The sequence below is a fragment of the Podarcis cretensis genome (assembly GCF_951804945.1).
Source record: "Podarcis cretensis genome assembly, chromosome: 5".
NCBI lineage: Eukaryota > Metazoa > Chordata > Lepidosauria > Squamata > Lacertidae > Podarcis > Podarcis cretensis.
The window spans coordinates 53,038,588-53,110,676 of record NC_137174.1 but is presented as its reverse complement, the minus strand read 5'-3'; the positions used below and the strand labels follow the sequence as shown (position 1 = coordinate 53,110,676).

The window sequence follows — 72,089 nt, the reverse complement described above, 5'->3', positions numbered from 1 at the left end:
CCTCTGCACAAATGAGTAGTCACACCAACTACTCTTTTGGCTCGAACATGAACATTATACAATCAAAGCTTGGCTAAATAAAAGGGTGCATAAAGATGCACTGATCTCTTTTAGAGATCAGTGAATTTTCCCCCACCCTTGCATGACTTCAGCTTTGCAGGCATCACTTCCTTGTCACAGATATGCTTTCCAACAGCTCCCAAACAAACAATAAATGTTTGGACTACTATCATGTGCTTGCCATGGGACTGCATGAATCTGGACTCACTGCTTACTCTAATGCAACAGCTTGAGAAAGTGTGAAAGTGGGCAAAGCAGGAGAGTTTATAAGTTGAGCCTCTGGAGACCTGCATCTTTTGCACTTTTATCTGAAGTTAGACACTCAACTCTCCCTCCTCAGATTGCACCTGCAGCTCATGTTGTTGTTGTTGTTGTTGTTCGTTTATTGCATTTTCACCCTTTCTTTCTTTCCAAAGGAGCCCAGTGTGGTAAATACTAATAAAATGATAAAAACAACACACATCTTTCTTTAATAATAAATCAGTAAGAATAAAACAAACCAAATATCCTCCCAACTAATATTTTTCAATTTGCCAGGAACAGCGTTTTAGCCACCAAAGACCTAGGGAGAACAAGAATGTTTTTAAATTCCATGTGAACATGAATAACGTCGGGGAGAGATGCATCTCGTTAGGAAGGGCTTTTTTTTTTACAGCTGGAGGGGGAGGCGGCAGGTGGACTGTTTGGGCAGCATGGAGCCTGTGCGCGCCCAAGCCACCGTGTCTCTCCCAGGACAGACGTGTGGCTCGGGTGCACTGCAGGCCCCACGGTGAGTACTGCCCGGCATTTTGTTACCCCCCTCAGTGGTGACACCCGGGACGACCTGCACCCACCGCACCCCCTTCCTCCGCCCCTGACAGGATGGCACCAGCCAGTCCCTGCAGCCTATTCTTCCACCTCAGTTTGTGCTGAATTGAGGACTTGTGTGACTCTATCAATCTCATTGCAGTTAAAAAACACAACAACACAAATTAAACAATGCAGAAGGTGTGGGTTGGCCTTGGGAACACAGCACATGGTGAGGGGAGGTTTAAGCCTTCGCTCCATGACATGATATTGTGAAAATATGCCCCCCCCCATAGTACTTTGCATTAGGAATTGAACTCCCATTGGGAAGTTCATTTGGGAACAATTTTCTTGATATAAATTATTGTGGGTGGAGGAAACAATTTTCACCAATAGTACGCATAAATCTCCCTTTACCATGCTGTGCTGGATTCCTGAGGACAATCACAGCGCATGCCACAATATGATTGCAAATTGCATCACACAATGCAGCTTGTAATCTACTGAGCTTGGAGCACTATTGAGTAACAAGTGTAGTCTGTGGTGCAGTTCTTATATCTGAGTGAGTCCTTTTGTAAAACAGAAACCATATTGACTTGCCTCACTGGTTTGTTGGGAGGGTGAAGGAAAGGACATTGACAAACCCAACTGTAAAGTTTGCTCATCTCAAGAAACGCTATGAACATGATTAACAACAACAACAACAATGGTTTTTATCTATTGGGAGCTAACTAAGGAAGATCTTAAGAATGTTAAGTTGAAGCTGGTTTTCTAGTTCCCAATTTCTGGGGGCTTTCATCTATGAAATAGTAAGACTGTAAAAAAAATGCATTTAGATATTTCTGAAGTTTGTAAGATGTTGGGAAATGTAATAGCTTAGGGATAAAAACTCACTTGGGTGTTATTGTATTATGGCTAAGAGCTGTTTTTCAGTCCTCTGCAGACCAAAGTGACTTCAAAGCTGCCCCTGATCACCTTGCCTGTTAGCTGGAAGTGGGTTGGAGGCAAAATACCAGAGAATTGTCTTTTCTCCACTTCACTAAGGTTTCTCCTGGCAAACTCTCAAGGTGCACAAGACATTGAGCATTCTAGCTGGAAACCTTATTGCAATCTAAACAAGTGTACTTTAATTTGCATAAAAATAATTGGTTTCTGTGGCATCATAATTAATTTCTGTGTTACAAGATGCTGTTTACTGCCCCCTTAGGTTGTTTCACCAGGGCTGCTGCAACACGACAAGCATGGATTTATTTATGTTTAATCTCCATTTGAGAGGCCCAACTTTCTGGTAGACATGATTAGAGAAAATTTGTATCCAGCATACTTACTCAGGGAAACAGTGCTCATGAATCGACAGAGCACTTCCTTTGAGTACCTGCATCTCAAGAGATGAAAAGAAGCAAGTATATATGGCCTGGGGAATGAAGGATGAAAGGATTCGTGATTCCGTATGTATTTGTACTGGGGTTGCCAATGTGGTGCCTATGGGTGCAGATTTGTGCAAGAGGTCTGCCCTGCTTCCCGGAAATTAGGCTTGAAATAAGCATTTCATTATACCCTTTCCAACAGGTTGTGGTGTAAGCTTGGATGTAGCATGGGTCACAATCATCTATCCAGCTTGCACATGTTTCCATAGGCTGCAAAAGGTTGATAATTCTGAATCTATACTATAGTTCAAGAGCAAACACCACAAAATTAGTACAGAGAGCGAAATAAATTCAGTTCTCAAATTCATGTGAACCAGCCTATTATCTTACTTTTCAAACCAATACATGAGATGAAATGCAGCTATTCTTTGAAATTTAGATTTCTCTGCATTTTGCACTGTAGAGGTAAAGGAAAAGGGACCCCTGACCATTAGGTCCAGTCATGGACAACTCTGGGGTTGCGGTGCTCATCTCGCTTTATTGGCTGAGGGAGCCGGCATACAGCTTCTGGGTCATGTGGCCAGCATGACTAAGCCGTTTCTGGCGAACCAGAGCAGCGCATGGAAACGCCATTTACCTTCCCGCCGGAGTGGTACCTATTTATCTACTTGCACTTTTGTGCTTTCGAACTGCTAGCTTGGCAGGAGCAGGGACCGAGCAATGGGAGCTCACCCTGTCATGGGGATTCAAACCGCTGACCTTCTGATCAGCTAGGCTCTGTGGTTTAACCCACAGTGCCACCCACATCCCTATTTTGCACTGTAGTTCTTGCCAAACAAAAAAATCCATACAAAAAAATGTATATTCGGGGAAAGTGTGCACTAAAGAACAGAAATGCATTATGATAAGGGGGAATGGCTTGTAAAAATATGCATAATTGGCAACGTTATCTATAAAAAGTGTCTGACAGGAGGTATGTGCATGAAAATGCACACAAATTTCTCCTCCATCCCTAGTTCCTGCAAGCACTGGGAACCCATCTCTCAGGCTAAAAGCATCAAAACCAGTTAGATGGAAGGTTCATCACATCACATGGTGAACCATAAGGAAAGTCTATTTTTGAAGAATGAAAGCATTCCAAATGTCCTTCACAATGCAAAACATACGAGAGACATAGTTCCTCTTGCTCTTTCTTGACATAAACTTCACTTTTCTTAAGATAATGTTGGGATGAGCGTCCCCCCCCCCCTTGAGTGAGAAATGGGGTATGTGTTCACGTTGCCTATATCTTGTTCTCTCTTGGTTCATTAGGCATTCAGCCATTCAAAGGCTTCATAAGATGGATATTACAAGGCTATCAAAATACTCAGTTTTATTACAGTCATTAGTAGGAAGAAATGGACAGCAGTGGATATACAGATATTAGGTCTGGGCAATTAAACCTAATGTCTCACAATTTGAGCTGTATTCTGCTGGCTGTTCTCACAGTACCTCTGGGAATCTTTTCTTAAGTTTCAGGCCAGTCAAGAGAAGAAAAGGGGAATTTGCATTGAAATTCAAATTTTACGAAACTTCCAAACCTACACAGGGTTACTAGGGTGAGTCCCAATGAATTCAGGAAAGCTTAATTCTGGGGAAACAATACTACATCACAATCATTTACCTGTCTAGGAACCAAATAACAGTGGGTAGGATTGCTGCTTTAGGATTAATCATGTATGTGCGATATGAATAAATAAATAAAACCAGCAACCAAGTACTATAATGAGACATTTGCATTTCTAAGCATATCTGTACATGAATTAAAATAGTAATATGAATTGCCATGGATTTCATTTATTCAAAATCTTTATTGGCTGTTTATTATAATCGTGTTAGTCCTACAGAATTAGTGATTCAAAACATTTTTAATGGACTGCAACCATCAGATGGACGACTAGTTAACCCAGAACGTAAGAGGGATTGAGAGAGAGAAAGAGAAAGAGAGAAGGGGAAAAAGAAAGAAAATGGGAGATATTTCACCCACTGTTACAGATATGATTACTATTATGTAGGGCCTGCACAGTTTAGAATCGGCAAGTTAAATAAAGTCTATCAGCCGTGATTAGTTCATAGATTTTGTGCATGCAATCAGGCAAATGGCTTAACTAACTTTAAGTCCATGTTGCTTGGTCTTAATAAATTGATGTAAAAAATCAGTCAGCCATTCTCTCTACCCACAGACTCAGAATTTATTTATTTATTTATTTATACCCCAGAAAGAACTGGGCTCAGGGAGGCTAACACCAATAAAATTACAATTAAACATAATAGGGGGGGAGGACCCCAGTTAATTAAAATACGGGTTAAAATACAATTTAAAATGCAGCTTCATTTTAATAGTAGCCCATAAATCAAAACCATAAGGGGAGGGAAACATAAGGGTCAGACTGAGTCCAAACCAAATGCCAGGCAAAACAGCTCTGTCTTGCAGGCCCTGCGGAAAAATGTCAAGTCCCGCAGGGCCCAAGTTTCTTGTGACAGAGTGTTCCACCAAGTCGGGGCCAGTACTGAAAAGGCCTGGCCCTAGTTGAGACCAATCAAACCACCTTGCACTTGGGACCTTCAAAGTGTTGTTATTTTGTGGACCTTATCCACGGGGCATACCAGGAGAGGTGGTCCCATAGGTACGAGGGTCCTAGGCAGCATGTATTATATTCAGTTAACTGGTAAATATATGTACAGTATGCAGTTAAAGGTAAATGTATATGCAACAATGATATATTATTGTTGTTATTGTTATTACATTTACATCCTCCTTTCATCCAAGGAGCTCAATACAAGGCTCTCCCCACCAGTGCTTTTTTCAGGGGGTACTCAAGGATATGTAATACCAGCACCTCTTTTTAGTTGTTGTTAAAACATATGGCGTTTACTGTAACTTGATGGTGAGTACCGCCCCCTATTTTTCTAGAAAAAAAGCACTGCTCCCCACCTTCAGTTGATCTTTATAAAAATCCTTTGAGGTAGGTTAGGCTGAGAGAATATGAGTGGCTCAAGGTCACCCACTGAGCTCCATGGCTGAGTGGGTACTCAAACCAGGCTCACCCCAATCCTTGTCTAATCACACTGACTGGGCTCCATTGAATCCAATTTCCTTTCATCCCTAAGCAATTAATCAAAGGGATAAACAAGCATGAAGGGGAGTCCTGTTGGCACTGTTTTCCTCAGAATACCCCAGGTCAGTAATGGTCTCTAGCATTTGGGAAAGATTTGGTGCCACCACAAAATATGGCACCCTCATGGACAACCCACTGCCACTTCCAACCAGACTGATCCAGAATGACACTGTGCTGGGGTATTCTGAGCCACTGGTGTCTGCACTGCTGCCTCAACACATATTGTTTGGTCCTTGAGCCAAAACTTACCTTGGCTATCTTGCCAAGGAAAAACTAAAAACAACAGGACACCCTGCTGCAAGAGCTCTTAATTTAATTTTGCTTTGGATTGGTGACTGTTGATAGATGAGATCCATACTCTCAGGGTTCAGTTTATAAATATTGTGATAAATAGCCACTTCAGCTGAAGGACGAAAGAATGGTGATTTTTCACTCTTGAGACAGGACTTTGAATGTTTTACTTGATTCTAATGAGAAATGTCAACTTCTTGTACAGTAACACTGTAGCCACATAAATATTTCCAGGTGCTGGGTAGTCATGATAAAAGAGATTAATTCTGTGTCCTAAAGGTTGGAAAAATGTCTCTGTACTACTAATGCCATGAGGAGGGGGAAAATGGTTAAAGTTTTCTCTGTAGTCTGTGGTTCCAGCTGGGTTGGGAATTATATTGAAAATTACAGATCTCGGGATGTTGCTTTGTGAGTTGCACAGTTGATAGACATGAGAATGTAGACTGTGCTGACTGAGATAAGGCTTGATTCTTGCTGAGATGCAAGATAACTTATGCAGCTGAAATTGGAAACATAGGGCCCTGGTGGAGATCATGCAAAACACATCAAAAACATGCAGAGGCTGCAATCTTGTGCACACTTACCTGGGAGTAAGTGTGCACTGAACTAAAGGGTTGCGGGTGGCGCTGTGGTCTAAACCACTGAGCCTCTTGGGCTTGCTGATCAGAAGGTCGGCAGTTCGAATCCCCGCACTGGAGTGAGCTCCCATTGCTCTGTCCCAAACCTAGCAGTTCGAAAGCACGCCAGTGCAAGTAGATAAATAGGTACTGCAGTGGCAGGAAGGTAAACAGCTTTTCCGTGCGCTCTGGTTTCTGTCATGGTGTTTCTGACATGGCACCAGAAGTGGTTTAGTCATGCTGGCCACTTGACCCAGAAAACTGTCTGTGGACAAACACTGGCTCCCTTGGCCTGAAAGCGAGATGAGCCCCGCAGTTGCCTTTGACTGGGCTTAACTGTCCAGGCGTCCTTTACTCTTACCTTTACTGAACTAAAGATCAGATTTAGGAGAGGAGTCTTAAACTTAACTTTACCACATTCAGAAATCGATGGATGTGTATGTAGGCTGCTTTGTTATTTATGAATGAAATCTAATCACAAGCGTTTCAGTACAAAGTTGATCAGGATTGAATAGCCATGAAAAATTTTAAAAAGTCATTCAGACGGTAGGCAGGGCAAAGTTTCAAATGAAAAAAAGGAATGGATAATTTGCTGTGAGAAATAAAATGGAGACGCACACATCTGCTTGAGTGTATGTCCATCCAGAGCTCTATCAAACACCACATGTATCACTTACGTAAAAATATTAGATATTCCCCAGGTTTAATTGGAAGAAAGGCACAGCAGAATGTGGGGCAACCCATGGAACAGAAATGGAACAGGATTCCCCCCCCCCCTTACTGCTGTCCATTTGAAATCATCTTGGCTCTCCTCTTTCTCCTGCTCTACTGAGAGAGCTTTTCATTAAACAACTAGTGAAAGCTGGTGTGAATGTCCCCTTGTGTTATTGCTTACAATTCTGATGCGATGCCAAAAAATAAGTTCTAAGGCGGGAGTCCTGTGGGATGAGAAACTGTCTTTTTGTGATCTTGCCAAGAAAATATTGAAGTTTTGTGGAGATAGTGTTGGTGCGTCTCATAAGACTCCTTAGTAATTTGTAGTGTGGCTGAGCTAGTCCCAGAGAATGAGAAAAGTAAAGTAAACAAGGCAATGCTTTCTTTTATTGAATATAATCTGTTGGCTAAAGGGCAGAAACCTTCACGATTCACAGATCTGTCCTTCAGGGAGGAATTTGTGGAGCATAAATGTTTTCACTAGAACACACACCATATATATATTACCTTTGCCTTTCTACAAGCACATGGCTAGCCTCAGTTTAAATGTCAATGCTGCAGGTGCTATATCCCAGAGGGTTTTAGCAAGGAAAAAACTATCTCCTGTTTTCTTCCTATGGCTAGAAGGGTTTGTCAACTTTTGTTCTCTCAGTTTCTTATTTTTCCAATCCTATATTCAGCCTTCACCATTTCTGCAGCAATTTGCAACTTTTAAAAAATTCTTCATCAAAAGTCTTCAGCATATTTGTGTAAATTTCTCCTAATAAACACATTTTTATATGCTGTTTTGATTAAAGTACACATTTTTAGAAGCAATTTATCTTAATAGAAGTGCATTTTGTATGCTATTTTCACTAATATATTCATTTTATTCAAACTTTCCCTTTATATATGAATTTTCCAAAGATTGGATGTAGAAGTTCATCATAAAATTGGGAGAATTGTGAATTTCGAAGAATGGTTGTGTTTCATTTCATATATTGTTTCAGAAAAGTGCAAATTTTATAGATTCACATTTACATGCAAATTGAATTGAATTTCTTCCATCCCTTGGATTCTGCTTAGGGCTTCTCATGGGCATCTATGAGAACAGGATGCTGGACTATATTGGCTTCTTCTTATGTTTTTACAAGTGAAACTTCATGCTCTTTCATCTTCAGTAGGTTGAATGACCCGAACAGATAATTAACTCTATCAGTGCTTCATTTTTACATATACACACATGCACATATATAACCCTAATGAGTTATTTTTAATTCCCATGATGAGCAAGACAGAAGTAAGGAGCAGAGCTGAACTGAGTAGCCCCACCACCAATGTCATATTCTCCTTCTCTAATGTCAATACTTACATTTAAATGCCGTTGCACACACAAAGGCCTCTTGAGGATTAGGGTCACAGAATTTGGAGAAGCCTTCATTTATACAAGTAGACACAAAAGACCCCCTTGCCACAGACATTTGTGCTGTATGCACACCTGTCAAGAGAGGAGGGTCCAACATTTAAGGTGGAGCTACTCAGCACAGCCAAACTCATTGCTCTCATGTTATTCAACAATGGAGTGAAGAATACCTAAATAGGGCTAATATCTATGGGTGCTATTCAACTGAGTGTTAAATAGTGTGGATCCATTAAAGTTAATGGACCTAATTTCATTAATGTAGTGGGACTGCCCTATAATCTATACACACAAGACAAAATGGTCTTCCATCTATGGAAAGTAAATTAATAAGTAAAAAAACAAATAAACATAAATTCTGTGGTATAAGTGCTTTTCAAAGCACAGTGGCCTGAACAGCAGGGGGATTTCTTCTTTTATCATTCCCATTTCATTTCACCCAAATTGTCATCACACAGTAATATGGAAACACCATTAAGATCAATATTTGGATAAATGAGGAAAGAAACAGAAAGGCTCATATAAACACAACTTTTTCAATCAGCTATTTAAGGCTATTCTATTCATTTTTAATTTTTACTTAAAGTATTTTAATGCCCCCATTGTATATTACCAGGTACACAATTAAAATACAATACCATATAACAACGGTGGGGAACCTATTTAGCCTGGCGGGGCAGGTTTTATCTCCCCCTGTTGGCCAACTTTGATGGGTGGGAGGAACAACCCACCTGTCAGTCATTAGGTGTCATCATGACACCTGGTGATTGACACCTGTCAAAGTCCCTTTTACAGCACTTACCAAGCGCCAGAACCAGCTGGTTGTCAGGCACTTAGGAAGCACTAAACAATGGCTTTGCAATTCCTATGCTCAGCACTTGGGGATTGCCAGAGCATAGCAGGGAAAGCATTCTATAGCCTCAGGGCCATTGCAGAAAAGGCCCCTTTTCAGGAGTATTTCTGAGAGAAGGCATCTGCCACCCTGTTCTCTTTCATGCTCCAGACCTCTCAATCCAAACCTTGCCTTCTGTCACAAACATCAGTCTGATTCTTCTCCGATACTTCAAGTGCTGATGAATTAAAAACCATAACAGAAACAGGAAACAGTTTGTTATCTCTTAATTCTGATTTACTTTGCACGTAAACAGAATGGAGTGAATCATATTTCATGCCAAGGAATTTATTTTCCTGTCAATAACAATCTTGTTAGCCACATTGTGAGCAGAAATATTCACATCTGGATCTGCAAAGTGTACGAGGCATGCTTACTTATGTACTAATCCTAAGAGGACAATGCTCGAGAGATAAGAGGCAGTGGCTGGAGTCAAGACATTGCTTGGCTCATTCAAAACATCTCAATTATGGCCAATCACGGTCAATGCCACCCACAGGGAAGAATTAGATAAGGAAACAATTCTCTCTCTCTCTCTAAGGGGACACTTGGGCTTACAGGATAATAATTTTGCTGACAACACTGAGGCCACTAATTCATAATGAATAATTTATTCCATGCTTTCTTCTACCTTTTGCTTCTTTCTTACTTATTCTCATTTTGTCCAATCAGACTCCCCACCTGTCCCCTCAGATTTGAACTGTAATCAGATTTATCTGAAGAAGAAAAATCTTTCACTGAATGTACTGATGTTCAGATATAATTCATTGACAATATACTAGCAAATAACATTTGATTGGATGTGCTTTAACAAGGCAATCCATTTCTTACAGATACATATTGCGTGATGTGCTTACCTACGCTCTCAGAATGGTAAGTGCTAGGTGTGTGGAACTGTCAGGGCCGGCCCACCCATGAGGCGAAGTGAGGTGATGCCTTAGGCAGCAGGATCCACAGGGGCAGCAGATCCCCATTGTAGCTCTTTATTCTGCCAACCCTCCCTTGTTCCTGATGCAGACCTTCACATACCCCTTCTTCTCTGATGGGGAGGGAGACACCATTTTGTGCCAAAATGTTTTGGTCTGTCGCTGAGAACTGTTCTGTGATGGGGCCAAATAACAAGGCAAATCAAGGTGATTTGAGGAGATTTTATCCCATCCTGAGTTGAACCACATTGTCACCAACCCTTCTCTCCACCCCATGGTCAGAAGAGGACCCACTGGGTGGTCTTGGGCAAGTTATTAAGCTTCAAATTATAACCACTTCAGGAACAACCACTTCACAAAGCTCTTGCAAAACTCCATCTCCATCCAAGTTATAAAAGGTAAAGGTACCCCTGCCCGTATGGGCCAGTCTTGACAGACTCTGGGGTTGTGCGCCCATCTCACTTAAGAGGCCAGGGGCCAGCGCTGTCCAGAGACACTTCCGGGTCACGTGGCCAGCGTGACATCGCTGCTCTGGCGAGCCAGAGCCGCACACGGAAACGCCGTTTACCTTCCCGCTGGTAAGCGGTCCCTATTTATCTACTTGCACCCGGAGGTGCTTTCGAACTGCTAGGTTGGCAGGCGCTGGGACCGAGCAGCGGGAGCGCACCCCGCTGCAGGGATTCAAACCGCCGACCTTTCAATCGGCAAGCCCTAGGCACTGAGGCTTTAACCCACAGCGCCACCTGCGTCCCTATCCAAGTTATATTCTGTTTTAAAATTTCTATATAAGTGTTTAGCAGTAATCATGAAAATGCTTAAGACTGCTCTGTTTACAAAATCTGTCAGAATGCCATAGGTTTATTCACTAGAACCCTGCATTTCTAAGTAATCTAAAATCCCAACTGGAGCAAATTAGAACCTATGTTATCTGCAGTGGGATGTTGTTGTTTTTGCAGGGTGCAGGGCAATAATTCTTTATGAAATTACTGAAGATAAAATACATGATATCTACTATTTGGTATTCTTGCTGATATTTTTACACACAGCAAGAAAAATTCTGTCTTTGCCTTGGGGATGCAGCAGTAATCATTTGATTCATATTCAATGTTGGGATGTATTGTTTTTGTAGAATACCAACCTCCAAAGATCCTTGGCTTATGAAAAGACATGAGCAACAGAAAGAAAATCATGGTCTGAGAACAGAACTTCATGTCAGATATAGAAGACACACAGAAAGAAATAATATATGTGAACAGTCTGGTTTTCATTATTTAAACGTTATTTTGGGTGCTTCTGAGAAACCAGTGGGGTGGGGTACAAACTCAGGCTATTTTTTCTTATGTGAATTCAGGCCAGATTTATTGGCAATCTTACCATGTGAAAATATATTTTATTAAAATAATATTCTCATTTGCTAATTCCTGCTTGCTTCCCATCCTACATGAGCTGAGGACCCATTGACAAATGGCAACTGTACTCATAAATCAGTTATGTGGTGAAAGGCAACAGTCACTTGACAAATTGGAGACTTCTCTTTATTTTATGTCTCAGTACAGTTTACATGATGAAAATAGTTGAGAAAGTGTTCAGATGGGGTAAAATTGTGTGCATTCCCTAGAAATTGTTACAGCAAAAGAGAAAAGTAAGTAATGGGAGAAAGATAACAGTCTATGTATATACACCTGTGGTTATGTGAGTAGAATGGATAATGTGCACCAGCCATTGTGAACATTTACAAGCTGCATAATCTAGTCAATATGCAGAATCCCCAGCAGGTTTGGGAAATGTACATATCTCAACAGAACTGTGTACATCTTCTGATCAATACACTAATCTCCCAGTTGAAGTAGTGTCTTTAATCATAGTATTTTTTTCACAACTGCCTGTTCAAAAAAGCAATGACAATTTGAATGTTAAACTGACATTGATCAAATGTGACTTCAAATGAAAAACATTTACCCAGAAAAGGAATACAGGAAGCATCCTAAAAACTAAACTTCTTGTTCCATTGAGTCCATTTCTCCCAGACTATCCTTCCAGATAAGTCGCTGGTGGGTGGAATCAATTCTATTTCCACATAATTAATAGAACTAACCCAGATGGTGTAAAAATTATGTTGTTTGGTTGTATCAATGCACTTGGATTTTAAAGGACAGTTTCTTCATTAGGGCTAAGTGCCAAAATTGCTGGGGCAAGTCCAACATTAAATCTGTTCTCAAAGACCTGCAATATTTAGCAATGGTAAGTTAGTAAGAACACACAGCTCTTTCTCCAGCAAGCCCCATGTCAAGTCATCAGAGATGGAGAAAAGGACCAAATTAGGTTTAAATGGGACATTTTGTACATCATATTTTCTACTTCCTTGAAAACCCATACTCATAATGTATTGACTAATGGGCATGTTCACCACATATGAAGGTTGGATCCAAAATTTCCACACTCAGTCCAACAATTTGAATTAACCAAGCTGGTCATTTTTGCTCAACAAATGGGGATATATTATACCAATGTTGGATTACAATTGCTGCTGCATCTCACCATTTGAGCCATTCTCCAAACACGTTTGATTTGAAAATGGGCCTCTTCCACTTTTTATCTAATATTCCCTTATTAATGACATTCAGAAGTAATGCTTCCAAAACCACAAAGGCATCCTTAGCATCGTTCAGGAAAAGACAACCCACATGATATGGATTTAAGAGTATTGCTAGGAGAAAGGATATCATTATGATAAAAATAATACCAATAATATGTTCAAAGACAGGAGGCGCCTAGAATATATTTATCACTCTCTCAAGATATAATTGAATAAAGATATATGGGTGAGTTTCAGAGAAAATCCAATTATGTAAAAATTGATAGCAACATCAGATAAAGTGGAGGGAAAAGGGCCTTTGAGAACAGCATACTAAATTCTGTAGTGGTAGTTGCTTATGCAGAGAACACGGGATATTGAAATGCTTATCTTGAATAATGGCTAATGTTCCCCAATTCCCCAAACAGTAGGAGCTTTTGGACATCCTTTTATGGGTGTCAGGTCACTTTTGAGAAGATAGTCCTTGAAACTTATGGGATTGTTTGAATTCACTGGAGAATTCTGCATATCAAAACATTTTTGTCAGTTTCTTCCTCCCTCTGCAGACCCCTCCATGCCATCTTCCATGTCTCTCAACCTTCTGGAACAGGAGGCTTCAGGGGGATAAGAGAACTTCTCACCTTCTGCAGGATTCATGAGCCGAAGGGTGATGTCTGACCCAACTCATGGTGCTTTTCTGATATAGGTTGAACAGAGGAAACAACTTGTGGGGCATTTCTTGTCTTGATGGCAACACCAGTTTTCCCCAAAAGCAACAGCAACCATGTAAAAACACAAGAAGAAGAGGCTGGATCAGGCCAATGGTCCATTTAGTCCAGCAGCCTGTTCTCACAGTAGTCACCCTGTGGAGAAACTCCAGGCAAATTCTTACCAAGAGCTGCTAAACTCAAGACTGTTTCATCTAGTCACATTACAAAACTACAAAACTCTTCCCGCAGGATCAGAATCGTGATTTGCATTTCCCATGATAAGAACAGCAGCTGGTAATGAAGCAGCAACTGTGCCCCAAACCAAAAGAAACTCTTCATGTTTTGGTGGTGTTTTGGCCACAAATTGCAAAAACTCAAACCTCTCCTCTGAAGTTGCTATTTGCATTGGGAGGAAAACTCTAGAGACAATGCTGGATTCAGGAATATGCCTTCAAGTCATGGTCTATGTCAGCCCTGGATCTGGTGTAGTTTATTTCCTTTTGACTGTTCCCAATGTGTGGGAAATCAAGTTTTTTAAAAAAAGAAAAGAAATCTGGGCATGAATGGAGGAGAGCAAAAACACTCTGCTACCCTCCCTTCTGCCCTGCTGTACAAAACCAGCAGTGAGTTGGATGAAACTACTACCTTTCCACACTCAGTTCTTCCCCACTGCTTTAGGGTTGCAGCTTAGTGTGTAGAATCAGTGAATTTGCTGGATGTATTCAATGCATGGCCAAAACAAAACTCCCCTTTCCCTAAGTGGTACATGGCCTCACCTCAGATGAAGGATGGTATACAAATGGAATGGAATGGAATAGAATGGAATGAACACTTTCCAAGGTGAGCTGCCATTTTATTTCCTCCGACATCCATCTCTCTGTACTATATAAAAAGGAGCAGAGTATAAGTATTTCTTTTCAAAATGAAGATTCTCTGGGTTCAAAAATGTCAGAGCTCACACTGAGAAAAAGCAATCTGAAGAACAGAGACAGCATGGAAATCTGTGTACAAACACAAAGAGCCATTCTGAACTTTTCTTTGATCTTGTAATACTATATTGCTCGGATGTTATTTTTAATCTCAAATTTCATTATCTCCAGGAAGAATTCCTATTGCTTGTAGTGAGAATGGTTTCCTTTTCTTAGTCCAGGGTGCTTCCATTAAAATGAACTTAATCTGTAATTTGTATCGCATGGTTCATTAAAATCACCTTGTCCCAGGGTTTAGAGGTCATTAGGAGGTTCCATTCCAAGAATCAAATTTATTCTATTTGCCTGCTCATTCTAGAACTCTGTGTCTTAAGGGCAAAATCAGAGCAAGTGTATCAAATTAGAGCTGGTCTGTCCACAGTTCTAACCTCTTCAGCATTCCATTGTAAAACAATAGTGCAGAGCTAGAAACAAACAAACGTCTGATCGAATCTATCCTTTCAGAAAATGGGTACAGCAACAATAGCAATGAGTGGAAATAAAGATCTGATGAAAGTTGCTGTACATTTAGTCCCTGGGGTAGTCTGATCTAGAAGAAATGTTCCTAAACCATGTTAGGATGAAGGCAGCCCTGTACTTTGATGTTTTATTGTGTTTTTATATATGCTGTAAGCCATCCAGAGTGGTTGGCGAAACACAGCCAGGTGGATGGCGTATAAACAATAAAAGTATTATTATTATTATTATTATTATTATTATTATTATCCTCAGATAATGACTGTCAAGAGTTAGTCATGAAGACCAATGAGTTTATTTGGATGGCAGTATTTAGGGTTAGGGTTCCAATAAAACCAAACTCTGATGTAATGCACTTTTTTCGACTGATACTTGCTTAGAACAGGGATGGGAAACCCATAGCCTTCCAGATGCTGTAGGACTCCTGCTCCAATCAGCCCCTGCCAGCATGGCCAATGGTCAGGGGTACTGGTGTTTACTTCTGAAGAACATCAGAGGTAAGCACCACTGACCCTGACCATAAGCCAGGTTGGCAGAAGCTGCTGGAATTCAACAATACTTGGAGGAGCCATTTTTGTTTTTATGGATGCAATTGTTTTAACTGTTTTTATTTATATTGTAATTCAGCATGGTATGTGATTCATAAGTGAAATGAAAGAATGATAATAACAACACCACTGGGCTGGATTCAAGTGAGTCCCTCTAGTGTAAGTCCACACAAGGACTTCTGTTAGCACAGTGGAACTTTTTCCACTCTTTTTTTTCTGCCTTCCCCCAGATTGGCTTGGGGGTGGGTGGAAAACCCCCCAGAACAGCTCATGGGGAAGGAAAGGGGGGATTGTTCCATCTGGCAAGCTGACTACAACTCTCATTATGTTTTATCATTGGCCATGCAGGTTGGGCTGATAGGAGTTGTAGTCCACAGCATTTGAGGACACTATGTTGACCATCCCTGAGCTAGGGTAAACAATGCATGAGACTGCTGCATAGAATTCAACCTATCATCTTCCTGGACCATTTTGCCAAAACTGCAAAGAGTTGAAGTACCAGGACACAGAATCATAGAACTGTAGAGTTGACTAGGGTCATCTAGTCTAACCTCCTGCAATGCAGGAATCTCAGCTATACCATCCATGACAGATGGCCATCCAACGTCTGCTTAAAAACCTCAAATGAAAACCTAGAAAACCTCCACTAGCTCCCAAGGGAGACTCTTCCACCGTCAAACAACTTTTATTGTCAGAAAGTTCTTCCTGGTGCTTAGTTAGAATCTCCTTTCTTGTAACTTGAACCCATTGGTTCGAGTCCTACCCTCCGGAACAGGAAAAAAAACAAGCTTGCTCCATCTTCAAAGTGACAGCCCTTCAGTTATTTGAAGCTGGCTATCATATCTCCTCTCAGTCTCGTCTTTTCCAGGCTAAACATACCCAGCTTTTTCAACCCTTCATCATAAGGCTTGGCTTCCAGACTCTTGATTATCTTGGTTTTCCTCCTTTGTACATGTTCCAGCTTGTCAAAATCCGTACTAAATTGTGGTGACCAGAATTGGACTCAGTATTCCAGGTGTGGTCTGACCAAGGCAGAATAGAGTGGTACTATTACTTCCCTTCATCTGGACACCATACTTCTGTTGATGCAGCCTAGAATAGAATTACGTAGGTCCCTTTTTTGCTGCTGCTGCTGCATCACACTGTTGACTCATTTTAAACTTGTGATCCACTAAGACCCCCCAAGATCCTTTTCACATGTACTACTGGTAATCCAGGTTTTCCCCATCTTATATTTATGCAGCTGGTTCTTCCTGCCTAAGTGTAGAACGTTACATTTGTCCCTGTTGAAATTCATTTTGTTATAGTTGGAGGGAATCTGATATAGCAGCATTATGAATGTTAAGTAAGCCTGGCTGGGTCTAGTAAGTGGCTGGTAGCCAGACACAATTCACTGGAGTAAGGCTCTTTGTTGTCTCTGTCAGTGATTCAATTTCAGTTGTAAGCTCCTTGGGGCAGATTTTTATTTTATTTTTTCTTGGCTCGCATTACTTCATAAAGCACCATAAACATCAATGGCTCTATAATATAAATCCTCCCATATATACATCATCTGCAGCATATCTATTTGGAGAGGAAAATTTTCTGATAGGCAGAACTCCTCCCCACCCCCATTTGTTTATGGAAATACTGAGTAGTTACTCTTTACATATGCTTTCCATTAAGAATCCTCTTCTGGTTGTTTGAGTAGGAATGTAAAAACAACTTTCTTGTTTATGAAAGCACAGACTCACTCTCCTTTCATTTTATTATTAGGGCATCCAAAGGGCAGGGTGCTTTAAAGACCCACATCAGCTCCTAAACCCTTTCAAAAGATAATGTGGAATTAAGCAACGAGTTTATGTTTGTTGCCTTGGCTACAATGCAAAGCACATCTACCTCCTTTGCACATGTTCCAGCTCCATTGTATTCAATGGGGTTACCCTTGAGTAAAAGTGCAGAATATTGGGTTGCAAAGTGTAATCTAACCTCCATAAAAGGCCATGGTGAATTAACCAGCAACCTTGTTCACTTCTGCCTTGCCCATATTTTAAAAAGAAATTTGAATGGCATCTTTGATTGTACTTGCAACTCTTTTTCGCCGGTGCTGTCTCTTCATTTATTATTATTAATAATAATAATAATAATTTTTAATACAGAGACAGGGAAAAAACACCACATCCCACATTCCCTTCTCTCCACCCTCCAGTTGTACAACTTTCATATCAATCTTGATATACAACTAAATACCTGTTGACTTCCCTTCCACCCTTTTCCTGGTTTCTTTATTTTTCTTTTAAATGTTTCTTCATTTTAATGTAGGGCATTGACATGATTAAATCATCTTTAATCTCCAGGTGTTAAGAAATAGAAGAAGACCTAAGTTTATAAACCCTAATGGGGAAAATGGATGGCTTTATAAGAAAAACCTTCCCAGTGGGAAGCCTGCAAGAGATCTGAGGAGTGGAAGAAGTTACGAAAGTGATGGTTTGGGATGGAAGCAGAGTTTTCTCAAAAACTTTGCATGAAGGTGTATCATATTTCACCACTTTTTTTACCGGTTTCCCTAAGGTCCAACAATTCTAATAACAAATGTTAAATTATGCAGAAGTGGTTTCTCTGCTGAACAGAGTGTTCTCAATAATGAATGTAACTCTTACGCAAGAAATTGTGAAATTTCCCTTAAAAGTAAAATGATCTCCTTGAGGACAGTCACATTCACTGGGACTTCTCTCTCACACACACATCCTTTACAAAGTAGTTCCCATAATTTATTGGCACTTCCAGGTTCTTCGAAGGAGATTCTGGACACTTCCTTGAGATTCCAACTGTGCTTCCAACACAGATTGGGTATTGCCACTTTCTCACTCCCACCAAATTAAAGCACCTCTTTATCTTATCTTATTTGCATTACAAGATGAGTGAAAGTCACCAACATTGTGAGATTTAGAGCAGGGAGAGAAAATCTGTGGGCCTCCAGGTGTCATGGAGCTACAGCTCCCACCATTGCCCATATGGGAGATGAAGTACAACAACAACAACTAGACTTTCAGATTTAGAGGAAAAGGTGAGTAAGAGGTGACATGATGGAAGTTTATAAAATTATTCATGGCATCTGGAAAGTGGATAGAGAAATGTTTTTTTCCCCTCTCTCATAAATCGGGTTCTCCTCACAGAGAGAACACATTGTGGTGAGATCACCACAACCACTTGCTGATTGGTGGGGTGGGTATGCTTAGATAGCCACAACTACCCAATTGGTTCCTCAGAGGCATAGGACTGCTTCTGACCAATGGGTGCTTAAATTAGCATTTGAGGGACTTTTATATACCGCTGCACGATCGAGTTGAGCTTCCTCTTTTTCGCTTCGTGCACTGGATCACCCGCCCACTCTTCCCTATATTTCAGGTTTGACTGACCTTGCTTATACCTTTGTGGGTTGTCTGCTCTTGGGGCAGGGGCCCGGTAGGAATTTTTCCCGCTTGGCCAATTGGCTGGTGCCATTTGGGTTTTGCCTACCTTGTAGCAAATCATCACAACTTTGTAAGGTTTGCGGTTAGGCATTGGTTAATGTGTGATGGAGGGGACTAGGTGTGGGTGTGGCCTGTCTCTCCAATGGTTGCTGTGTGGGTATTCCGTTAAAGGAATCCAGGGGCTCACCATGCTTTTGTCCGACCCTTGAAAGGGGGATAGGGCCACGCAAGAGCCCCTGGGAGCATTCTGGGTGTGATCTTGGGATCTGCTCCCATCCCAATCGATCTCCCAGGGTGCTTACCTTCGCTGACCTCTGCACTGCCAGTTGTCATTTCTGTTCCTGTCCTGGACAGTCTTGGACAGGTTCAGATAGTCTGAACCAATGCCTAAGCAAACCAATCACAGTCTGTAATCAATAAAGTTGTGGCCAAAATTATGCCAAAACCTCAAACTAAAATTTGAGTCCTGTGTGAATTTATTTCTAAAATCATGGACATGCAATGAATGTTAGAAAATTTGGGACAGAGAAAAGGAAGTACTTGTTGAGCATTGTTAAACAGTAGACTTGCTCCCACAGGAGGCAGTGATGACTACCAACTTAGATGGCTTTAAAAAAGGATTAGATAAAAGGCGAAAGATTTATACGATCTGAAGAGAAACCAGAGTTTGGAAAATTTAAAGTTTATATATAGAAATATTGTAAAATTAATGAGTGATAGAAAAATGTTGGAATGAAATTTTATGGCCTTAGTGGAAATGTTTTAAGGAGTTAAGCTTAAATAAGTATACTAGTTTTAATGGAAAATAAGATTAAAAATATGTTAAGACATTTATATGACAGAAAATAGAGAAAGAGGGAAAGGAATTGCTGAGACAACTAATAGAAGTAGAATACAAAAAGGGAGGTGAGAGGAGGTTGATGAAACAAGGGAATGAAAGATAGAATATGGAAAAGGTATGATGTATGCTTTTAAATTGTTTTTGTATTGTTTTGTTTAGTTTATTGTGTTTAGTTTAATGTGTTAAGGTTGTGTTTTGTATAGTTTATATATTGTATTGTATTGTTTTTTGTTCTTTTTTCTCTTTTGTCTTCTTTCTTCTTTTTCTTTTTTGTAAGTTTTAAAAGTAATAAATATTATTTTTAAAAAATAATTAAAAAAAAGGATTAGATAAATTTGTGGAGAAGCGGGCTATCAATGGCTACTAGGCCACTCAAGATCCAACCAGTTATTTTACCAAATCATTTATATTTCAGAAGCGTTTCCTTTTTCCTGAGATACTGAGTATTAAAGATTATCAAAATGGAGAAAAATGAATGCTTTGAGCTTCTGTCTCCTGCAAGGAAAAATATATTACTGCTAGACTTTCTCCATCTATCCAATCTCAAAGTAGTTCAGCAGACATCAGGCATTAATCTACTGTCACCCATTTTAACTGGTTGTATTTGTGTATTTCAGCTGATGTTGTATTTGTTGTATGGGAAGCCTAACCATGAGTGTCTTGTAAGTGTTTTCCTAATTCAGTGGATGATCAGACTACCATCAAACAGTTTGTTTTAAAAAGTTCTGAGGGAATGGGTAAGTCAGGCCCCTATTGCCAGTACTAGTATACTTCATCAGCCCCAGTCAGCTGTAATATAAATCAACATCTCATTTTGACTACTGTCAACAACAGAATGATGGTCTTGACTGTCTGCTGGTCAGATTTAATATGACATTTCTTATATTTTTACTTTCTCTGCTCTGTGGCTATAATTTTTCAACTCAAGAACACTCTGCGAATACCTAGAACTGGAACTGTATTTGTTACAGTCTCATGGAACATTTTTATTGATTTGTGCACCAAGGAGCTGAACATATATCCCCCTGTACTGAAGAACTGTCTTTTTCTGTCAGAAAGGAAAGGGAATTGTTCTGAGTTTCACAAGCCTATTCACTGGTAACATAATGTTAATGATTCTGAAGGACTGGGGATTCTTCCTGAATGGGAAGCAGCACAGACCAAGTTCAATATATTAAGTATGTGAGAATGAGTCACTGTTCAGCAAAGAAGGAAGAAAATGACACTTGTGTTTTCTTTAAAGAAAATGTGAGCTGGTGTGGCTGAGCCTAGCCAGGGCAACTAGAAGCATTTCTGAAATCAAAATCTGGAGCAGCCCAACTGTCTAAGGAGAAACATAACCAAGCAGGCCTGGAGCAGAAACTTAGAGCAACCAAAAAGCAGGATCAGGAGGGTGTGTGAGACTTAAAGAGGTGAAAGCACCATTTGATCCACAGCTAGCAAGAAGATCCAGGGGCCCAGCTGCAGAGCCACCAGTTGGCGGTGGCTGAAGAGGGCCTTGAGTTGACACACTTGTGCTGTGGAGTACTGCAGTCAGTAGTTGAGAAGGGCTTTATTTAAGCTGGAGCCTATCAGCAGCAATGATTGGAGTGGAAAGCTAGAGAAAAAACTTCTGGAATTGGAGAACATCTGGGAAGAGAAAAAGCAGCCGAGGTTGGAAATGTGTGACATGGATGAGGACAGGTTGCAGACTGAATCTTTGGTTAAGGACAAGTCCCTTATGGTTAAGGACTTCACCTCTTATGAATCTCATAAAGGCCCAGCACCCACCCCAACTTGGAAAGAGGCTGCTACAGTGGGAGTTTTTCAGAGTTCTGCAAGCAATGCAGGGCAAAGTAAACTGGGACACTCATCTGCCTGAGTTTAAGATTGTGCTTTCTACACTGGAATAACTGGAATGTTATACACAAGAAGGGAATTGCTAGCTAATGACTGGCTTGAGTGTATTAATATGACAGAAGAATATAGACCTGGATAAGGACTTGTAGGTGGCAGGCCTTGAGCTGCAGTTTTAGCTGAAGTATTAGATTGGGCCAGTAGCCGTTTAAGGAAGACCAAGGAGAAGAAAGAAAAATAATTTGATTTGAACTTAAAAAAAAAAAAAACCTTCTGGGAAATATGCTGAAAGATCCTTTGCCATGCATCCAAAATCACTACATAAATGGAACTCTACTCAATTCCAGGACAAAGAGACTCCTAAATGATTAAAGGAAATGCTGTTGATTTTAGAACTGTGTTGATAATTTCCTGGTTGCCTAGTGTTGAATGTGTTTCAAGTTTAAATGTTGAGTTTGCGGGGGGGGGGAGCAGAGGGAGAAAATGCATACCTGCCTGTTATCTTCATGTAAACATAAATGTGCCTGGGAGAGGGCCAATAGCCTCAGTTAACGCCTTTTTTTTTTTTTTTTTGCAAGGTAAATATTGTCATGTTGTACTGATAGTAGTGATTATCTAAATGGAACTTACCAAGGGAATTGTTTTATAGTCTAGAGAGGAAACATGCTTTACAGAGAACATTCCTTTATTTGAAGGAGTCCTCTATGTGAAGGGCTGTCCAGTCTCAGTCCCACTGAAAGATTACCAAAAAAAAAAAAAAAAAACCACCTTAAGAAAGGAGAGCAGGAAGGACATTGAAGTTGCCCATCAACATTTAGCATCTGGAATGCAGACTGACCTCTCATTATGGCCACATTCACACCATAAATGTGAAGCACTGCCATACCACTTTAAACAGTCTTGGCTTCTGCCCCAAGAATTCTGTGAGCTGTAGTTTGTTAAGGGTGCTGAGAGTTGTTAGGAGGCTCCTATTTCCCTTCCAGAGCTATAATTCCCAGAGTTCCCTGTGAAGAGGGGTTGACTGTTTAAACACTCTGAGAAATGTAGCTCTGGGAGGGGAATAGGTGATGCCTAACAACTCTCAGCACCCTTAAGAAACTACAGTTCCCAGGATTCTTTTGAGGAAGCTACAGCTGTCTATAGCACTTTAAATGTATGGTGTGAATGCGGGCTACATCTCACCACAGGGAGAAAAGACGTGACACAGGTTACCAGGTCACGGTCTCCCCGCCTCCCAGTGGTGGGATGTATTATATTTCTATTTAGATTATAGTAATTGTTTCTAAATTTGCATGTGTGCATTATTTCAGAGGCAATATGGCACTGTATACTATTTGATGGGCAATGGCATGAAAGGGCATAGACATATGCCCTAGTCCATAGACATATGGACTAGAAAAACCAGTGATCTGATCCAACAGGGTTCTTTTTGTACTTATGACTGCTAAAGTGGGATCGCTTCTGCTGGTACAAGAAGTGCCAGTTTTGGATCCACTTACACTTCTTTTGCATATTTGTAAATGTAGCAAACTTCACAGAGAAATCACCCATCTTTCATCCAGAGGAAATTAAGTTGAGTAGTGCTGCCTCTGGAACATGGAATTGTGGAGTGCTGAATATTGCTGAAATGTACAATATGAGAATTGCTGGAACTGAATGGAAGCATTTGTATGACAAATGTTCATTACTCCTTTGTAAAGAAAATAAGCAGAAATTTACATTGGCAACACAGCTAAGAACTTATTGAGAGCCTGTTGTCTTGGGAAATGACAGGTGCTTAACGTTTGGGCTTGACATTATTTTGTGCATTTTACGCACCATTGGTTATAATTTAAATACAAAAACATAATAAATGCCAGGTATTTGCATGTATCCCCCCCCCACTTTCATCTATAACTGATCCTGGCCATGTAAAGTATCCTCAATATCTGCCAAAAAGACTGCCAATTGTATTTTATGGATGTGTGGCTGTTGCCCAGGGTATTTTGAAAGCTTTAAATAGTTTTATGAACTAGAACTTAAGTCAAGGGATTTTCTGTAATAAAAAACTCCATCTTTGCCTTTGTCGATTCTAAGAGTAAATGTTGCTACAAATGCCATTGTGGAGGGGAATTCTAATCACTTTTATTAAACATGCTTTGCATAATAATAGAACATCCAAGAAGTAATAATACAACATTGCAGTGAGCTTAATGACTCCGTCTTGCTCATCTCTGTAGTGATTAATGAAATAGCATTAATATAAGGCAAACATCACACTCAAGGTTCTGCTTGGCCTAGGACTTGAGAAGAATTAGGCTATGTGCCATGAATAATTCAGAGTCATTCTTAAGGCAATGTCACTTTCCCCTCTTTTGACATGCACAAAAGCTTCTTTCCTGACTTGACACTTTTCACGGAGGAAGGCAACACAAAGTGAACAGGATAGAAATATGAGTCCTTTCTAACGTGTTGAGAGTGGACTGTGCCATCAGATCTTCAGTAAATTAAAAAAAGAGATTAAAAATGAATTCAGCAGCTTGAAAAGGAGGAAAAGCAGAGCATTGCTTCTTAATCCCTGTTCCTGAGCATTGCAATGATTCAGTGATCTACCTCCTCCTCCTACTTATTATTTTGGCAGGAAATCTGTCTCAGGGTTACCCTCTTGGGCTGCTTTCCTTGCTGCCTTTATCACATAAGCTTCATGTGGACATCCCCTGATCCTCTAATAATGAGGGGTGGGCCTTGCTCCTCTGTACCTGTTCATTTGTGATTGTGGATATAATAATTTAAAGGTTGGGTCAAACCAGTTCACAGCCCAGTAAATCAAGCTGCAAAAATATGTCCCCAACCTGTCTACTCAGATGTAAGCTCCACTGGATTCAATGCAGTTTACTCTCGGCAACTGGTGTGTTTTTTAAAAAACAAACATACAAACAGGCATATCTGTTTAACCACAAAGCTATTCTGAATCTTTTCTAAGCAGCCAGATTAAAGTGGGGTGGGGAGAAGGTACCTTAGTTAAGGAATGATGAATATTTCTTACAAGTCTTACATCATAATGCCAAAACCTGCTTGCTCAGAATCCTGTGCAATTTACTCCCAGGCAATTGGCATATTTGTTAAACAACACTGCTAGCAAGAGCCTTTACCAAGCAGCCGGATTAAGGGGGAGAAGAAAGATGAGATATAAAAAGTCCTTTCTTTTTTGTGGGTGGAACAACAAAACATGCTCTGGGTTCAAGGACAGTTGTTTCCATATGAAAGAAATTTTCTTTTTTTAAAAAAATAGTATTGATGACTAATTCAGGGCTCTTGCAGGGGAGACAGCAGGGGAGACAGCAGGTGTGCATATAAAGTCAGGTTCACTCTTTCATTCACTTTTCAGGAGCTTCATTCCCATACCTACTCATGACAGTTAAAAGGACTTTCATTACAGTCAAGTTGTGTGCTGCATCTTCAGCCAGTTGTTGCATACATCAGGTGCATCCATCCAAAAAGGGCTACGCTTTCCAGGCTGCTACCCTTCAATCAGAAACTTTGATTAGAACACCAACTCAGTACAGACATGAAAGAACGTTGCTCCCTAGTCATCCACCATTTCATCCCTTAATTTGATCCCACACTTTTTGAATATAATCTACATTTTTCTAGGGCTGCTGCTCAATTAAATGAAGCTGATCAACAGTGCATGTTTTAGTTGATTGATCTGCCACTTCAATTTGCACAAGTGTGTATATAGTTTCTAAAGAAAAATATCATGCTTCCGTTTGCTTGTAGAGGATGCATGTGTATGTTAAAGAAGGCATTCCCCTTTCTTTGTCACAAAGGATAGAATATAAGGGGTGACTCTTTTAAGATGGTGCTTAGGTTTTTATAAATACTTCAACTGAAATTGTTTTCTTTTTTAAAAAAATCTGCTGACCAACTAATCACAGCTCAGACTTCACCAGGTGTAGAGTAGGCCCATTGAAATAATGACTTACACTGTAATCCAAACCCCTTCTGCACCAGCTGAGGTGTGTGTGGATCAGCTAGAGTCATTTTTCTTCATAGATGGTAGTTCAAGACTGGGAGGTGGAAGGGAGACAGTGAGAAGAAAACCGACTTTTCCAGGGTTTTATAACAAAGGTAAAATTGCCTAGTACAAGAGCTTCTCTAGAATAATTTATCTGATTTTTTCAGGTATCTTACACAGGCACACGCTCAGCATGGCCCAGTTTTCAAAGTATTTGGTCACAGAAGGTAGGGAACACAGCACAAAATCCCCTGGATAGATCTATCTGAAATTCAGCAGATATAACCTACTTCAGGGGTACTTTCTTGCATGCAAATTTTATCCATTTGTGTGGGAAAAAAAGTTATAACCATTTCTAGATTTCCTATTATAGACAATGGGGACAAAATAGATCTTCAGATTTAACAGATTTGAGCTAGATTAACAAATCTAATTGGAATGAAGTAGAGTGGATTTAAAACAGAGTGGGCTGCTTCCAAATGTTACAGATACAGATTCAATGCAAGTCATGTGGTCAACATAAATTTATTTACATTCCACTAGCAACTGACAAAAAATTAGAATAGAATATGAATGATTTCCAAAGCAATCTAAATGCCCCTTGCACTGAGCTGGAAGAGTTGGATTGGGTGGAGGGGTTCCTCTGCTCAGCTCTGCCTGCTAAGCCAGCCTCTGACTAACCACCACTGATGGAGTGATGCAGCTGTCGCTCCACTGGCACCAACCTCTCCCTTCAGCCTATGGAACATGCAGGTAGGCCACTGGCATGTCCTCACTGGCAGCAGTCAGCAAGAAAGCCATTGGATCCCAAACTGGTTTCACTGCCATCGCTTGATGGCAGCAGACCCAATCTTGGCCCAGTAACTGCAATTACTGCACCAGCTCACACTACACTTTAATCTTCCTGGATGACCTTATTCCCACCTGAATAATTCTGACAGATATCCTGTTTTATCATGGTTGTATATGTTTGAAAACTTAAGATGCATTAATACTGTATGACATGGGAAAATGAAAGGTAGGTGCTAATGTACAATATTGGCAGGGTAGTTAAGGAGCCCAGAGCATTTGCTACATTTCTAACTCAATATTTTTTGCATGCCAACAGAGGAAATGTATTTACTTACCTCTTATCTATGCCTTGTTTCTGCGATATGTATTGTGGGAACAAACTATATATTTTGGGCTGCAGCTTCAAAATGTTACAAGTTATTTTCCAACCTCAAGAAACTTGACAAATCAATCACAAGACAATCTCCTTCTCGGAAGAGAGGCTTCACTTGAAATATTTCTTACAGTCGAGGCAAGAGAGCAACATGAAACAGTTTCCTTTAGCTTCCTTGGAGGTAAACAGGAAAACAAAAATCCAGATGCTCTCCATCAAAAGCTTTTCTGTTTGCCTATTGAACAATTCAAACGATTTGGCTTCTGACAACAGACCCTTTACCATTCAGTGTTGATTTGGGAAATCTAACATTAATATTTGATTTTCTACCTTTTGGCTGACAAATTAAGCAAAAAGGCAGGTCGTGACATTGTTTTCATAAAAGAGATGCAACCTGTTGCTAACAAACTTAGAGGTTGTAAGCAGTGCATATATAATAGGAGCTATGGAGTCTTCTGGGATCAGAAATCACAGATGTGCAGGATGGCTGGAGGCAAAGTCAATGAAACAGGATAAAAGCTCAAGCAAAAGAGAGTGGGCCATCTGATCCCGACAACATGACAGGCCTCTGTGTTGTACATCCCTGAGCTCATGTGGTGTATAAAGAAGAGGGCTGCACATATATTAAAACCAAATCTCTCTTTTTTGCTTCCATGCGTTGGACTGAATAGATGAACAGTCTAGCACATTGAGACTTTGCCTTTGTTTCCCTAATCCAGCCAAGGACTAGGGATGTTGAAGGAATCAATGGAAAACAAATAGTGTGTCAAGGTTGCATAACCCCTTTGCTCCCTAATTATGAAATAACCAGACCAGACAGAAGATATATAGATTGGGTTCAATTAGGCCACAACTTTATTGATTACAGATGTGAACGGTTTTGGCTTAGGCATTGGGTAAAGCCATATTCTGCCCAGTCCATTTGCTGGAAGTGCAGCTAAGAGCAAACCACCACTAGGGTGAGCCCTAATGACCCACATCAAATAGGGGTACCCCCAAGGGGTCCTTGTTGGAGGAATGCTATGGCCCTTGCTCTCACCTGGGCATTCGGACAGAAGCATATCCTCCCGGATCATTTTACTGGAATCCTCCTTTAACCAAGGAGGAGCAAGCAGAGGCTACAACCTTCCCTCAAAGCAAGATAAGGCTTCTGTCTGCCCATTCAACCCCCATTGTCACACCGACTTTTTCTGTGAAAGGTATCCATCTTAGTTCAATAACAATTACTTTTCATTTAAAACGTCAAATAAAACAGTAAAACAGATGGTTCATAGTAATAATGACAAGTGGGGCCTGCTGAACAAACATCATGATGGATACTGCATGTATCCTCTTAGGAGGATGGCTTTAAAAGAGGGTTGGACAAATTCATGGAAGAAATGGCCATCAGTGGCTACTAGCTACAATGGCTATGCTCTTCCTTCGCGTTAAGAGGCAGTAATGTTTCTGAATACTAGTTGCTGGAAACCACAGGAGGGGAGAGTGCTCTTGTATCCGGGTCCTGCTGGAGGGTTTCCCACAGCCATCTGGGTAGTCACGAGGAGAACAGGATGCTGGACTAGATAGGTCATTGCCTTATCCAGAGGGGTCGTTCTTATGAGGATTTGATCCCTTCATAAGATGCATGCAATGCACAAGCACAGCAAAACTCCAGCAGAAGGATGGCTGTTTATGAAAATTGATCCAAAACTCTCTCCTGGCCACACCGTCACAGCAGTTGGTGAGCAATGGAAGTCAATTCTTCCCTCAGTCAATTCTTCCACAGCAATAGCATCAGGAATCCCTGTAAAACGCACATTTCAGTATTATTATTATTATTATTATTATTATTATTATTATCTGCTCCATATGTTCCCCTGTCTTGCCAATTCGCTGCTGTTTATCACTCTTTCTGTAGTAAACAATATAAAAAAATGACATGTTTATTAGCATGTGCATTCCTTTGTTTTGATGGATTGCTAAACAACAATGTAATAGCTCCATGAATGGTGTATATTTTCACAAAGGATTCAGATTTAATTGCGACAGTTAATCATTTTCAAAATCTTCCCATATTGATTAAGAGCACCCTGTCATACACTGACTTAATGCTGAAGGTTTTGTAAATAACGCGTCATCATTCTGTGTGCAGAGTCTCTGGTGCACAGCTAAAGTCTATGTTCTGGAAGAAAACAAAAACAAAAATGTTCATAACTTACCGTAAGTAAGAAAAGCCCCCCACCAAAGGGGGAGTGGCAGCCTAAATGTGTGTTGTTTCACCTCATAGGGGACTTTGCACAATTCCTTCCATGGGTTGAAAAAGGTGTCAAGAGAGGGGGTTGCATGATGAAGACTCACCCCCTGTTGCTTCTAGGACCCCCCAATTGCTGCATGATCAAGCTAAGGCAGAAGGTGTGGGGTGGTGGCCACCAATTTGCCTTTAAAAGCAGATTAGACAGATTCATGGAGGATAAGAGGTAAAATTTTCAGCAGGGGTGGAATTTAGTCTTTCAAATTTCAGTGGTGCCCTGCAGAAACCCAAAAGTTGGCACCCCTCATTCACCTCTCACGTTCTGTTCTGCTCACTGCGTCATAGTTGCAATTCCTTATGACGCCCCGTAGGCTCAGTGCCCAGAGCAACAGAATCAGTAGCTCTGCCCTAAATCTGGTTTTCAGTGGTTACCATCCCTGATGACTGTGTTCTACTTCTGCTTCCAGAAGAAGGACAGAAGAATTCTCTTGTGCTGAGGTCCTGCTTGTGGGCCTCCCATAATGATAATAATAACAGTAATAACTCAGAAATAAGTTCTGCCGAGTTTGGTGGGGCTTGTTTCCAGGTAACTGGGTAATCGACTGCACTCTTCTTATCTCCATCACCTCATACCAGCTATCAAAATGATGATATTTCAAATGTTGTTGGGCTCCTAAAAACTGTTGTAGCCAATGCTGTGATTTCAGTTGAATTAGATGGGGTTTTTTATTTACGTTCTGCAACAATGACTTAATTGGGCACAATTCAGACAGACATTTTCAAGGTACAGTTGGCAGTGACCTCCCCACCCCCAGTCTTCCCTCATTTGCAGATCTGCTAAAAGAAAAAAATCTTATGGGGGGGGTCTTATGGAGGTTGGACAGAAAACTGATGTCTGATGTCTGAAGGATGAAAGAAATAAATGACTGAAGAGGACTGAGCTTCAGTTGCTTTAAATGTCTTAGTGGATGCAAAGTTCAAACACAAAATCTTATTAATTATGACATTTCAAATACTCTTTTGGAGCTAAAATGCTTTAATAGAAAGGCACCATCATCCATATGGAGTAAAGTAGAAAGAAAGAAAGAAAGAAAGAAAGAAAGAAAGAAAGAATCGCTTCCCAGAGAGATTATTTTTATTCATTAGGATCAGCTAAATGAGATTAAGCTCGCTGTTTTTAACAGTGCTAGAGGCAAGGACTGTGTTTAGATTTGCCAGATGTCAAGAGTTTGGCATGGGGCACTCAGACTTATACTAGTTTTCCAACTCTGAAAACCTGCCAACAGGATTGGATCTATAATTAAGAACAAAACGGTGAATTCAGTGAAGTCTATCAAATGACATATTAAATAAAATAAAATAAATAAATAAATAAATAAATAAATAAATAACTCTGGAGCTGTATCCAACTATGTTATTTTCAGAGTAGACCCATTAGAATTTAGTGGTGGTATTAAGCTAGGTTTTGCTCCGAGTACAACCACTGAAATTAATGGACATGGCTAAGTTAGGTCCATTAATTCCAATGAGTCTAATTTGAGCAATATTCATTGAATTCTACCTAAGTTTGTCATGTCCATTAATTTCAATAGGTCAACAGAGCCAGTGTGGTGTAGTGGTTAAGAGCAGTAGTCTTGTAATCTGGGGAACCGGGTTCTAGTCTCCGCTCCTCCACATGCAGCTGCTGGGTGACCTTGGGCCAGTCACACTTCTTTGAAGTCTCTTAGCCCCACTCACCTCACAGAGTGTTTGTTGTGGGGGAGGAAGGGAAAGGAGAATGTTAGCCGCTTTGAGACTCCTCAAAGGGAGTGAAAGGTGGGATATCAAATCCAAACTCTTCTTCTTCTTCTTCTTCTGTCGTGAATAGTGCTGACATTGGATACAACCCCTGGGTTTTAGATGTCATACTTTTATTCACATATTCAAACACTGGTTATTTCAACAACCCTACTAAGATCATGTGTGAGGACTAAAAGAGAAACTTGATTGTTGCTTCACTACAAAAGATAAAGGCTTGTTAATATATTTGTAGAGGATTCAAAATTATAGATAGCATTGCTAAAAAATCTTAAAGTCCTTTACCACACCCTGGTGAATGCCTCCTGTCTAAATGGATAAGGTGCTTGGATTGGTGAGGGTGACTGCTTGCTCTCTGCACCCTTGTGCCTCTGGCTAGTAAAACTATCAGGGAGAGGACAGCTGGCTGGGCCAAGGAGGGGTTTAATGTCTGTTTATGAGAGGGGGTGGTCCCTGCCTGCTTGAAGGAGGCAGCAGTAAAACTGCTGCTTAAGAAACTCTCCCTGGAAAATCTAACTAGCTGCTGGCCAGTTGCTAATCTCCCTTTCCTGGGCAAGGTTCTAGAGTGGGTGGTTGTGGACCACACCCAAGTGTTCTTGGATGAAACTGATTTTCTAGATCCATTTCCGTGGGGGTTTAGGCCCAGTTTTGGCACAGAAACCACTTTGGTTACTCTTTAGTATGACTTCTGTCATATTAAAGGGAGGAAGGGGAAACCTGTTAATTCCCTGTTAATTCTCCTTGACCTCTCAACAACTTTCAGTACCACCAACCGTTGTATCCTTCTGGAGCGGCTGTCCGAGTTAGGGGTGGGTGGCACTGCTTTGCGGTGGTTCTGGTCCTACTTGGGTGGTCTTTCCCAGAGGGTGTTGCTTGGGGGAGTGTTTTCCAGCCCCATGGAGTAATCAATGTGGAGTTCAACAGAGTTTGATTTTATTCCCCCTGAGGTCTAAGGGTATACTAAATAAATAAATAAAGTTTGAGACTGGTTCAGAAGCGGAAGCCAGTGCAGAACACTATAGCCAAGTTGTTGAGTTGAGCACCTGAATGTGTGGATATTGCACCTGTGTTAAGCAGACTGCACTGGCTGCTCTCAACCACTGGGCCATGTTCAGTGTCTTGTAACTAACATATAAATCTCATAAGAGAACTAGGCAATGTTCAAGGGAAAGTTGTTTCTGTCTGTCTCTGAAAACCCTTCCTTACCAGATAAAATGTGAAGGAGATGTTTATAAAGAGTGCACCAAAATTAGACATCACCTTTTCAGATAATATAGCCTTTAGGTGTTGTGATCTTCCTGGCTTCCAGTCTGTTTATCTACGTGCTTAGATTTCCTGCTGTAAGAAAACCAGTATTTAAAAGTGGTTTGCACAGATCGTGCTTTGCTGCCTGTGGTTTTTGGTTTATTGGTTTAACAATCAACTTCTCTGTCCCAGCAGCAAAGGTTGTTAACCTTTCTCTTTCTCATGACAAATGTTCCTATTGTGCATGTTTTCTTGCCTTCGGCTTAGTAAACAAAACTCCTATAGACAGAAAGAGACTTCATTAATTTCACTTAAAAGCAGTTGGATTTCATCATTGTTTGTCTTGATTATGGTCTGAAAGCTAAATACCAAGAAAGGTGGCATAGTATGATTTAGGATTAAAACCAAATCTCCTAGACAAGCATAGCAGAGGAATTTAGTATTATGAAAGCTATTTAGTGTTGTAAAAGTTAATGCTGTCATGTCCCCAAAACAAAAGACATAAACATGGAAGGAGAGTCCTGCTGGATCCGACCATAGCAACCTGTTGGCTGCAGTGGCCAACCAGGTGCCAGCAGAAGCTCACAAGTAGGACATGAGTGCAATAGATCCCTCCCAGTTGTGATCCACGACAAATGGATTTCAGCGGCATACTGCTGATACTGGAGACAATATATAGCCATTGTTACTAGTAGCTATTGATAGCTTTATTCACCAGGAATTTGTCTAAGTTGGTGGGTAGAGAATTTCATAATGTGAAAAAGTACTTCTTTTTGTCTGTCCTGAGTTTCTCTCTAGTTACTTTTTAAAAGTTATTGCCATAAAACTGAACAGATAAAAATAAAATAAATTCAAAATCTAAAATGATAGATTATTGAACTGCATCTGCCCATTCACAAGATCCCTATAACTCACTAAGGGGGAAGGAAGTGTCCCAGCTTATTATTTTGAAATCACTAACTAAGCTAATGGCATCCAATCTAGTCTTAATTCATAATAATCAATTCTTTTATTCAAGACTACAAACCCTGAAATGCTAGAGCATGCTTTAGTTTAATCCTTTCCTTTCCTTTCTTTTCACAATGAACGTAGCCATTTCTGGTATGGTCAGTCTTTGGGGAGTATGCCATCATCTGTTATGTTGATAAAAACCAGTGTGATTCTTTCATGCCAATTTATGCTTCCTCTTCATGATTGTTTACCATTCAAACAGCAAAACTGTCTTGAATGCCGTCACAGCATCTGAATGGATAGAACTGAATGGAGAGTGTGACTATTTATTAGATGTTCCTGCACAGATAAATGTTTCCCAGGGCTGGAGCTTAGATTACATGAGGAACATGTGACCAGCATTAGAATTTTTACAGCCTTTTTTAATAGGCCCAGAGAGTTCTCTTTATGCGAGTTCTGTGCTGACAACTTGGAATATCTTAGGTAACTGATGATGGCATTAAAGATAAAGGAAATAAGACTTAAAAAGTAGTTAGCAACTACTTGGCTCTGATTCTTTATGCATGAGAAACTACATTGTGGAACATTAATCAGCGGGTCGTTCCTGCACAAGCGGCTGGGATGGTTGATTTCTGCTTGCAACTGCTGGGCCTAATGAATATCGAAATGAAAGCAAAAATTTTTCAGATGGCAACTTTAACTAAGGTGGTAGTGGATAGTGGGGTGAGGTGGCACCACACACTTGACCACCACTCAGTTGTGCTTCTGCTTGTTGTTGTTTTTGTTTAGTCGTTTAGTCGTGTCTGACTCTTCATGACCCCATGGACCAGAGCACGCCAGGCACTCCTGTCTTCCACTGCCTCCCGCAGTTTGGTCAGACTCATGTTGGTAGCTTCGAGAACAGTGTCCAACCATCTTGTCCTCTGTCGTCCCCTTCTCCTTGTGCCCTCCATCTTTCCCAACATTAGGGTCTTTTCCAGGGAGTCTTCTCTTCTCATGAGGTGGCCAAAGTATTGGAGCCTCAGCTTCAGGATCTGTCCTTCCAGTGAGCAGTCGGGGCTGATTTACTGATTCTTACTGAGCACTCTGCTTCTTACTAAGAGATAAAAGTTACTAAGAGATAAAAGTTTGGGGTGGCAACAATGTGCAAATGCATTGGTGGAGCCAATCTGGCACTCCTGCTGGTGTGTTTGCACCATGCTGACCTCACCACTGCCTCTGCCTTCTTGTAAGCAGCAGCTAGGCAATGGGCCAGAGGTCTTCCAGAGAAAAACGACAAGACGGAAGGAACCCAAAGAGCGCCCAATGAGGACTAAGTTTGATCAATGGCCACGGAACAGTGGCAGGCTGGTGGGGGGGGGCATGTAACACTGGAAGGAAGGAGGACTGGAATGGAATATCCTACAAAAGGGCATTGCTGACTGACTGGAACACTCAGCACGAGTACTTCATGCTGCAACATTTTGTTGGCGGTCCGACTTCTAACTTTTAAAATTACTTTTGAAAATGTACCTGTCTTTTGTGCTGAATAGGCATAACAAGCTTAATATTTAGTATGCACTTAAAAGCAAAATCTGCTGCCTTGTGAGCCAGGTCTTTCTTTATGCATCACCTTTTCATTGAAATTCAAATGAAGTTTCACATTATACAGCTGGCAAATTTTCAGCTTGGTTGCCTACCTCGTGCCTGTCAGGGATAGGGAAACGAGATGGGTTTTCATCCAGATTCCAGGTGCAATACACTTCAGTCTTAGTGTGCTGCCACATGGGGATCCATTTTAGACTATACTTTTCATTCATCTGTCAAGAAAATAAAGAGCTGCTTTTTTGCCATGTCCACTTTAAATTCATACCTGAGTGGAAGCAGACTTAGAGCACAGTCAGTACGTACCCAGCAGCTTGGCACTTCTTTCAGATAGCTGCCTTGGTCCTATAATTCTAGCTGTTTGGTTTTTAAATGCTTCTTACATAGTGTTGTATGCATCCTAGTCCCCCAGCGATAAGAGACTCCAGAAGTGCTAGCACTCATTCAGTGGAGTCTGTGGTGTTTTTAGGATACATGGTTTTATCTGCATGTATATACAACCTGAGTATAGGATGGAAGGGCTCTCACAGCATTAACACTCCAACAGATCTTCCCTTCCCATTAGTTTTTAGGGGAATGGTGCCCCCAAAGCCATAGATGGGATCCTCCTAATAGAGGGTCCTGGTTGTGCGCACGGCCCCAGGGCTCTCCCCTTATAGGGTTAAATTGTGGGGGAGTAGCTAGATGTCCTAGCCATAGCCCTGGGATCACACCAGGCTGTTTTAGCCAATTGCCGGAGGGTGGCGTGATCCCAGGGGCTTTAAAACCGGCAGCGTGATGCAAGTAGGGGCACTTGCTTCACGCTGCCGAACACCCTCCCTAGATTTAGGCAGAGTTGCTTGGCCTTGCTTTGGTTTGGGTCACCTGTTTTGGAACAGGGGCTGGGTAGGATTTTTTTCCATTTGGCAGATTGGCTTTAGCAACTTGGTTTTTGCCTACCCCTTAGCAATCGTCACAACTTGTAAGGTGGCAGTTAGGCATTGACTCAGTTGGATTGTGGTGAGGGGAGGTGCGACCATCACCTGCCCCTCCAGGAACTGGGTATTCCATTAAAGGAATCTGGGGGTCCTGGATCTCGTCTGAAGTCATCTTTAGGAGCTAGGGCCATGCCAGGACCACAGGAAGCCCGGGCTGAGCTTTGGTTGGTCCTCATTGACCTTGCTCCCTCGTTTGGTTTACCCCATTGGACTATCACCGAGAGAGGTGGAATCAGTTATAGTCGGAAGTCAATGCCTAAGCCAATACTGCTCACGTGGTCATATTTCAATAAAGTTGTGGCCAAAATTTGCCCAAAAACTTAAACTAAAATAAGTGTCCGTGCGAAGTTATTTTGGGGGTGGGTCCTGGGGATCTTGGGGCGCAACTTTGGATCCAGTACAGAACAGCTGCCACCATTAACCTAGCAAAGAAACTAGTTTGACCTGTTCAGCAGGTTCCTCTGCTAGAATCTGACCTCACAGATACAGAATCACAGTCGCAGAAAAACATCCAAAAGTCACAGTTTGGGAATAATAATTATTCATGTGGAAATCTCATGCAAAGTAAAATACACAGTTACACGTATTGTACAACCACATCATTTTGTTCAGTGGTCTTATACTAATTTCTGCAATGTAGTATCAAAATATACCCAGAAGTCAGACTAATTAGCAACAGATACCTTTAATTGATCACACTTGTGACAAATATCCCGTTTGGTCACTGTCTAAACTGTCAGCTGTTCATATAAGGTGATGAAATATTCTTTCCAATTAGTGACCCTAATCTAATTAGAGTTCACAGTTGTACAGCACTTCCAAGTGTTCAAAGCATTTCACATGCATTATGTAGCAGTAGTCCTTACAAACAACTTGTAAGGTAAGTCAGTATTATTATCTCCCATATTGCAGATGGATGGTAGTGGATAACTGTGGCCTGACAGGGAGTGGTTTGCCTGCAGTGACCTACGAATTCATGCCAGAAGCAAGATTTGAAGAAGGAACTTCCTGATTCACAGGTCAGTTTTCTACTTGCTACTTCTCATGTGTGCCCCTGAATGGATATCCATGCCTTGGTGCAGATGTCTGCAAGGAGTAAGCCTTATGAGCAGCCTTCATAGAATCAAAAGAATTTTAGAGTTCAGGTCCCAGCCTCCAGAGCAGGAGAAAACAAGTTTGTTCCATCTTCTATGTGACAGCCCTTCAGATATTTGAAGATGGCTATCCTCTCAGTCTCCTCTTTTCCAGGCTAAACATACCCCTCCTCAACCATTCCTCATAAAGATTGGTTTCCAGACCATTGATCATCTTGGTTGCCCTCCTATGCACACATTCCATCTTGTCAATATGCTTCGTAAACTGTGGTGCTCAGAACTGGACACAGTACTCCAGGTGTAGTCTGACCAAAGCAGAATTGTTGTTGTTGTTTAGTCGTTTAGTTGTGTCCGACTCTTTGTGACCCCATGGACCAGAGAACGCCAGGCACTCCTGTCCTCCACTGCCCCCCGCAGCTTGGTCAGACTCATGCTGGTAACCTCGAAAACACTATCCAACCATCTCGTCCTCTGTCGCCCCCTTCTCCTTGTGCCCTCCATCTTTCCCAACATCAGGGTCTTCTCCAGGGAGTCTTCTCTTCTCATGAGGTGGCCAAAGTACTGGAGCCTCAGCTTCACAATCTGTCCTTCCAGTGAGCACTCAGGGCTGATTTCCTTCAGAATGGAGAGGTTTGATCTTCTTGCAGTCCATGGGACTCTCAAGAGTCTCCTCCAGCACCATAATTCAAAAGCATCAATTCTTTGGCGATCAGCCTTCTTTATGGTCCAGCTCTCACTTCCATACATCACTACTGGGAAAACCATAGCTTTAACTATACGGACCTTTGTTGGCAAGGTGATGTCTCTACTTCTCAAGATGCTGTCTAGGCCTGTCATTGCCCTTCTCCCAAGAAGCAGGCGTCTTTTAATTTCGTGGCTGCTGTCACCATCTGCAGTGATCATGGAGCCCAAGAAAGTAAAATCTCTCACTGCCTCCATTTCTTCCCCTTCTATTTGCCAGGAGGTGATGGGACCAGTAGCCATGATCTTCGTTTTTTTGATGTTGAGCTTCAGACCATATTTTGCACTCTCCTCTTTCACCCTCAATAAAAGGTTCTTTAATTCCTCCTCACTTTCTGCCATCAAGGTTGTGTCATCTGCATATCTGAGGTTGTTGATATTTCTTCCGGCAATCTTAATTCCGGCTAGGGATTCATCCAGTCCAGCCTTTCGCATGATGAATTCTGCATATAAGTTAAATAAGCAGGGAGACAAAATGCAGCCTTGTCGTACTCCTTTCCCAATTTTGAACCAGTCAGTTGTTCCATATCCAGTTCTAACTGTAGCTTCTTGTCCCACATAGAGATTTCTCAGGAGACAGATGAGGTGATCAGGCACTCCCATTTCTTTAAGAACTTGCCATAGTTTGCCATGGTCGACACAGTCAAAGGCTTTTGCATAGTCAATGAAGCAGAAGTAAATGTCTTTCTGGAACTCTCTAGCTTTCTCCATAATCCAGCGCATGTTTGCAATTTGGTCTCTGGTTCCTCTGCCTCTTCTAAATCCAGCTTGCACTTCTGGGAGTTCTCGGTCCACATACTGCTTGAGCCTTCCTTGTAGAATTTTAAGCATAACCTTGCTAGCGTGAGAAATTAGTGCAATTGTGCGATAGTTGGAGCATTCTTTGGCACTGCCCTTCTTTGGGATTGGGATGTAGACTGATCTTCTCCAATCTTCTGGCCACTGCTGAGTTTTCCAAACTTGCTGGCATATTGAGTGTAGCACCTTAACAGCATCATCTTTTAAAATTTTAAATAGTTCAGCTGGAATACCATCACTTCCACTGGCCTTGTTATTTGCAGTGCTTTCTAAGGCCCATTTGACTTCACTCTCCAGGATGTCTGGCTCAAGGTCAGCAACCACACTACCTGGGGTATATGAGACATCCGTTTCTTTCCGGTATAATTCCTCTGTGTATTCTTGCCACCTCTTCTTGATGTCTTCTGCTTCTGTTAGGTCCTTTCCACTTTTGTCCTTTATTATGGAAATCTTTGTACGAAATGTTCCTTTCATATCTCCAATTTTCTTGAACAGATCTCTGGTTCTTCCCATTCTATTGCTTTCCTCTATTTCTTTGCATTGCTTGTTTAAGAAGGTCTTCTTGTCTCTCCTTGCTATTCTTTGGAAATCTGCGTTCAATTTCCTGTATGTTTCACGATCTCCCTTGCATTTTGCTTGCCTTCTCTCCCCCGCTATTTGTAAGGCCTCATTGGACAGCCACTTTGCTTTCTTGCATTTCCTTTTCATTGGGATGGTTTTCATTGCTGCCTCCTGTATAATGTTACGAGCCTCCATCCATAGTTCTTCAGGCACTCTGTCCACCAAATCTAAATCCTTAAACCTGTTCCTCACTTCCACTGTGTATTCATAAGGGATTTGACTTAGATTGTATCTTACCGGCCCAGTGGTTTTTCCTACTTTCTTCAGTTTAAGCTTGAATTTTGCTATAAGAAGCTGATGATCTGAGCCACAGTCAGCTCCAGGTCTTGTTTTTGCTGACTGTATAGAGCTTCTCCATCTTTGGCTGCAGAGAATATAATCAATCTGATTTCGATGCTGCCCATCTGGTGATGTCCATGTGTAGAGTCGTCTCTTGTGTTGTTGGAAAAGCGTGTTTGTGATGACCAGCTTGTTCTCTTGACAGAACTCTATTAGCCTTTGCCCTGCTTCGTTTTGATCTCCAAGGCCAAACTTGCCAGTTGTTCCTTTTATCTCTTGACTCCCTACTTTAGCATTCCAATCCCCTATAATGAGAAGAACATCCTTCTTTGGTGTCACTTCTATAAGGTGTTGTAAGTCTTCATAGAATTGGTCCATTTCAGTTTCTTCAGCACCAGTAGTTGGTGCATAAACTTGGATTACTGTGATGTTAAAAGGTCTGCCTTGGATTCGTATCGAGATCATTCTATCATTTTTGAGATTGCATCCCAGTACAGCTTTTGCCACTCTTTTGTTGACTATGAGGGCCACTCCATTTCTTTTACGGGTTTCTTGCCCACAGTAGTAGATATGATGGTCATCCGAACTAAATTCGCCCATTCCCGTCCATTTTAGCTCACTGATGCCCAGGATGTCAATATTTATTCTTGCCATCTCATTTTTGACCACCTCCAACTTACCCATGTTCATGGTTCTTACATTCCAGGTTCCTATGCAATATTTTTCTTTACAGCATTGGACTTTCCTTTCGCTTCCGCTTCCAGGCATATCCGCAACTGAGCGTCCTTTCGGCTTTGGCCCAGCCGCTTCATCAGCTCTGGATCTACTTGTACTTGCCCTCCGCTCTTCCCCAGTAGCATGTTGGACGCCTTCCGACCTGAGGGGCTCATCTTCCAGCGTCATAACTTTTATATGCCTGTTGTCTTTGTCCATGGAGTTTTCTTGGCAGGGATACTGGAGTGGCTTGCCGGTTCCTCCTCCAGGTGGATCACGTTTGGTCAAAACTCTCCACTATGACCTGTTCATCTTGGGTGCCCTGCTCGGCATAGTTCATAGCTTCTCTGAGTTCTTCAAGCCCCTTCGCCACGGCAAGGCAGTGATCCATGAAGGGGCCAAAGCAGAATAGAGTGGTACTATTACTTCCCTTGATCAGGATGCTATCCTTCTGTTGAATAGCATTAGCTATTTTATCACAGACTGACTTCATAAGCCATGTAAGCAGCTTATGAAGCCCAACTATTCTTCCTGCCCCAATTCTCTACAAGTGCATTATTTGCAGGAATCACTTTATGACTTTGTATTTCACGTTTTGCAGCAATAGCATTAAACACCTCTGCTATGTCATACTTGCAAATGTTTTATACGGAAAACTGATATTGGTAATGACAGGTTTGTCAACCCTTCACAGTAAAGGCTAAAATCAGTAATCAGCCATCTTGTCCATTCTGATTTTCCTTTTGACACACCTCCCATTTTCCTTAAGACAGCACATGAGAAATAATTCACACATCTTTCTCTTTGTTTTAAAAACAACAAAATTATAACCGATCATATTGTGTTCCTGCATTTTTACACTATTTGTTTTATAGTGCATGGGAACCATTAAGAAACCTACTGGTTTATAATGTACTTTCTAAATACATATTTATAGCTAGTTTTATGGTAATGAATATTGCTGACTATAATCATAAAACTAATAAAGGGATAGGTACTGTACATCTGGTAAACCATGATAGCTGTTTACAATGGTTGCATTCAAATAGTCATCCATTGTACACTCTGTGCTCATCCTGTCTTTAGCAACTGAAATGTACTTAGCATTCAGAACTTTCTTTAGGGGGCAGCTAAGTGGCTGTAATCACATATAATACTCCTGTTTTCATAGTATTATAAGTGGCTTAACAACCGTCTGGTATATGAAAATAGACTTCTGTACATTAGTACATGCAACTGCCATGATAAAAGAGGAGAAAGAAATATACCTCTTTAGTCATAGCAGTCATATGTGTTTTGGTTCCCATAGCACACCCACATGCTTCCAGGATAATGCATACATGGCTGAGTTAAAGGTGCATAAAAACAATAGGCAATCCCACAGAGACCGGAAATGACTTCCATGAAGAACTCACCATTAGAGAAAACCAAGTGCATGAAATCAGATCAGTTTATGCTTTATGGTCACCTTGCGGAAACTCCTTTCAATGGCCTCACGTTGGAACATGCAGAGACATTTGTGTGCTGTTCTTCACGATGCAGATTAGGAGTGTTCACCACTGCAAAATTCTTTCTCCCCCCGCCCCCAAAAAAGTGTATAGCTGATGTGGTAATGTTGTTTGGAAGCCTAGTTTAAGCGGAACTGCTCTTGTTCAGAAGCTCTACTACTACAGGCAAACCATCCCGTGGGAGCGCAGCAGTCATTTGAATGACAGACATGCAAAGTGTGAAGCCTTGGAATCTCTGAATTAGTATCTGGACTGCAGTTTCATACTTCATGGAGAATACCCCGTATTATATGAGCAGAGAGGAGAGCTTTGTAAGTGGATGCTAAATATTTTGTGGCTATTTCAAATGCCTTCATCTATCCTCAAATCCTCTGTCAATCAAGAAATTATGTTTGGCAGATAGCAGGGACCTCAGGCCATTTGGCTGTTGTGAAATGTTTTCTCTGTTCTACATTTAAACAAATCAGGTTTAATTATATTTAAAAAATGCAAATGTCTTTTAAGTGTCTTCAACTCCAGATAACGAAAGCTGCTTCCCCTGTTCACAGCTCTATACTGTGAACCCATATGAAAGTCATTTTCTAAGCTGAGTTAGACAAAAATTGCAAAGTCTTTGTAGTCATTAGTAGAAAGAATCAGAGTGGTGGACAGGCAGGAACTTAGTAATACACAGCACAAATTTCAAGTGCATGATCTTCCAGAATGTCTAGTTCAGCTTTTGTCAACCTGGTGCCTCCAGATGTTTTTAACTCATAACTCAATCAGTCCTTTCCAGTATGGCCAATTGACAGGAGGGCACCAGTTTGGGGATTGTTTTTTTTTTTTTAAATAATCTTTATTAAAATTTTTCCAGAATAAAAAGGAAAGATAGCAAGAAAGAAAGAAAAAACAAATATGATTTACACTTGGTTTCAGTGGCATCTTTCCCAGACTTCCCCCCTCCCCCTCTTGTATTCCATTTCCCTTAAATTGATTCCACAGATTCTTACCCCAAATTTTAAAACCTTATTTGTAATTTTAAATAACCCATTTATTCCAAATTAATTTATCTTATTTATCTTAATGAACCATTTCTCCTTATATTTTATATAATTCCCTAAGATCGACCCCATTTCCCTTCCACGAATTCCCCTATTTTCAAACAACAAACATGAAAAAAGTAAAGAAAGAAATAATATATAATTTTACAGCCTTTGGATTCCAAATCTCCCCCCCCCCCCATTCCCCGATTCCAATCCTCAAAGTTCATCCATTGTCTACTGCCAGCCTGGTGTATCCACGTCTATATCTCAACTCCACTTTGCCGTCTTTTGATAGCTTTTAATTTCAGAAAGTCCAATCTCGAAAAAACTCTCAGAAAAAGTCATTGTTCTTCCATCCAGACCTCTATGTTTAAGAGTCTAACTTAAATTCTATTTCTTGATCCTTTTATAGTCTGGATGTTCCAAATACTCCGGCTTCAAATTTGGTCCAGCTCTTATTCCTCAGGTTGCTTTTTCCTGTTCTGCTGCAGAAACCTTCTAATTCAGAAACTTCTTGTTCTCCACAGAGGCTTTTGTTATTCAGGAACATAACTTGCGTCAAGTCCCTTCCTTTCTTCAATAGATAAATCCATTGTCTCCTTTAGTATAGAAACCTCTGTAGACAAAATAATGCTTCTTTTTTGCAGCTTTCCCAAGAGATAACAGATCCTGCTCAAATTCATAGTATTTTCCCACTTGCTGCTACTGTTGCAATGTCCCAGCCTCCCTCTAGAGGGAATATGGTAACTTAATTTCTTTCAAAATCAGACCCAAAAGTCAAATAACTTGTTGCCTTTATTTCCAATAATTTATGTCCAAATTGTAACAAATCTAACCAGCAAAGCCATCGTAACAAAGTTCTCTTTTATTTTCCTGCTTTGACAGCTACTTTGACAGCTGTCAAAGTTTCTGTGTCTCTTCACCAGTCTCTCATAGCGGATCGTTCCCGGTTCCCGGGGGGGTTGCATTTTCGTTCCCACAAATCAGTCTTCTCCTCCAGCACAATTATTGTAATTTCCCTTCGTGAAGTTAAAATTTTTTTTCCCGGGGGGGTTGCATTTTCGTTCCCACAAATCAGTCTTCTCCTCCAGCACAATTATTGTAATTTCCCTTCGTGAAGTTAAAATTTTTTTTCAGGTAAACAAGTTCATCTCTTGATCTTAGTTGTCAAATCCTTGCGTTGAGCCATCTACAACAGGGGGGGGCGGACTTCCTTTTTGCCCTCCCCCCGCTCGCTCCAAATTCAAAGATCAAATTTCCCTTTTAAGTCCAATCAATTTACTCACGGGTTGTTCCTTTTAGTCCAAATCCGAAATTTTCAAAGAAGAAGTCATTGCTCTCCGCCGAATGGCATGCGGCTTCGCTGGGCAGGGGAAGCATTGGACTCACAGCACCACACCACCCCCGTCACCCGCTCCGCAGCCTTTAAAAAGGCTCCTTCGCGGGTCGGGGGGGCGCAAACGGTGCCCGCCGAGTCACCAAGTCCATGGGCATCTCCACCCATGGTTTTTGAGGGTCCCCGCGTCGCCGGCACGGCAGGACCCGACCCCTACCCAGCCGACTCCCTCCGGAGCTCGGAGGGAGTCCGCCATTCGGCGATGGCGCCGACCCGGAAGTCTCAGTTTGGGGATTGTTGTCCCAGTAAGAAAATTTTTCAGAGGAACTAGAAAAAAGATTCTTGAGATTCCGAAGAGCTGTTAACATTAATTGATAGAGTTTACTTATATTCCACTTTTCTACAATGAGCTGTGCCCAAAGCAGCTTACAGCAAACATTCAAAGCATCAAAATACAGAGTGTTAGCAATTCAAACATACAAATTACAGGCCAGTAAATTAAAAAAAATGTCAAGAATCAACCATTTGGCATACAGAAGCAAAATAAGAGTTAATCAACAAGAAAGTTTCTGGAACTTGTATTGCTGCACTCCAAATACAGTTCAGAGATGAGGGGTAGATGACATATGGCTGACATACAGGCTGGATAACATACAGCTGGCTCTTCCATCTCTCATCCAGAGGAGACTGACAACAGCAAAAGGCAAATGTTGAGGAGGACAAATTGCCACAATGATAGTAAGTCTCTTCTCCAGAGATCTGGTAGTACTAACTGCTGGTGCAGGTCTTATTGCTCTTAATGTGGACCATTGGTATGACTCATTATAAAAAAAAGTCCCTTCTGCCCCCCCTCCCCTTTTTCTGTCTTTTCCAGAATGGCTATTGGAAAAATATCATGCTTAACTGTTTGTTCGCTAAGGCTGCATACACACTATGCTTTTGAAGGACATTTGAAACACATTTCCCCCCTCAAAGAATTCTGGGCACTGTAGTTGTCAGATGCTGGGAATTGTAACTCTGTGAGGGGTAAGCTCCTGTGCCCAGAAATCTCTGAGGGAAAGAAGATGCTTCAAATGTGCTTTAAAGGTATAGCATGTACACAGCCTATTTTTTTCTTACTTTCCCCCCTTTTTTCTACAAACACATTTGCTGCAGGGGCTTCAACCTGTCCCTGCAACTCTTCAGTTTCAGGATACTATCATTTAATTTGATTATATGTCATTATAGGAGCAGCTTAATCCATTTAAAGATGTTGGGTGGTTCCTGGCCATTACATGAGATTAAAATGGATGACTTTTGAAGGTCCTTCCGATTCTAGACTTCCAAATTTCTTTAAGAAATAAAGTACTAGGGAAAGAAGATGTGAGCGCTACAATTAATTGCACAAATTCCAAGCACTAGAGCTACTTACAAAAGAGTTTTTGCTCTTTGTGCACCATAATTAGGGCTTCAATTACTTCAAGATTGTGCATTTTTTTTTTTAAAAAAACCTCTTTTGCTTCAACACAAAAGGGTTCCATTAATTAATATAATGTATAGACTGCCAACAGGGACGCAGGTGGCGCTGTGGGTTAAAGCCTCAGCGCCTAGGGCTTGCCGATCGAAAGGTCGGCGGTTCGAATCCCTGCGGCGGGGTGCGCTCCCGCTGCTCGGTCCCAGCGCCTGCCAACTTAGCAGTTCGAAAGCACCTCCGGGTGCAAGTAGATAAATAGGGACCGCTTACCAGCGGGAAGGTAAACGGCGTTTCCGTGTGCGGCTCTGGCTCACCAGAGCAGCGATGTCACGCTGGCCACGTGACCCGGAAGTGTCTCCGGACAGCGCTGGCCCCTGGCCTCTTAAGTGAGATGGGCGCACAACCCCAGAGTCTGTCAAGACTGGCCCGTACGGGCAGGGGTACCTTTACCTTTACCTTTATAGACTGCCAACATGTTTGTAAATGAACTATGAGCATGCAGCATAAAATTGACCCAAGTAAAATGAAATTCTTGCAAGTTTATATTTCTAGCATTCCCTCCCTCGCTGCACAATGAGCATGTAAGTTTGTCAGGAATTCTTTCTCTTTTTTGAAGCTTACTCACATCTGCTGGTGATGGGTCATGAAAGAGAAAGTAAACCAGCAGGAAGTCACAGGCCATAAAACAGTGTCGTGACATCCTGACCACCTTTCCATACAATGTTCTGGAATCCTGAACAATCAGTTACACGTTTCAGTTTCTGTGTTCCAAAGATTGCAATTAAAAATGGCAACTGTTATGTATTCTGTGGTCTGAGCCCCTGTGTTCTGATTCGATACATGATATCCAATCACAGAACATTTCAGGATTTGGGCCTCTGCCATTGGCCCTTAAACTCTGAGTCATGATTTGCAGCTTGGAAATTTAGACAGCCAATCATGTTGGGAGTGGTAGTGGCCCAGGCCTTCAGAAATGTATATAAGCAGTTGCTTTGCCCCTGTTGTCCAGTCCTGTTCGTTCAAAAAAGGTTCCTGCTGTTACCACTGTGTCTTGCCTCATGGGAACCCACCTACACTTCAGCAACACTCTGTGTTTTTGAGGCTGTCAGGAATGCATGAGACTATAGAACAAAAGGAAGTCCCCCTGAGTGAGCAGAGATCTATTCTGATCATGTGCACATGTGATATACACATGTGTGAATTAGCCTCCAGTTGTGGAATTCTGCACTCTGGTGCAGGCATAGGCAAACTTGGCCCTCCAGATGTTTTGGGACTACAACTCCCATCATCCCTAGCTAACAGGACCAGTGGTCAGGGTTGATGGGAGTTGTAGTCCCAAAATGTCTGGAGGGCCGAGTTTGCCAATGCCTGCACTGGTGCTACTCTCAAGGAACTTAATTTGGCAGAGGGAAAGAGAGGAGTGGCTATGTGCTGTGGGTATCAATGCAGGAGAATGACAAAGTCAAAAAACCCAATTAAATGGGGAGGTGCCATTAGGAATAGTCAGCTGCTGCATTTCTGACTGCAAGTTCCTAGTGATTTTGGATGTGACTAACTGAAAAGCAGATAGGATGCGCTGTTAGATTGGGTCCAAATGCTATCTTTAAAAAGTATTACCCTGAAATAGGTATCTACTACAGGCAGTGCATGTAGTCCTCTGATATATTGTCCATAGGGAATTCTCTTGACTTACACTGGAAGCTGACAAAGAAATGTTGATTTTACACCATCTGTTTAAAGCGAGTGAAGACAGCTGTGAGGAAAACAAAAGGTTCAAAGAGAGGAAAGACAGATGGATACAAAAGATATACTTTGGCTGGTACTACATGGTACCTGATGGCATCAATAACTGTTTTCCCTTTGCTTTAAAATTTACCAAAAGTGTTGGGAAACATGGTCTAAATGCTCTTACAAAGGATTAGCGCTTTGGAGAACTTAGCAGGATCAGAACTATCAAAGAGGAGCCTTGTAACCCCCTGTGGGCTGTTGTCCGAAGCATATATGAGAGCGAAATTAATACCCATATCAGAGCATATTCAGGCATACACTTGTGAGTAGTGCAGTCAGAAAGGATGTCCAATAACCTGACTTTGATAACTAGCTGGTAGCTCTCCAGCTAATGTTCAGAGAGATCCCCTACCAACCTGCATAAGCTTCTGAAGCACCACAGATGGAAAGCTCAGGCGTTATCTCATTATCCCTCAAAATCTTAACTTCAATGTCATATTTAAATCTCCATTCTCTATAATCATAAGCCAAAGTCTTCTGAAATACATAGCAACTCTTGCCATGCTCCCCACTGGAGGTTTAGCTCAGTCTGCAGTTGGACAGTATCTGAGTAGAGCAGAATTCAACTAAACTAATTGGGAAAATATTAGGATTACTAAAATATGTCTGGCCTGCTAAACATATGTGGTGTATAGAGGAGGTTATTCTGCTGATGGCTAGAGAGGTACTCATAGCTTATAGCAGTGGCACCTTTTCTCGCTCTCTTGATTTTTTAGTCTCTCTCATTTGCTCTGATTTTAAGGGCTTTCCTAAATTGTTTCTTGGTGACCGTGCATCTAATCCCCAAATGACGGTGCCAATTTACAATCAAGCCCTCCAGCGGCAATCTCAGTTCAGTTGGTCCACCAGAGGTTCCACATACAGTCATACCCTGGATCCTGAATGCCTTGTGACTCAAACGTTTTGGATCCTGAACGCCACAAACCCAGAAGTGAGTGTTCCGGTTTGTGAATGTTATTGGAACCCAAACGTCAGATGCGGGTTCCGCGGGTTCCGATTGCATGCAGGAAGCTCCTGCAGCCAATCAGAAACCGGGCCTTGGCTGTCGAACATTTTCAGAAGTCGAACGGACTTCTAAAACGGATTCTGTTTGACAACCAAGGTACAACTGTACTGCAAAAATGGATTGTGTAAGAAATTAAATCATCTATAATTATGAACCAAAGACTTTTCCAAAGCTACTTAATGATGTCAGGGACTTATAGCTCATAGCTCATACACTTAACCAAGTACTTCTTACAACCTTCTTACAGCCTCTGTTGTCCACACTCCCTGTTCTCTTTCAATGTTGGGTAAAAGCAGCGGCAGAGAGGTGATCAGCATTAGACAATGTTGTTACTGCATGTTCATCATGGAAGACTGACACACACTGCACAGTTCCTCCCCTTCAAAGCCACCATCTGGACACACCTAAGGGCTGTCTCTTCTTCAATGATTGCATCTGCTTGATGTGACACTTCAGGCCTCAGTTGGTGGTTTCTCTCTCTCTCTCTGTTCTTCCTATCCCCAAAGCTGGAGAATACATATGCCAGTGGCAATTTGAGCAGAAAATAATCTGCCTGCAATAGCATCTTATAAGGATGGAGGAGGATTTGGTGACTTTGTTTTCTTTTAGTAAATAAAATATTTGCAGCCCATAGAGAAATAGGGGACTCAGTGATTCCCTACCAGACAGACATTCACAGCTTAGAACAGCTGCTGAAGAAACTGCTCTTTCCCTTCTGTGTTTCAGAAAGGTAGCAGTAGGAAAATCAACATTTTCAAGATATCATGTGCTCACTGCTGAAATGACACAGATTTTTCTGTGTGCTTGTAAATACACACAATTTAATAGTGCAAGCTGGCCATTCCGAACCTGGCGCACATCAGATGTTGATGGATTCTAGCTCCCATCAGCCCCAACCGGCATGATGAGTGTTGTAGTCTAAAACATCTGGAGGACACCAGAGTGAGGAAGCCTAGTGTAAGCAATCTTTATTGCATATGTTTATTTGTACATTGTATTTAGTGTAAATCTCTAGTAAACCCACTATTTGCTTAGTCCAAAAAGTGTATGTATAAGACAGAGGATGGCAATGATTATCAGTAGCATGTTTTGTATGGAAAACTGCCTCAGTTTCAAGCTATGCATACTCAGTTTCAAACTACGCACACATTCCTTGACATTTCAAAGATGTTCAGATTATGTTCTTTATGACTTAAGAAGGATGGAACATTCTGCACTTGGAATGTATGCCCAAAATTGTTCTGTGAATCCACATAGGAGAAAGCAGAAAAACAGTAGATTAGTGCAGGCACCTGCCTAGGGAAGACAATTTGCCCATTGGCAATAAGGGATGCATCCTCCTTATTCCCAGGGAGGAGTATTAAGACTGCACTGAAACTCACTAGGTTGAATCCAACAAAACAATTGTGGAAGTGGAATGACTTCTATTCACACAATGGAACATCTCCCCACTCTCTTCCCTCTGTGTATAATTTTGTGTGTGAGGTGGAGAGAGGGCAGGGAAGTTCCTGGATTTCTTTGTGAATGATTCTAAAATTCCTTTTGGTTTAACTGATCACAACCTTGTGCATAACACAACTATATCTGCTATCTTTCAAAATATGTCACGGAATAATTTGACCAGTCCCCCTTTACTAGAGATCAAGGTTTCAGACTGAAATAACTCTGTTACGGGGTGTGTAGTTTGGGAACAGAGGCGTGTTAAGTCTGTGCCACACCTGTTCAATAAAGAATGGATTACATATATTGACAGAGAATTAAGGCAGGAAAGGCTCTCCTTTTCTGGGTCATCAGTTCAAAACCAAACCAGGTTGGTAAATACTGGGTGTTATTACAGTCATAAGTCGTTTTCAAACCTATAATTTCCTTCATGAAAAGTTGGTGGGTTGGACCTATCTTACAGTTTAGTCTTGTTTCCATCTCAGAACAGACAGACCTTCCACCCTGCCCACCTGTGATCTAATATAGAAAAGAATGACTCAATGTAATTGAGCTCTAATTTGAAACTTCCCAAAAATGGCTAGGGCAAAATGCCTAAAAGCTTTAAGTAATGGTTGGGGTGTGTGTGTGTGTGGGGGGGGGTGTCTCTGTGTGTGAATGGAATTTTATCACAATATGTGATGTGCCCAATGTGTTTTGACATACACAGTTTCTCTCACGGACAACAAAAACAAAAGTAATTTTTTGGGGGGGGTACAGTCTTGATCCTATTGGAACAAGTCACTGCAGGATTTTATTTCTGTTTGCTCTTTGAAAGACTGTATGCTGCCATATGTTGCCTACCTCACTAGTTTGAAATTTTGTACATCTCTCATTTTGACTTGTCAGCCTTTTTAGTTCTGTCATCTTTGCTTCCTACATCTTGATGTTTGTCGTTCTATTTCATAAAATCTGTCTTACGAAACAGTTGAAGGCGGCAAGTCAGGTGATGACAGGTCTTAGGTTAAAGGTCAGCAATTATGGGCAAAAAGGTCAACAGCAGAAAGAGGTACAAAGACTCAAGTCACCTCCACAGTTTTTTTTACCTTTCAAATTATTTACGCATCCTAAATGAGAGCTCTTTCCTGGTCTTATTTGGGATGTGTAAATGCATATAATTTGAAAGGTTAAAATACTGTAGATGCAGGCTCATCACATTTTGTTCAGATGCAAAATCTTCTTTTGACAAAAAATACATTTAAATATGAATATTTAGATAAGTATTTAACTGATGTGTGTTTTTAAAAATTTGTTACGTTGATTAATGTAGAAATAGGACAAAACAGGATTTCTACGTGAACACAAACAAAAATAAGAGACTGGAAATAAATTTATTTGGATGATGGTAGACCAACTGGGAAGCATGTTTTCATCGGCCTGATTTACTTCTTAGGTTGCCGGTTGTATAAGATTACTGCGTTGGGGTATATCTTGCCTTCTGTTCCCTGCCTGGTGGTTAGGGTTTTCAGGGGAAGATTTCCTACAAGCCTGCCACCCTTCCTTTGCCAACCTCATACAATTCAAAGACAACGCATCAAGCAATTTGTTCAATAACCAAAAGAAACAAAGAAGCGTTTCACGATCAGAGCACTTCTTGAGAGCAGCAAGCTCAACGGAAAGAAATAGCTCATTGGTATCTATTCCGTACTGCAGAACCATAGGCGACATTTGCTCAGTGCGTCAGTGTGACATCCACAAAGTAAAGTATTATCTTCATAAAGCTGACTTGATTGCGTAACTCGTCAGTGTAATGTGAGCCCGGAGTGGGTAATGTACAGAAATTATGACATAAAAAAAAGAGAGAAATGAGGACAATAGCCCCAGAGAAATGAGTGAGTCATTGGCAAATACCACTGATTGGCCTGCAATCTTGAAACCACTTACTCAGAAGCACTCCCACTGGACTCAATCAGCACCCTGATCCAGAACCCCACAGACACTCTAATAAACACACAGAGAGAAAGATGATCTTGCTCTCAGGGGCTAACTCACATTTTGCAATTTTTACATGCAAAGGGATGTTTATGCTGATCTGATTCCTCCCTTGAAATAAGTGGAACAGTACTTGTGGGAGATGGAACACCATGATCACTCTGGAGCTCCTGTGCCAGTAAGAAATTGCTTGTTCATGAATGACTTTGATTACTCACAGACATTTCAGACTATTTCATTTCTGACTTTTGTTTGATTTCTAACATATACCCCACCTTTCTTCTAAGATGGAACTCAAGGCAGTGTATATGTGGTTCTCAGGTGACCTCCCAAACTAGGCACTGATCAGACCCAGACCTGCTTAGCTTCAGTAAGGTGGTAGCCTCATGTATCTTCAAACCATACCCTGGAGAAGAGACAGGTTGAATTGGAGAAACAAGAACTTGAAATGAGAACTAGGGAAGGGTTTTCTTGCTTAACAGTGTTTTGTAAATAACCAGGTTGGGATAATCATCACGCACAATATCACACAAGATCAGCTCTGCATCATTCTACTCAATCTAGAAAGCCCACCTAATAATCTATGTAAGACTAGTTTTTTGATGCATAAAACCCATCTCAAATTTCAACAGCCCTGTGGTCTTTAGAGGTTGCTAAAGAATTCTCTAAGCATTACGTTTTAGCCTCACATCTTCACTATATGAAAAGTTTCAGTTTAGCCTGAAGGACAAACATTTCCAACTAAGAACCAAAAGGCCTCACCAGAAGAATACAACAGCAGAAAACAAAACAGAACACTGTCCTAGGCCACAATTCTATACACATTTACCTTGGAGTAAGGCTCAATGAACTGAATGGATCATACTTCTGAAGAAATATATAGGGTGGCACTGTTAAATAGATTTCTAGTAAGCTATTTCTGTGCTTGCATTTCTCTAAATGTAATTTGAAAGTAAAATTATACAGGTGCTTTGTGATGCGAATGTAGCATGCAGATACCATACCCTCCGACATTTCTCCAATGAAAATAAAGACGTCCTATTCCATAGTAATAATTTCAATGATGATTTTATTATTTACACCCCACCCATCTGACTGGGTTGCTCCAGCCACTCTGAGCAGCTTCCAATATATATAAAAACATAATAAAACATTAAACATTAAAAAACTTCCCTATACAGAGCTACCTTCAGATGTCTTCTAAAGGTTGTATAGTTACTTATCTCCTTGGCTTGGGAGTCACATAACTCCATACCCTTCACCATTTGTCTGATGAAAATAGGGATGTCTTAAGGAAAAGTGAGACATTCTGAGATCAAATCAGAGGCCGGGACAGCTTCTGTAAATCTGGGACTGTCTCTGAAAAATAGAGACACTTAGAGGATCTGACCTCTTCTGCTCTGATGTTATTTAAGATAGTGGCTGTATAGTAGCTTGAAGACCTGAAGACATGTGGATTAACTCCTAAAAATTAAAAAAACAACAACCAATAACTTAAATATTGGACATTAAATAAATGGAAAATATCAAAGTATCCATGGGAGTTGTAACCATGAAAACTTTCTTTCATCCTCTTCTGAGAAATGCCCATTGACAGCTGCATCATAGACAGGAAAATAATGGCCTCCTATAGAATACTTCAAAGCAATGTTGATAATTCAAAACCCCCGCAGCAATTCTTTTGGTTTGGCTACCACTGAGACTTTGTTTAAAGAAAAAACCTCTATTTCTAAATGCTTTGATTGACTTCCTGCAGAGCTGTGATGAGACATCAAAACCCAACAGGTAGTACTGCCATCAGGCTGTTCCACCCCCCCCTCTCAATTTTTTCTTCTTTATCAATACAGAAATGAACCTGACAAACTTTTCACCTTCTGAGAGTCATGGCAATCTTCAAGGCATCAGCACAATCATGTCTGTTCTCTGGAGAGTATTGAATAATCAGGTTTCTATTCAGATATGGCTATGTATATGTCCTTGGTATAGTAATATGTAGGCTGCATATTATTGTTTTTCTGGAGGAAAAAACAGTCTCAAATTTAAGCAATTTCAGCACATTATGGGCACAACCACATCTTAGTGGTTGTGCAACCATGAGGTGCAACCACTTTTCAGTTATACCCATCTCAATGGGAATGAGTTGAGAACATGTTTATGGGATAGAGCTTATTTGGCCCTACAACTGTATCCAATATGGTGCCTTCCAGAGGTTGTTGGCCTCCTACTCTTATCAGCCCAAGGCAGTAATGCCAATGGTCAGGGATAATGAGTGTTGTATTCCAAAAACATCTTGAAGGCACCATGTTGGCTACTGCCTACATCTAAAAATACAGTCATTATTCACAGATCTCAGCGGGTCCTGGAGAGAGAGGTCATAACTGTCAGAATTTCATGCTAATTGGTAACAGTTTTTGTCCTTTCACAAAGGCCTGCACTGCTTCAAGATCATCAAGGGAATAGAAATCTCAGGAGCAATATTATCCTCAAAGCCCAAAAATCTTTCTTAAGGAATGCTGTGAAAAACAAGAGAAATAGCAGAACGCCTCTCTCCATTGGCCAATAACATTTATTTGTGTGCTATTATAAACAGAAGTATATGACTTAGATATTATGATCAAGACTGGTCACTTGGGAGGTGGAACACAGACATATACTGCTGAACCCACAGTTTTATTTATTTTGTAGCTGTTTACCTTGTCTTTCAACATAGATGCCCTTGCAAGACAGCTTGCATATACAGTAATACAACAAAACTACAAATTATTAATAGAACAATAAATAACAAAAAAACCCTCACCCACACAAAATCATCAGTGTCGATGTAACACATTCTTAACATTCCCAGGTAAAGGTGGGGAAGATCAAGTGATAGCCAACTGTGGTTGCCTTCTTGTGCCACAGACAAACACGAGTTCCCCTTCCTCTTCTTCCTTGCAGACCTGTTGCACACCCCAAATCTGCTCTGGAGAGTTGAGTGATTGCTGGCCTTGGCTGGGGCAATTCTGGATATTGTCCATGGGGTATAAAATGAATAAGGGCGTCAGGGTCCACCCTTTGTCAATTGTATTTCAACTCCATGGTTTTACCAGTCTGGTTCACACATCACAGTAAACACACCTGCCAAGTGCCCTGAAAATACCTCAGCCATCCCAAAAGCCCTCTAGCCATCATGGCTTCACATTGTGTCATGGAGAGTCCCAAATTCTCAAGGGGCCTTCCCTTCAGTACAGCATTTCAACATGTTGCTGGAAGTTCATCCCTCTCACCCCTTTTGCTCTTCCCTAGTCCTTTTAGTTCAGCATGGCATGGCAGCTAAGCCAGGGTTTGACTTAATATCAAGTGCAAAATCAGCTCTGCTGTATATTCATAGCAGTGGTCAGGGGGAACCTTGCTTTTAGTGATGGCAGAAACAAACACATGGATCAGAAGTACAGTAGACTATGGAAGCAAGCAAAAAACTCTCCATGGGATATACCTATCATGTTCCCCATGATGGACCTTTAGTAGGAGCATATTTTTTGTTATGGTTAAAGTGACATACACCATAACTGGAAGTTTTGCTTGATTCTTTATATTCAACAAGTAATCATAAGTTATAACCTCCTAGTTAGCCAGCCATGACGGATAACAGCAAGGTGTTTGTGCTGAGCGTAAATCATCTTGGGGGGGCAGGAAGTTCACGTAGCTGAGATGTTGCAGATGAATGAATGGCTCTTAACTAGCTCTGCCACAAGGAGTAAATTGCAATTTCTTGGAAAGCAACAGTGCAGTGCAATTATTTAATGGAGCTGAATCTTGATTTCTAGCAGACGTTTATCAGGCAAGGCACTTGCATTTCCAGGCAGGAGTCTGTCAAAATCTAGTTCATATTAAAACTAGAGGCCAAAGATTAAAACTAGAGGCCAAAACCACTAGCCAAAGATTAAGTTGGGGTTAAGGGAAGTACATAAAATTACATGTCTCACTGAATCAAAGAACTTCATATGTGAAGGAGATCTAGTGTTGTCCAATGATAATTCTAGACCCCATGTATCTGAGAGTCTCTAACCAAGTTAAGGTAAGAGTTCTATCACCCTTCCCTAACTGAATCAGATGCTGTTCCAACATCCAATAATGGAAGCTCTCCAATTTGACAAGGGAAAGAGTTAAAAAAATATTTCTTGTCTGAATCAAAGGTTTTGGAATCATGAGAGTCTACAATAAGCCCCGTTCCATGCCCAATAAGCATAGGACGCCTTTGTCTGGCGGTATTGTGGTCCATAGATTGCAGCAAAATGCTGGGCAAGGTTTTTGCCCAGTGTCTTCTCTGTGTGAAAAAGCTGTCATGAGTCCTTGTTGCAGAGCGGAGGAGAAGCCTACATACGGCTGCTTTCCCTGGAGCTCACAGACATTTTGCTTTGAGAGCTTCCTGTCTGCCCATCCTTGGGTTAGAGCAGGCCAAGCCAAACTTGGCCCTCCAGCTGTTTTGGGACTACAACTCCCACCATCCCTAGCTAACAGGACCAGTGGTCAGGGATGATGGGAATTGTAGTCCCAAAACAGCTGGAGGGCCAAGTTTGGCCATGCCTGGGTTAGAGGCTGTACTGAGCAATTTTGGGTTGTGGGTTGACAGGGTGAGAAAGGATTTTTTCCTCTTTCAACCTGATTGGCACTTGGTTGCAATTTTTTTCGCCTTTCCCTCAGTGCAATTATGGCTTTCCTTTGTTAGGCGGAATAACATTGTTTGTATGAGGGCGGAAATGGCATTGGTCTGGATCAACATAGTATACCCGCCCCCATAAGGGGCCTGAGGGGAGGATTGACCACAGCAAACCCAAGCATGGATTCAGTATCTGCCTGGTTGGAATCCACACCCCCAGTGAGATCTTGCTTGTTTTGCTTGCACCACAGCAAGGTTCAATACTGGCCAACTCCCATGGTACAGGTTTGGAGTGATCCAAACCCAGCGGATCCGTTCCATCAATGTGGGGCTTGTGGAATAATAAACTGTTCCTGGGACCAAATGCCATGTCAACTCTTGCCCTGCCTGTTGCTGTCAATAAAGATTTGGCCTGATTTTACCCCATCACCACTGTACATTCTGGTTATTTTGCTGCTCTCATGGGCCACATAATGCATCTGCCTGGGCAACCCAAGAGCCCTTGAGCTCCAAAGTTTTCTGGTGTTTTCTCTTGTTGTTTCCAGCAATTAATTCTTCTTCTTCTTCTTCTTCTTCTTCTTCTTCTTCTTCTTCTTCTTCTTCTTCTTCTATAGCCTTACCCTCCATTATTTTGTTCAATCCTCTTTTAAAGTCATCCAAGTTGGTGGCCATCACCGTCTCCTGTGGGTGAGTTCCACAGTTTAACTATGAACCATGTGGAGAAGTACTTTTTTTTAGCTGTCCTGAATCTTTCAACAAGAAGGCTGGAACATAAGTAGCACTACAAAGTAATAATTTAGATTGTCCACCTTCACTTAGATCAACAGCTACTCCACACAATCTCTCCCAATATGAGATTGATGTTTTTTACCCAATTCTCTAGCAAACAAAAGCCTCAATATAGACTTTTCAATTTTTGTAACTTCCTTGTAACTCAGCTGGGTACACTTTTCTTTGGGCTGACAATTATCTGAGAAATTACCCATCAAGAAAAGCAAGAAGGAATAATCCAGCTTAAATCATTCTTGGTTTCTGCACAAGATTTCCCAACCCGCTGTGTATTTTTGAGCAGGGAAAAGGAGCAATCAGCTTCCTAATAACAGCTCTTTCAATTGCTTCTGTGTAGAGAATAGTTAACATACAAGAACAAAAAAAAAGATTTGCAAAATATAGGTAGACAAGGACAATAGGACCCAGAACAAAACCATGAAAATACCAAAAAGGGGGAAGATTGTTCATGTACACATAACTGAATTAGAATTATACCGTGTCAAATATAAACAAGATTTCCCAGAGATTTCTTGGAAATATGAGTTCACTGTGTTCAAAGGGGCTGGATAACATCACACATCCTTTGTCCTGGCTTCCTGGAAAATCTGTTTGATGATCCAAACCCATAATTTTCCTTACATCCGAAAGTCTCTGCAGTCAGTGGGGTGAACATCCTTTGCACTAGATTTCCCAAACATGAGGTCTGATTTCAATCATTCCGGTCTTACAGTAAAAGTTTGCTGTTGTTTCTGAGCTGCAAAAGGTTACATGTCAAGGACTCCTATCAAGATTTGGATCTAGGAACATCTGGTGGTAAAAACCAATTCATCCAACTCTGTTAGATCAGCAGGATGTGATGGAACTAAATTTATTTTGAATTGCCCAATTGCTTCAACGGGTGCCTAGTGTCACCAGACTACCACTCATGCAACTTACAGAAGTTTTGCGATGACGCAATGAATGTGTCTGGGGCAGTATACATGATGACGAAGCAATCAAATGTCTAGTTCAGTGCTGATTCAGTGGTTCTACATGAACTCAGCAGCACGTACCTGTAATAGTGGCTTTATACTCATGTCAATCCCTTTTGCTACTTCCTTTTCAGTGTAAACTGCATGTAAATTAGAAACAGTGGCAGATTTTGGGGTCTCAAAACTCTGCAGACTGCAACAGATGCACATCATGAGTTGGATGGCTGAAGTTGGCTATATCCTGCCTATCCTCAGAAATACCTTACAAGGGACCTTTAGAAAATGCCTTGCTGGTGCCCAAGCCCTTTTCATAATTTCCCGACTTTTATCACACCATTTATTCATATAATAATAATAACAATAATAACAATAATAATAATTTATTATTTATACCCTGCCCATCTGGCTGTTTTCCCCAGACACTCTCGGCAGCTCCCAACAGAATATTAAAAACACAATAAAACATCAAACATTAAAAACTGCCCTAAACAGGGCTGCCTTCAGATGTCTTCTAAAAGTCAGTTGTTTATTTCTTTGACATTTGGTGGGAGGGCATTCCACAGGATGGGTGCCACTACCAAGAAGGCCCTCTGCCTGGTTCCCTGTAACCTCACTTCTCACAGTGAGGGAACTGCCAGAAGGAGGTTTATTTGAATAGATGAGGTGAGATAGATTTATACTAGGGAAGATACACTCCAATAGTTTTTGACCATTAGCCAAGCTAGCTGGGGCAGATGAGAGTTCAGAGTCAAACATCATCTGGAGGGCCACAGCTTCTCTGAACCTGCTTTAGGGTGCATTCATTCATACTCCTGTGATTTTCCAGGTTAAGAGGTCTGCAAGCAGATTATTTCTGGAATCAAATAACATGGACATCAGCACTAAATATACTCTAAATTTCTGAATGTGATTTTTATGTCATATGGAAACTCTTGTATAATGCAGAAATTAACAGTTAGGGAAACATCAGGGAAATGGAACAAACTGCTGTGTGAATGCATCAGTAGGCACTCACAGTTGTATTACTACCTACCTAGGTACATCCTGAAGCCGAATGCAGGCAAGGTGCTATGGAACGTTGTTAGTTTATCGTTCTTGATCATAGAATCATAGAAATGTGGAGTTGGATGTTCCGCCCACACCCCCAATTGGAATTCTTCTGATTATATACAGTTTCTCTCCAGGGATACTCCCCAAACTAACTGCCACTGAGCAGTCAAAGTGCGGCAAGTAGAGCTATGAATGACTGACACATTTTTGCAGTATCTTCTTCTGGAAGGTGACAGTCCATGAAAGCAATTCACTTCACTTTTCCATGTGATAACTCATCTGTTTTCCTTTCTATTTCTTTTCCAAGAGCTGTCTGTATTTTGCTTCAAGACTGGTCCCTCAGCAAAGAAAGTAAATGACATTAGCAATCTGTAGAGGAAGGAAGTTGTGGCTGGGAGTTTACCAGCAATCAGAGCTCACTGTCAAAATGGTGGAAGAAACACTTGGCTGTACCCAATAGTCAAAATCACCATCAAGCCCTGAGGCACTCACTCGATCCTCATCGGTTCTAACTCACTTCCATTTTGACTCTAGGAAATGATTAAGGAGAGAATCCAGTACAGTTGTTTATTCTTATTCTTATAAAAAACTATACCCAAAAGAAAACAACAACAATAATGGGTTAGAAATCAACAAAATGCATTTCAATAGAGATAAATGTAAGGTTCTCCACTTAAGCAGGAAGAACCAGCTGCATAAGTATGAAGTGTGGGGAAACTTGGCTTGCCCATATTACATTTGAAAAGAATCTATGGGCCTAAGCAGATCACTTAACATGAGTCAACAGTGTGATTCTGCAGCAAAAAAGCTATTCTAGGTTGCAGATAAGGTTGCATACACCCACACCCACACCAGTGTATAAAGCTGTGTTCTGCTGAGTCCACATGAGGTGGGCAACCTGTTGCCCTACAGATGCTCTTAGCCTCCAACTCTTATTTGCCCCAGCCAGCATGCCCAACAGTCATCCTCAGGAATGATCAGAGTTGTAGTCCAGGAATCACTTGAGGACCATTCATCCAGGAACAACATGGAATACACTATTCATCCATCTAGCCAAGTACTGTGTACTCTGTAGGTCTCACAGGCAAGGGACTCTGCCACCCCTGCTAACATGAGATCATTTTAATAGCAGTTGTAGCACAGGACCTTCTGCTCTACCACTGATTTATGGCCCCTACTGATCTCTCATAAGATGTCAGCTCAGCTCAAGAACTAGATCTCGTTTCTTCACTGCACATGAACTGAAGTCACAGCACTGTCTCTTTCATGTTTGTCATTCTCCTAGCATTTGCTGGGATTTCATTGCAGGATTAATAAAGTGATCCTTCTTCCAGTTTATTGTGTTGATCCTGTGTTTGCCTGTGATAAAGACTGGGACACATTAAAAGCCTCATTTTTTAATTGAAAAACTAGGGCAATGTGTTAACAGCTGCAAAATCTTGGTAGGAAAGGGAACCAATTGATCCCTTGATCAATGCACAACTGTTTCTTAGAAGTTGATTCACATATCCATATGGACGGTTACTTCAATTTAGCGAATCCTTAGCATATCTTGTTCCTTCATACTGAGAAGGATTAGAACTGCAGACTCTTTTATCCTCCTTTAATCTCAGGGTTGTGGGTTCGGGTCCCTGTTGGGCAGAAGATTCCTGCATTGCAAGGGGTTGGACTAGATTAATTTGGGGGGTCCTTTCCAACTCTACAATTCTATGATTCTATGAAAACATGTCCTCCTAGAAGTTTTCTGTAGGAAGACCTGATGCTATTTGCATTTGTTAAGGTGAATATTTTATTTCAAAATTAGCATTTATTACAATTACTATTTTAGATGAATTTGGCAACTAATAGCTAAAAAGCATTAACAGTTTTGGCATGAATTATTTTGTAAACTAATATATGCTTTGGGAATAGTTCAAAATATGCAGTGTATTCTATTAATAAATCAATGAACTGAAATAATGGAAATAAAAAAGATAGAACTATCACAGCAACTCCAAATCCATATACTGGGTCTTGAATTCCTAATAAGTAGAATAAGAGCTTTTAAGATTAACCCAGGTCTGGTTTTCACTAAATTTAGTACAATGATCATTAGTTCCTTCCTTTCCCAAGATTTGATTTATCATCTAACAGTAGGACAGAAGCCAAACAACCCTGTTGTTTCCTCATATGGCTATGGCTGTAGTAATTAAGAACACATGGAAGGCAGTAGCATAGAAATAAATATTAGAAGAACGAGTTTCACAATAATCAGCTGTCACATTGCCAAAGCTGTTACTTTTTTCTATTAGACTTTGAATAAAATCACGTTAATGTCAGCGTTCTGATCCTTACCACAACATGCTAAAATCCTCACTCACAGAGATCGCCTTGTACATAATTCCAAGTAAACTAAATGTATGGAACTGAAAGTTGCTTTAAATTTGGATCCCTCTGCCTTCACTTTGCTGCTTTAATTTCATGAGAACTCATCCAGAAGTAATGTGTGCTCCCAGGGTGTTTCTGCTTCAGTGATAATGCCAACCTCATCTAAATGACATGCTCATAAGAAAGGAGCCACCACATAACCCAAGCCTGCTAATCAGCCTGTCACATCTGCCCTCCTTTGTAGACCTGCCACATTTCTGTCCTGCTTAGGAGAGTATCATACCTCTAGAATTTAGATAACACTAAGTTATCAGCTAACTAGGCAGCATAAGATCTCCTAAAACGGAAGTGTACCTGACGAAGCTTCATTGTGGGTTCTGACAGGATCCACACAGATAAAATATGTTTAAATCAGAAAGACTTGAGAGAAGCTTTTGATTTTAAAAAAAGCACACCTAGTTTACTTCAAGATATAAAATAATATTTACACACGAAGAAGATATGGTATGAGAGCACAGGGTATAAACAAAAACATAATATAATGATTATAGTAAGCAAAAAAGGAAAACAATCAAAGAGTTTTCTTAAGTGTCATACAGCAGTGTTGCTAGAATCCTACCCAAAATTATCTTTCCAAGTTGCCCCAATACATAAGAGAAAAAGCAGTACAGTCAAATCTTGGTTTCTGAACATCTTGGCTGCCAAACGTTTCGGAAGCCAAATGCCAAAAACCCGGAAGTGAATGCTTCTGCTTTCAAACGCGCCTTGGAAGTCAAAGGCTTCTGAGACGCGTTTCTAAATTTTCCGCATTGAACTTGCTGACAGCCTCAGTTTTTGAATGTTTCAGAAGTTGAACAGACTTCTGGAACAGATTACGTTTGAAAAACGAGGTTCCACTGTACTGTGATAGTAAGACATTTTCATGAACCCCAAACCAGAGAGGTTCTAGTAGAAAGAACTTAATTTTTTTGATGGACTAATGCATGAAAACATTCTTTAAGAATTAACTATTAATTTTACAAGCATACCCAGCTATCACCTGGGAGTAATATTCAAATCCCAGAATTTCCTTAACTTTTGGATCATGTTTGAGTTCCTTTCTTTTCACCTCACAGTATATGGGCCATCCTCTCTATGAACTGCTTTGAATTCTATGCAATTACCTAAAATATCCCACCTCATCTTCATTCATCATGAGTATAAAATATTAACAATATTTTGTAACACAGCACTTTTATCAAGATAAAAGCACCTCTCCCCCTCCACCGAGGAAAAAACCCCAAAGAACCATCCATAAGTGTATGTGACTAAAAAAATCTGACATGGACCCAAAGACTTCTTAGCTAAAAAACCAAACTGTTATTTTACAAAAAAACACACAAAAACAACAGGAGATTGAATCAAGCCTAAAGGAGAATAAATCTATTCCATCTTTTGAATGCATACTATTACAAGAGACAGGCAAACAGTAATAAATACAGGCTGTTTAAACATCAACAGTCTTTCAAGGTTCAGGAAAGCACAAAGTGGCCACAATCAGAATGCTTAAGCAAGAATGCAAAGACTTCTGGGACTAAAATGAACCTATTTATTTATATCTATATCCATCTATAAAAGTATTTATACACTATCCTCTTGCAAAAGTTCAGAGCAGTGTACAACAAAATAAAAAACATTTAACAGCAATATGAATCCATGACATACCAGCATCTGGACTTTCATTATAGTTTGGGAATTCATAGAATCATAGAATTGTAATACAGCAGAACCTCTCCTTACAACCAGCTCCACTCGTGGACATTCAAAGTTGCGACCACGGCACATGCCCAAAGATTAAGACCTCCTGGGAGATGATCTATAATGAAATGAAAAAAGGTATTTAAATATACCTTCCAGAAGAAACCAGAGGCCTTTCTCTTGGGCATGGTCGGCCAGTTGGTGCGAAAGGAGGATAGAACTTTTTTTATGTACGCCACAACAGCAGCAAGAATACTCATTGCAAAGTATTGGAAAACACAAGATCTACCCACCTGGGAAGAATGGCAGATGAAGGTGATGGAATACATGGAACTGGCCGAGATGACTGGCAGAATCCGGGACCAAGGAGAAGAGTCGGTGGAAGAAGATTGGAAAAAATTTAAAGTTTATCTTCAAAAATATTGTAAAATTAAGGATTGTTAGAAAGATGTTGGAAAAAGAAAATTATGTGGTTTTGGCAGAAAGGACATGAAGGATTAAGTAAAAATGAATTGGTGAAAGAGAGAATGTAAAATTATAGTATATTAAGACAAATTATTAAGATAAAAACAAGGTTGGAAGGATTTGCTGAAACAATAATTTGAATTAGAATACAAAAATGGGAGGTGTGAGGAGGTCAAGGAAATAAGTAAAGAAAGCTATGTAAAGGTTTGATTTGTTCTATTTTCTTTTTTTTAACTGATTGTATTTTTTCTGTCTTTTTTCTGTCTTTTTTACTTTTCTTTTTTCTTTTTTTTCTTTTTCTTTTTGTAACCTTTAAAATTTGAATAAATATTATCTAAAAAAAAAAAAAAAAACAAAGTTGCGACCATGGCAAACACAGAAGTAACCGGCGGGTTTGCCGCCGTCTGCGCATGCGCAGAAGCTTGCAATCACCGCCCGTGCCTGCGCACAACGGCGCCTCTCCCATCGACCCGTTTCGCCATAAGGATGGGCCTCCGGAACAGATTGTGGTCATGAATAGAGGTTCCACTGTAATTGGAAGGGACTCTCAAGGGTCATCTAGTCCAAACCATTGCAATGCAGGAATCTCAACTAGATCATACACGACAGCCATCCAACCTCTGTTTAAAAACCTCCCAGGAAGCAGAGTCCACCACCTTCCAAGGGAGTCTGTGAACAACTCTTAATGTCAGAAAGTTCTTCCTGCTGTCTGGTCAGAATCTCATTTCTTGTAACTTGAATCCATGGGCTTGGGTCCTACCTTCTGGAGCAGGAACAAACAAACTTCCTCCGTCTTCCATGTCCTTTAGATATTTGAAGATGGCTCCTCTCAATCTTTTTTCAAGGCTAAACATACTCAACTCCTTAAACTGTTCCTCATAAGGCTTGGTTTCCAGACGCTTGATCATCTTGGTTGCCCACCTCTGCACACATTCCAGTTTGTCAAATTGTGGTGCCCAGAACTGGACACGGTACTCTATCTGTAATCTGACCAAGGCAGAATAGAGTGGTACTATTACTTCCCTCCATTGGGACACTATATTTCTTTGGTGCAGCCTAGAATAGCATTCGGCTTTTTTTGTTGCTGCATCACACTGTTGACTCATATTAAGCTTATGTTCTATGACACGTAGATCCTGGCAATGCAGAAGTCCCCCATGTTGTATTTGTGCACTTGGTTCCTCTTGCCTAAGTGTAGAACCTTACATTTGTCCCTATTGTAATAAATTTTGTTAGTTTTGCCCCAGTTCTCCAATCTGACTCAGACAGGGCTTTTTTCCCCCCAGCCAGAACTCACCAGAATTCAGTTCCGGCACCTCTCAGGTACGCTCCATTTCCATTTTAAGAGAACGAGGGAGGTGTTCATAGTGAGTTCCAGTACCACTTTTTTTTCTAGAAAACCAGCACTGCTGAAGACAAATATAATATAGATAAGGAACTTGCATCACTGTAAACATGCTGCTATCTCTTGTTTTATATTCATATCTGTATCGATCATATCAGCAAATTGAACTGAGAAAGGAACAGTCTAACCGTTGCACATCTGAAGCAGCCAGCTGTGGGGAGTTTTGTTTCCTAGGGAGAAGATGAGGAGGAAAAGAAAGCAGCAGTTGCGATTGGGCAGGCAAGACTGATATAGTGTTCAATTAGCCAGCATCCTAGAGACAGGCATTAATATAAAGAGAGAGCTGACAGTACATTCACAGCTCTGTTCTTGCCCAAGTGAAAGTGATTGTGCGCTCATATTGCTATAAAGAACGAACTGACAGTAAGCCCACAGCACTGCAAGTCTCCTCTTTTTTATATTACACCTGTCTCCAGCTTTAGTAAGCAGGCATTTCACAGTTTAAGGATGAATTAGTCTTCTAAACAGCCCATTTTCTCATGCAATTTTACGGCTGCGCAAGGCACTTGTTCGAAAGTTCTGTGGGTGAAAACAAATTACCCAAGTTGTACATATTAGCTATTATCTACATAATTATCCCTTAGAAATGTAACTGCTGTAATCATATTCCCACCACATTAGCAACGGGTAATCAAATATAATGTAATTAAACACATTCTGCTAGTTATATGTATTACATCATCTAACAGTGCAAACTACACTTGTGGGTAAGTTAGCCCTTCACATAACGTATAAACATTCAAATGCAATAACAGCTAAGCACTTCAGATAAGTGTGCTGAGTAATCACAGGCTTGAAATGACTGCATGTTCGCTATGCCCAGTGTACCATAGAGTTTTCTGACATGAGCCTATTGCACTATGGAATGTGGCAATATCACTTTTAGTTATTTAACCCAAAATCTGCATTCCTGATGAGCTAACTTCTTTTATTTATTTCTTTTAAATACAAGGAGCCTTTCTACCCTTCATGATCAGTGACAAAGCGTTGGTGGAAATAAAACCAATAAAGAACTTTCGGTTGTTAGCAGACCATGAAGCTTGGGTGAATTAGACTGAAGACATCACAGTTTCTGGAGTTCAAAGACTTTATTCATGTAGGAACTATTTACATGATGAGTGAAGACAGAAGGAGAGGAATAACAGACATTTTGTCAGGAGATAACAGCAAACAAGATGGCTCAGCTTTTAAGGGCAGTGTTAACTTAGACAAAGATGCTTACAAGCAAGTGCTCACTAGTTTGCTACAAAAACAGTGCAATGGTGTGGTTTAACTACACATGCAAGAAAAGGAAATGCATTTGCTTTTCTTCAGCATCAGTGACCTGGACATCAGTGACAGTGTCCTGTTCCTTGGAGACTCCCTCTGAATCTATGATTTTGTGGTCTCCTATCCTAAGCCTCTATTTCTCTCTGCACATTTCTCTTTGTTCCTTGCCTCCTAGCTTCACCTTTCATAATTCCACTATATTTATTCTGAGCATGTGATTCATGGGATACAGATTTCATATCACCATCATTTTCATCGCCATCAACCTGCCCTTCACTCTAATGGCTCAGGGCAGATAATAACATTTAAACACAATATTAAAACAGTTTTAAACAATTTACAATCACACGCCTAAGGGGGTCCTAAAAATACAGTGGTTCATTCAAATTACAAATTGTGGTAGCCCATTCTGATTTCAGACTTCAGGTTAGACCAAGTACTGTTGTTAGACAACCCTTCTCTCCACACAGAGCTACAACTTCAGAGTTATGGAACAATAATTCCATCTTCCCATTGAACTCTTGGAATTGTATTTCTGTGAGCAGAATAGGGGTCACCCAACAGCTCTCAGGACCCTTAACAAACTATAGTTACCATAATTCTTTCAGGGAAGCCATGGCTGCTTTGAAGTGGCATGATAGTGCATGGGCCTTAGAATGATTAATCCAACTGTAGTCTGCAGAAGACTCAGTGCCTTCTTCTCTGATGGGATCCCAGGCCAGTTAGTACAATGACTAATTCTGATTAAGCTCAGCTTTGGGTTTTCTATGAAATCTATTGGGTGAGACATTGTTGTAATGTTTGGGGACCTAGCCCCTCACAAGAACCTAAAGCAGTTCCACTCCAGGTCTTACACACAACTGTAGAGAACAGGCTCTGAGAAAGTTGGAGACATAGATTTCTGATGAGGTTTTCAGGTGTCTAATGCTTGTTTTTGTTCCAAATTGTTTTGGTCACCATTATTTATGCAATCGTGTCCATGGCCTAACTGGGAAGCCTTTCTTCTGGAACCATTGTGATAATCAAAAAAGAAAAAAGGAAACAAGGAAACTACTTTCCATAGATAGCAGCCTGTTTTGCATTCTGCACATGTTTAAGTCCAGTATGCATAACTGAACTTCATTAAACCCAGAGTAGATTCTATTGGGCTTTGTGCACAGAAAACAGACCACTTTAGAGCTGGGAGATGCTCCAATCCAGTATAAATTATGAATTGTCTGTTTATCAAGTGAGAGGAAACTCTAATGGCTTAGAGGTTTGTTTTCTTCAGCAGGAGCTTGTTTGCTTGCATATTCCTACTGCCTTTTGGCCTTCTCTCTCTTTTTACTCTCTGCCTCTTCTCAAATTGAGTAATTGAGCTTGAAGGATCATACAAATCATGTAATTAAGAAACAATGCACACAAAGAGAGAGTCCTGGCAGTATCAATTTGTTAGTTAATATCCTGAGGCAAAGCGCCCAGGCCAGATAAGAGTCCTTCGCCACACTGACAAACTGATCATTATGCTTCAAGCATGGCTTGGGAGAAGATTATTCCATCACAGGCAATACACAAGGAACAAATGCAGTGGGGTGGGGTGGGGTGGATGAGGAGCCAAAGAAGTGGGTACTGGGGCTGAGGCAGAAAATGGTTACCAAAATTTTACCAAGCCCAGAATGGATCCATTCATCCACACCAGGATAGAAACTAACAAAGAGCTATTCACAAATATTAATAGGTGTGTGTGTGTGTGTGTGTGTGTGTGTGTGTGTGTATACATACTGCTTTGTATATAGTGCTATTTTTCTAGAAAAAAAGGGTGTTGGAGCTCGCCATGAACTTCTCCCTTGTTCTCTTAGAATGGCAATGGTGCCTATCTGACCTGAGAGGTGCTAGAGCCAAGATCCTGTGAACTCCAGCTGAAAAAAAGCTCTAGATGTATCTATCAAAATAATTTGTCTTTTGGTTAAGACGGTACTAGGTGCATGTTTCAATAGAGTCAGGGCTGTGTATTATGCTGTTCAAATTTGCTTTCCTATAGTTTCAGTATGCCATATCCATTTATATTACAAATCCTGAACGGAAGGTTTTCAAACATGTAAGTTAAAAATTGAAAATGCTGTCTATGCATTGCAAAACTGAATAAATAGCTACCAGATTTAAGGGATTATTGCTTCTGACAATCAAACAGCCAAAGTGTCCTACTTTCGGGAAAACATACTAGATCTTGTCCCCAGCTCTATTCTCAAGCTGGTTATGGTTTGGGAATCCTTGTTAATTCCATGCTTCGAGTCAGTTCCATGGGGACCACAATAAAGCTATTATCTCACAGAGCTGAAGGAAGCCTGAGCGGTTCTCCTCCACTTAAAGAGTACTGAGCTATCACCAGTAAGGTTCTTCTTCTTTTTTAGGCCTAACAATAGCAGAAAAGAGGTGAAAAATGCTGTCTTGTTACCGGACAATGATGGTGATGGGTCACTATGGTAACATGTCTTCGTGTACTCAGCAGATAAAAATGCTCCTCATTAAAAACAGAACATAATAGGTGTAGCTGGTGATAAGCGGGTATGGTTTTAGAAAAGCTGAAGAGTCTGAAATCGAGTTCAGCCAAGGAGCAGAATTTCCTCCATTTTGTACTGACTATCCTGGACAGCAATACCAGTGCCTTACAAGAGGCATATATGAAAAGAGATTGAAGTCACCAGTCAGGTGGGGGAAAGGAAGAGGAACACGAAGGCAACAGTGAGTGTTTTGTTTGATGGCAGAGAACAAACTAGAGCACAAATGTCCAAGTATCTTCATTCCGGCTCGATTCTATTTTCCATTCTGGCTCGATTCTATTTTCCATGGCTTTTCATTCTCTAGAGCGGGCATGTCCAAATGAAACCCCCGGGCTGGTTTCAAATGGCCCCCCAGGCAATTTTGAAAAAACAATCTCTTGCAGCCCCCGAGCGCCTGCCCACCAAAGCCATTTCCTTTTTGTGGGCTCGTCACGAGCTCTCCCCTCTGCGCAGGGGGCGTAGCTAGCCCCCGCGCCATTAGGGAGTCCCCAGTAGCATCACTCCTCGGGTCGACCAATCTGGTCGGCTGGGGGGGGCATGGCTAAATGAATAAATATTACAGTGCACATTCAGGACGTTGATGCTGCAGCTATGGCGGTGGCAGAGGGGTGGCCACCGCCTTGACCCAGTGCTGGATTTATGTATAGGCTAAGTAGGCTCAAGCCTAGGGCCTCTAAATCTAGGGGGCCTCACCAGCCTGCTCTCTCCCAGTGTTATGTGCAAAATGGTCCAGAGCGTTTAAATTGTCACCGTGATTGTCACAGTGGAGGTCTGGTTGTGCAGGCTGGTCTTGGACTAGGTGAGTTTGGGTCTCTTGCAATTCTGCAATTTGATACAAATCCACACTAGATCTGTGGATGTTATTGGCTAATGAGCACTTACACTTTACATTGTGGGTGCCCTTTGCGGGATCGTGTGTGGTGCTACAGTTCCTAGGGAGGTTACTGGCAAACAGGGGCTGGATTGCCTCTCAGTGTCAATTTTTGGAGGTTCAACCCAGCCTCAGTAATCAAGTTTCTTGCTGGGAGGTGGGGCCAGCCCCACTTATAAATAGGGGGTGGAGCCAACAGTAGCCAGGCAGTTGGCTCAGGAGATTCACCCTCCCAACCCTCCCCTCCCTTAGTTTAATGTTTTCTTGTTTGCAGGTTAACTTTTTTCTGTTTAGTGGGCTCTGCTACGGTCTTTGACTGGTTGCTGTTGAAGGACTGGGAAGAAATTTTCCTGTATTGGCAGGTTTTGTCTTCCCCGTAGCAATTTGTCACAACTTTGGCAGTTATGGCCTTGGGTGGAATCCTTTAGTCTTTTCTTCCCTATATTGGGGGGTGGGCTTGAAGTGGTGACTCACCCCCCTGCGGCGGGGGTTCCAGGGTCCCCCTCGTAAAGGGATTATATATATGGGTGTCACTGGCCTTACACTGAAAGGTCGCCAGTGAACTACCCTGCATGTGAGGATATGGGCTTGGCTGCCTGCTACACTTACGTCTCACAGAGCACCCCCATATCCTATTTACCCTGATGAGCCCCAGTTCCCCCCAGCTGGGGGGCTGGGAGGGATACATGCCCAAGGCCTAAGCCAAGGTCTTCCTACTTTTGGAAGTTTAATAAAGTTGTGGCCTAATTTTAATTCCATATAACGTTGTCAGAGTCTTTATTCCTTCCTTATGATTCCTAGGGCCTGGGCCTGACACCGCCTGGTCACACAAAGGGACACAACTGCTTACGGTGCAACATTGCCAGGAAGGAGAAACACTGGGTCAGTGGTGAGGTCATCACCTAGTGACAATGGTTATGCCTTTGCTGCCCTTTGAGATTATGGGTGGACTTCAATGCAGTGCTAGGTGCGATATGCACATGGGGAATAAACTCCACACATGCTGTGGGGCTTTCCCTTGCATGCACTCACTTGCTCTGGGTTTTCCCCCAACCATTTGGAACAGATTTAGCGGGTGTGGGGTAGGAGTGTGTGGGATTTCCTGTTACGCAAGGGGACCTGGTTCTGTTCATGCAACAACTTAGTTGAATCCTGCCCTATGTGTAGTTGGTTGTGGGAGCTAATCTGGCATACATTCAGAATTAGAAGTAGCACCCAGAAAGCACTGAGAAATGTATGTTGCAATTACATCTTCATTGTTCCCTCTTTAAAAGATACTCACTCTCTAGGAAATATGATCGATTCTCTATACAGCGAACCATTAAGAACAAATAATTAAGAAAATGGTGGCTTCTGCAATCACTTTTAATCAGCACTTAATTGCCCCCGTTGCAAGGAGGTAGCTACACTTAAACTTCAATTACAGGTAAATTTAAAAATCAATTGCAAATAAAATGTTCAGCAGATGATGCTAAAGAGATTAGAAAGATAACATAAGAGGCAAGGCTTGTCAGCACAGTTGTAGCAAAAAGCTACCATAATGTAGGTAATTCCGCAGTAATGCAATAGAAAGGACATTATCAAATCTAAGTCTGGTTGGTTAAGAGATGCCAACATTGTTGAAGTCTCAAAAGGCAGGTGTTCCTTAGCAGATTGTCTTTTGAAAATAATTGAACTAGGGTTGCCTCAGAGGATGATTTTTGCTCTTGAAACAGAAGCTTCATTCAATACTACACCATCCTCAGAGTATAGTTTAAATATATATGTATGTGGGTTCTGTGCTTTTTACATTTCAGTGGACCTGCAGATGATAATGATGACGATGATAATTTTATTTATACCCCACCCATCTGGCTGGGTTTCCCCAGCCACTCTGAGCAGCTCCAAACAGAATATTAAAAACACAATAAAACATTGAACATTAAAACTTCCCTAAATAGGGCTGCCTTCAGATGTTATAGGAGTACAACTCCCATCTACTCCAGCCAACATGGCCATTGGTCAGGGATGATGGGCTGTGTAGTCCACACCATCTGGAAGTCACCAGGTGGAGCAAGGCTTCCTTTGATAAATGCTAAATATTATTAATTCTGCATGTTCATACAAGACTTAACAATAGCAGGCAACATGGAAACATTCTTCTTATTAATTTCAGTCACAGACTGTTAAGAGACCCACTCTTTTTTTCATTGTCTTATCTTAGGCATCCATTTCAGCCTCTACTTTTGCCACCTCCCGAAGACTTAGATAAATCCATCAAGAACCCCAAACCAGAGATAATAGCATTATACATTGCAATAAGTACAAATTATAGTGGTGGCAAATAAAAGAATAGCAAAGAAAAAATTAAAAAGCTTATGGCAAAGATAAAGGTAAAGGTAAAGGTACCCCTGCCCATACGGGCCAGTCATGTCCGACTCTAGGGTTGTGCACTCATCTTACTTAAGAGGCCAGGGGCCAGCGCTGTCCGGAGACACTTCCGGGTCACGTGGCCAGCATGACGAAGCTGCTCTGGCGAGCCAGCACCAGCGCAGCACACGGAAACGCCAAAGATGGCAAAGATATTATGGCAAAGATATTATGATTCAATTCCAGGTTGCTAACTGAACTGCAAAAATGAAGAATGAGCTTGAAAAGGAGACAGAATAAAATTAATTAGATCAGATAAAT

General features: G+C 41.1%; 1 long non-coding RNA gene across 1 annotated transcript; it reads right to left on the bottom strand.

Annotated features, from left to right (window-relative positions):
* Positions 1-36,229: 36,229 nt before the first annotated feature.
* Positions 36,230-46,024, bottom strand: LOC307216126. Its single transcript, XR_013838922.1, has 2 exons — positions 45,755-46,024; positions 36,230-36,649 (listed from the first exon to the last, which is right to left on the bottom strand). It is a non-coding gene; the product is annotated as an uncharacterized lncRNA (long non-coding RNA).
* Between the last annotated feature and the right edge of the window lie 26,065 nt (positions 46,025-72,089).